The sequence below is a fragment of the Triturus cristatus genome, chromosome 11 (assembly GCF_964204655.1).
Source record: "Triturus cristatus chromosome 11, aTriCri1.1, whole genome shotgun sequence".
Classification (NCBI taxonomy): domain Eukaryota; kingdom Metazoa; phylum Chordata; class Amphibia; order Caudata; family Salamandridae; genus Triturus; species Triturus cristatus.
In genome coordinates, this window is record NC_140594.1 from 82556821 (window position 1) to 82617768 (window position 60948).

Genomic DNA, 60948 nt, shown 5'->3' on the forward strand with positions numbered 1-60948 from the left:
GTTCATGACGGCCACAAGACACCTTTCTCCCAGACAGCTGCGGTGGATGATCTTCTTTGCGGGGTTCAACTTCCGCATCACATATCGGCCGGGGACGGAAAACCGGAAGGCGGACGCCCTGTCCCGTCAATCTGCAGTTAAGGAACCATTGCCTGCGACCGAGCATTCCATCATTTCCCCGAGGATGGTATTGGGGGTTATCCAACCGGATACTTTCCTGAGAGGAATAAAGAGAGGGATCAGGTCATTCGCATGGCGGAGGTGGCTCCTCAGTCACAGAGAATGGCAGCTGAAGGACGGGATACCCCTGAAGGGCAGGTGCCTATTGATACCCACGCCTAGGCTAAGGAAACAAGCATTCATCTGGTGCCATGACTCTCCATGCGCAGGTCATTTGGGCTTTGAAAAAACGGTGGCTAGCATGGGACGGCATTTCTGGTGGCCAACCATGAGAGTGGATGTCAGGAGGTGGGGACAGGAGTGTCCTACGTGTGCTACCATGAAGGCCGACCATGGCCGAACCCAAGGGCTCTTACATCCACTTCCGACCCCGGATAGACCATGGGATAGCATATCACTGGACTTCGTGGTGGGCCTACCGGTAGACCAGGGGATGACGGCAATACTGGTGGTGGTGGATTACTTGACGAAAATGGGGCACTTCATCCCCTGCAAGAGAGTCCCTACGGCCGGGGAATTGGCGTCACTACTCCTAAAGAATGTGGTACGACTGCATGGATTACCTTTGGTGATCGTGTCGGACCGGGGATCGCAGTTCACTGCGCAATTCTGGAAGACTTGGTGCACTGCGCTGCATGTTAAGACCGCCCTGTCCACCAGCTACCACCCTCAAACGGACGGCCAAACCGAGCGCCTGAACCAAACGCTCAAACAGTATCTGCGATGTTTTGTGGACCAGGGCAGAGAAGAATGGGTCGACTTGCTATGGGTATCAGAGATCGCCTATAACAACGCCACTCACAGCTCCACACAGTCATCTCCGTTCTATAGCAACTATGGCCAACATCCCAGGTTCTTGCCATTTCTACATCCGTTCAGAGAGGACAGGATTCCCGCCACAGCGGACAGGGTGGCACACATAAAAGACACGTTGATGCGCTCAAGGGCTGTCCTAATAGAGGCCAAGAGAAGATACAAGGCTGCGGCAGACCGGAAGAGAAGGCCTGGGCCACTGTACCGCACTGGAGACTACGTCTGGATATCCACAAGAAACATGAGGTTTCGAAAGAACAGTGTGTTCCATCCCAAGTACATGGGCCCCTATCGAATTACCAAGTGTATGGGTCCCGTGAACGTGAAGGTGTGCTTGCCCCAGTCATTGCGGATACACCCTGTCTTTCATGTATCATTGCTCAAACCAGCACCCTCCAAGCCGTCTGGGACACCTAGGCCGGTATGCGTGGAGTCGGAGGTGGAGTATGAAGTGTCGGGCATACGGGCGTCCCAATGGCGCAGGGGGAAGCTGTGGTACCTGGTTGCGTGGAAAGGCTATGGCCCGGAGGAGCAGTCATGGGAACCGGCTGAAGGGGTTCATGCTCCGCGCTTGGTCTCCTTGTTCCATCGGCGTTTTCCTGCCAGCGCTGGACCCGTGGGGAGCCGTTGAGAGGGAGGATGTACTGTCAAGAATTCCTGTCATGCGAGGGGAGGAAAACGGTAACCAGCGAAAATGGACTACATCTCCCAGGATGCTTAGCGGTTGAGAGGTTATGTAAACAGGAGAGCTGTTACATAACTCAAGGAAAACACGCCCTTATGTAAACAGGAGAGCTGTTACATAACTCAAGGAAAACACGCCCTTATGTAAACAGGAGAGCTGTTACATAACTCAAGGAAAACACGCCCTTATGTAAACAGGAGAGCTGTTACATAACTCAAGGAAAACACGCCCTTATGTAAACAGGAGAGCTGTTACAAAACTCAAGGAAAACACGCCCTATAAAGGGAGGAACCGGGAGGCACAACGCTGTCGGATATTGTGTTTACACCGACGTACCTGCTTAGTGAAGAGCAGTGTTCCGGAGTGGTGCTCCAGTAAGGCAAGAACGGAGGTAGGTCGAGTCGTTACTCCCTGGGCCGTGTCTTGCCCCATCGTCACCTGTGAAGGACCCGGAAGCTCTACCGGATAACCATTGAGCTTCGCTTTTTGACTCGGCTGAGTCAAAGCGCAGTGGCGCTTTTGCTGGTTGGAGTCGTAACTCCCAGCCCGACCAGAGATACAGGGACTGCCAGCTGTAACGCACACCAGGAGGTGTTTGCCGCGTTACAGACTCGGAAGTCCACAGGATCGATCGAGCGGCTGCTCTCGGTTCAGTCTTCTTTGCTTGTGATTGGGGTATCGGTGACGCATCACCAGGAGGTGACTCCGCGTCCCGGTGCAGTCTGAGGAAGAGGTTGAGCGGCTGCTCCCTTCAGGTAGAGACCCCGGCTGGGTGTTTCCCTGACTCCTCGATTCTCCCCAACACTCTTCGTGCCCCTCACAGCCTACCGATTGGCATTGTCGGTCATTTCATTTCTGCCCTCTGTTGGCATACGCCGGGATCGGCGTATATGCAGAGGACGGTTAGGACCATCCGTGCTGTGGGCTGGTAACGTACTTAGCCTGGAGGATTCCAGTGACTATAACCTTTGTTTATTCCTTGTATTATTTTTGCCTTCATTAAAATAACTAAACCTTCACAAGTGGTTGCGTTCTCATTATCGTGTCTGTTAAACGATCCTGAGACGTTCAGGGCGTTACAAGATGCACGCCCATCAGCATGATGTCAACGCCTCCCGTAAAAGCATGGCGACTGCAGAGGACGCGGCCGCTAATTAACGATTCTTGTGGACCATGAACACTGAGCTGGTCTGGTAGGGGGGCCCTGGCACCGCATTCTGTTATTTTCTTTTTGGATATTTTCGCTTGTGACACAGCCGGTGGTCCACGCTGCCTGTGTCAGAAGCGGTCTCTCTGAAACGTGCTGCTGTGCGACTTCCGGCGAAACTCCTGTTGGCGAGGCCTGTGTGTTGGGTGCCTCTTACGGTGAGTCTCTAACCATACTTTGCCTCCCATCCAGACTTCGCAGATCCTTCTGCTTGAGCCGAGGCTAGGAGGGGAAGTCAGGTGGCGGGCCAACGCTGCCTCTCTCTTCGTCTTTGTGGGACAAAATCCTAAGTCCAGGTGCTTTTGGTGTCTCGATAACGTCATTAGGTTCCATCCCCTGCAATGTTTCCTTCCCGTTGGCGAGAACCAGGAGGATCTCATGCGTTAGGGGGACAATACAAGTCTAAACAATACATACCAGTTGATTAGTATCGAGAACTGGATCAGAGACTACATATGTTTATATAAATACATGTGAAGAGCGTGTTTGAAAGGCCAATGGTTATTTGCCTCAAGTGTTGTCTCACTTCCTTGAATCATGGGCATTGACATTAAGTGTTCTTTCATATTATTACCGATGTGGTGCTGAAGAACTGGATCCTATATGTGCTATGACAGAAGTATGCACTGACATTTCAAACTCCTGTTCAGCTGCGCTGTTTTGTTTTGTTACCTTACTACACAGGGGGTAGAAGTGGTTCCAGAATTCCTTGGTTTATTTTCCCCTGTGAATCGTTGCTGCATAACACAAAGGGTAGGTGAGGTGTATCATTATAAACCCCTATAACATCTAGTTATGCCTAAGGGATAGAGACGGTATTCCTTATTTATGTTGGTGTTTTGTTTCTATATTCCAGCCTCAAATGCGCATGTCTAGACGATTATAGTTTGTCCAGGAACTAGAAGGTGTCTGGTTAAAGTCTCTCTTCTATTAATTTACAGGTATTTCTTTGACATTCTTTAATAAATTCCTTTAGTAGGTAGTTACACACTTCAGAGAGTAATCCTCTTTTTTTGTAACCTACAGGTCTCCCTCCCTGATGTTCTCTTCCTTTCCTTCCCTCGCCCGACGCCTTCAACAATCTGTCCTGTTATAACATTCAGACTTTGGAGTTGTCAGGAGGTGGACCATTTTGAGCATCGATGTGATCCCGAGGATAACCAACCCTGACAAGGAGAATGAGCGACCTCCAGTATCGTTTTTGCGGATGCGGGGAGTGAGTGTGAGGCAGAGTGTAGATGTCTGGTGAGTTGGTAAAAGTTTATGCAGCTTTTCAGGTATTCAGCTCCTGTGTTGAGTAGGGCTCTGTATGTGTGCATGAAAAGTTTGAATTGGCTGTGCTTGTGCATAGTGGGTCAGTGAAGCTTCTTGAGGTGTGGTGTGATGTGGGTGTGGCGTGGGAGGTCGAGTATGAGTCCTGCAGTGGTGTTCTGGATGGTCTGGAGTCTGTGTAGCAGTTGTTTGAAGATTCATGTATAGAGAGTGTTGTCTTAGTCCAGTCTGCTGGTGATGAGTGCTTGCGTGACGGTCCTTCTGGTGTTCTTAGGAAATTATTTGAAGATCTTTTGTAGCATGCGCAGGATATGGAAGCAGGAGATGCACAATGTGTTGACGTGAACCGTCATGTTGACCTTGTCATCTAGGATAATCCCTAGGTTTCTTGCATGGTCTGTGGGTGTGAGTGTTGGTCCTAGCTCTGACAGCCACCAGGTGGAGTCCCATGGGGAGGTCTTGTTGCCCTAGACCAGTACTTCTGTTTTGTCAGAGTAGAGCTGTAGGCAGTTGGTTTTCTTACAGTCTGCTACCCTGGTCACGCAGTTGATGAAGTTGATCCTGATGGTAGCTGTCTTGTCCAGCAGGGATAGCATGAGTTGGGTGTCATGGGCATAGGGGATGATAGTGATGTCTTGGGATCGGATAATGTTGGCGAGCGGTGTCATGTAAATGTTGAAAAACGTGGTGCTAATGGACGATCCCTGTGAGACTCCACATATCAATCTGTTGGTTTCTGATGTGAAGGGTGGTAGAGTGACCCTTTGGGTTTACCAGTGAGGAAGGAACAGATCAATTTAAGAGCAGATCCTTGTATGCCAATCTCGTGGAGTCTTCTGGTTCGGGTTTTATGGGAGAGAGTGTTGAAGGGTGCGGAGAGGTCGAGCAAGATGAGCGCCACTGTTTCTCCTCAGTCCAGGATGATTCAGATGATTCAGATGTCATCAGTGACCATGATGAGAGCTGCTTTGGCGCGGTGGTTCTTTCTGAATCTTGATTGAATGTTGTCTAGAAGATGGTGAAGGTCAAGGTAGGTTATGAGTTGCTTGGTGATGGTCTTCTCAATCACTTTGGCTGGATAGAGGAGCTGGGAGATGAGTCAGACGTTGCTCAGTTGGTTTGGGTTGGCTGTGGGCTTCTTGAGGATGGCATTGATTTCCATTCATCTGGATAGTGGTGGACGTGATGGAGGTGTTGATGACGTGAGTGTAAGAAACTTCTATAGGATAACATTTCAGAACTCAGAAATTGCACTGTTTTCCCTTTTTAAAGTGAAAAGAATTTATATTTTAAAACGTATTTACCTGAACGATTTTCCCTATTGGTAAACATAAATAAAGGTACTTGGTCTTTTTATAAATTGGTGTGGATCTCCTTCTTGAGTCATGTGTGTCATTTATTAATCATTGTGTGTATTTGCAAATGTTCTGCATTCCTCTGTGCTAAGTCTAAGGCTGCTCAACCACACTACCCTCTAATAGAGCACTTTGGGATTGCATAGCAAGTCCCTGTCTCCTCAGAAGGGAACCCCTGGACTCCTTACATGGTATATCAGATTTTTGATATATAACATAAAGAGCCAGCTTCCTTCATTGGTGATGCAGCAGTGAGATACAAGACTTGACATTTGCTGTACCATTTGGTTGATAAGTGCTTGATGGCACATTCCTGTGCGCCATGTCCCCTAACACTGAAGGTGATATTTGTAAGTCACCCCAATAGCAGGCCTGAGAGCCCTCAGTCAGGGTGCTGAAAATTACATGTGAGGGCATACCTGCATGAGCAGATGTGCTGGTCAGTCCTAATCCTGCCAGTGCAAGTGGACTGGGAATCCATTTTAAAACATGTGCTAGACACTGGTGAAAATGAGTTCCCTAGCTACATGATGGCTTCACTGAAAATAGGGATGTATGGTATCAGAAATCTTGTGTTGATAAACCCACACTGATGCCAGTGTTGGATTTGCCAATACACTCACCCAGAGAGCACCTTGGAGGTGCCCCCGAAAACCTACCACCCTATTGTGTACCTGCGGACTGGTTTCTGCTAGTCTGCTACCAAGACACTTTTCTGAATCCTAGTGTGTGAGCCTCTGCTATCAGGAGACCCAGAACAAATGCCTGCCCGGTAGGAGGGTTTAACACCCCCTCCCACAGGATTACCTGCTGCTTAGCCTTCCTTGGGAGGCAAGCCTCAAAGGGATTCCACCTTTGAAATGCAAATCTGAATCCCCCTCACTGGAGAGGAAGCCAACCACTTTGTCCAGGAACACCTTGGCACCTGGACAGGTGTGAATATTTGCTAGTCAGGTAGATGCCCACCACTAGGCTAGTACCACCCATAAGGTGGGTTACTGTGAGGTGGACAGGATTTTTTCAGAAGTAGCAATCTTTGTGATAGCACACCTAGGAATTCCTGGGGCAGGGTTATGCCCACTTTCCACAGGAAGTGGTCAAATAGCGGGTGTAGTGATCCCAATGGCCAGTAGCCCATTGGCTACTACCCTACACTCCCCCAACACCCCTAAAGTTGGTATTTAGTGGCACCCATGACACCAGAGAAGCAGATCCCGATGACCTACCAAAAAGAAGGACACGAAGGGCCGCAAAACAGAGGACTGAACAGAGCACCTGTCCTGTCTGCCGTTCTCTGCCAAACTTACACCAAAGACGACTCGTCCTACAGCTGCATGCCTCTAAAACCTGGGAGGACTACCTACCTTCAATAAAGACCAAGACCTCCCGAAGAACAGTAGAACTGTTCCCTGCATCCTGCAGAAACTCGGAAAGAAAAGTCTCTGAGGCCTCCTTAACTGCTAAAACCTGACACCTGAAGCCACCACTGCACCCATCGCTTCCTTCATGAGTTGGAGAGGTCCGCCGGTGTCAACAAGGTTCCCCAGCTCTCCAGAGCTCGAGTCCATTGTGGTTTCACTCCTCGTGGACTCCCCGACGACGCCTGCAGTCTCTGCACACAGACCCCTTCGACCTTGACTGCTCCCGGTAAGGAAACCCGACGCCTAAAAACACCTCTGCATCTGTTGCTCCTGGGCCATGGAGAACAGGTGCCCTTACATCCCAAGCATCACAAGCCTTTCACCCTACTGCTGGTTCAGCCCCACTGGCCTACCAGCCAGAGCCTGCAGCCTCTATTCGCAGGGATCGATTTACATAGAAACCTATTGGGCTATCGACGCTGTTTTGCACCCTGCACCCAACCGCCCTCCTGCAGCTGGTGGTCTACTGCTAGTGCTGCCTAGGACCTTGCCCACCACTCACCGATACTCCTGGAGCTTGATCTTTGAAGTCGCTGTACTATACCTGTTTGCAGACCTTGCTCTTGCTTCCAAAGGATAACATTGCAAAACTCAGAAATTCCAGTGTCCACTTTTTAAAGTGAAAAGAATGTATATTTTAAAACGTACTTACCCGAAAGAGTTTTCTCTGATGCCTAAGCATATTTAAAGATACTTGCTCTTTTAAAAAAAAATTATGTGGATCTCCTTCTTGAGTGGTATGTGTCATTTATTAATCATTATGTGTATTTGCAAATGTCTTTCCCACCTCTGTGTTAGGTCTAAGCCTGCTTGATCACACTACTCCCTTATATGTTATGTTATGTTATGTTAGATAAATTTATAACGCGCGATAGTTACTCCAAGGAGTGTCCCAGCGCGAAGCCAAATGAGGAGAACTAAAGTAGGAGGCTATGGAAACAGATGGGTTTTGAGGAGACGTTTGAAACAGAGTGGGTCCTTAGTGTTGCGCAAGAAGAAAGGGAGAGCATTCCAGGCAGCGGCAGCTTTAACCGCGAGCGAGCTGCCCCCGATCCTGGACCGGGAGAAACGAGGAACCTTGGCCAGCAGAAGGGCTGAAGAGCGGAGAGCTCTGGTCGGGACATAAAATGAAAACCGCCTCTGCAGATAGATGGGACCCAGGTTGTGAAGGGCTTTGTGGGCAATGACAAATGCTTTAAATTTAACCCTTTCGGCCATGGGCAGCCAATGCAGGGCACGGAAATAAGCGCGGACGCTGCTGCTCCTGGCGATTCCAAGGAGGAGCCTTGCGGCTGCATTTTGGATCACCTGCAGCCTGTACATGGAGTAGCCAGGTAAGCCCACATACAGGGCATTGGCATAGTCCAGGCGGGAAAGTAGCAGTGCCCGAACAACCGTTTCCTTGGCAGTTCTAGGGAGAAGAGGAAGAAAACCCCTAAGAACCTTAAGAAGGCCAAAACAGCCACCCGAGACCTTCTTCACCTGGGCTAGGAAAGACAGGTTATCCTCAAACCAAACTCCGAGATTTTTAACGGAGTTACCATTAGAGGGAGGAGGAGGAAGATCCGGGGGTCAGATCTCGCGTCTGAAGTCCAAGGGGAAGTTACCATACAGAAGGATCTCTGATTTGTCTTCGTTGCACTTGAGTTGGGCTCTAGCAAGCCAACCAAATACCGAAGACAGACACTTCTGTACAGGCAAGACGGAATCTTCCCCCTTGGCCCAGGTAAAAAGAAGCTGTGTGTCATCCGCATAGGCTATCACCTTAGCCCCCAACTTCTCGGCCAAAAAGACCAGAGGAGTAACATAGATGTTAAAAAGGAGGGGGCTAAGGAACGAACCTTGGGGGACACCTGTGGGAACCTCCTGCCGAGAAGAGGCGGCCGGTGGCACCCAAACCTGTTGGGTACGGCCCTCCAGAAAAGACCTCAGCCAAGCGAGGGCCAAGCCAGAAACCCCAAACTCAGAGAGGCGGGAGAGCAGTCTGGCATGGGGCACCGTGTCAAATGCTGCTGACAGATCAAGCATTACCAGAGCTGCTCTGCCACCAGCATCTAAGCAGTCCCTAATCGCCTCTGAGATCTCCACTAACGCTGACTCTGTGCTATAGGATGCCCGAAACCCAGACTGGGCAGGGTGCAAGGCCTCAGATCTTTCCACGAATTCGGAAAGATGTCGGGTCACTACCTTCTCACATACCTTAGCAAGGCAAGGGAGAAGGGAGATAGGGCGGTAATTGCCGGGCAGCGTGGGGTCAAGGGACGGTTTCTTTAGTAAGGGAAGAATTTTAGCCTGTTTCCACTCCGGCGGAACACAGGCCTCCCTAAGGGAAAGGTTAATAATGGCATTCACCTCAGGGTTGATGATCTCCGCGACCGCGGCCAGCAGTCTGGCAGGGCATAAATCCGAAGGTGAACCGGACTTGAGGCCCTTAAGTAATTTCAGAGTACTAGCCATGTCGACAGGAGGGAAGACCGACAGAGCGTGTATTGGAGCGCCCCCAGAGGGAACAATCAATCCATCTTCCGCCTGGAGAGCTGAACACACAGGCAAGGACTGCTGTATCATACGGATTTTATCCTTGAAAAAGCAGGAAAGGGTATTGCACCAATCAGTCGTGGCCGGGCCCGAGCAATTGAGAGCGACAGGGGATGTAAAGCTCTGAACTATATGAAAGATCTCCTTCGAGTTGTTACAGGCCTGTTCAATACGCTCGGTGAAATATTGCTTTTTAGCCTGAGAAATGGCGGCATAATAGATCTTTTGCTTAGTCCTCAGAGCGGCCTTAGCCAAAGGACAGTAGTCCTGACGGCGCCAGGCCCGTTCCAATTTTTTGCAACTGTGTTTAAGCGTGCGCAGCTCATCCGAAAACCATGGTTTTGAAGGCGCTACTCTCGAGGGCCGAGAGGAAGTAGGAGTAGCCAGCAAGGTCATGGACTTGTCCAGCCAGTTGGAAAAGCCAGCAAGGCTCCCCTCGAGATTATTAATGAGGTAAGGCCTGGAGGCCGCCAGGACCCCAGCCAAAGAGACGGGGTCAACCTTCTTAAAGGCTGGTTTCCGTGAAGTAGAATCAGCAGCATGAGGTTGGCCAGCCTTCCAGGAAAAAAAAGTGATAAAGTGGTCTGACCACACAAGGGGAAGAGGATCCTCAACTAGGATGTTAAAATTAGAACAGATCGGGTATAGAGCACTTTGGTTTTGCATAGGATGCCCCTGTCCACTCATAAGGGAATCCCTGGACTCTTTATACGGTATATCAGATTTTTGATTTATCACATAAAAAAACTGCTTCCCACAGTGTCTGGGTGGTGCTAAACCTGTATACTTTATCTCTAAAATTCAGGAGGCCACTAATTCCTCTAAGGAATTATTTAAGACTGTGACTGCTCTATCAAAGAGCCCGCGGGATACTGTGTTTGCACCAGAGCAAAACTTTGTGGACAAAATGGCTGTTTTCTTTCAAAACAAAATCAAGACAGTTTATAATGAACTCCCGAACACAGCTGTTGCGCCGGGGGTGAATGGCGTAGAGGGGCAGGAAGATACTGGCCCTTCGTGCAGTCTATCACGGTTCTCAGTGCTAGGAGAAGAAGGGAGGGAAGACACCGGAGCTCAGTGCAGTCTATCACGGTTCTCTCAGTGCTAGGGGAAGAACAAGGGGCAGACCTGCTGGTGTAAACCAAGTCCGGGTCCCCCCTTGACCCCTGCCCCCTTACATCTTACATTTGGATCCTGAGGAGATCAGTGCATCCTTGACCCCCTTACTAAATGAGATCACAAGTTCAGGGGTCTTCCCACTGCGTTGGAAAAAGGCCTGTATCAGACCAATTCTAAAAAAAAACACGCTTGATCACTTGGAGACCAAAAACTATCGTCCAATATCCTGTCTCTCGCTACCCTCCAAGATCTTGGAGAAAGCTATGAACTCTGAACTGATGGAACATCTGGATCAGAATAACATCCTTGACTCTACCCAGCATGGTTTTAGATCTCGGCACTCTACTGAGTCAGCCTTGATTATGGCGACAGAAGAAATCCGCAAGGTGATGGATGGAGGGGGCAGGGCCGCCCTTATTTTGCTTGACCTAACCCCAGCTTTCGACACCGTAAAGCATGCGGTATTGGTGCGAAGGCTGAAGGCAGCTGGCATTAGGGATAAGGCTCTAGCCTTACTAACATCATTCTTGTCATCCAGGGAACAACTAATTCACTGGGATGGATTCCAGTCAGCAAAGTTCATTCTCCCATGTAGAGTCCCCCAGGGATCGGCCTTGTCCCCTACCATGTTTAATCTGTACGTCGCCCCACTTACAAAACTAATAAAAAACCCTGGTCTGATGCTTGTGTCATATGCGGATGACACCCAGTTAGTGGTGTCAGTCACATATAGTGTGGATTTGACGGCGGAGCGGTCCCGCAATTGCCTTACAGAACTGATGGCATGGATGAACACTAATTTTCTGAAACTTAATACGGAAAAAAACGAGGTTGTAGAGTACGGTTAGAAACCTTCGGTTTGGAGCCAACAATGGTGGCCCCCTGAAGCCGGAACGTGTCTTGCCCCTGTGCCCAAGGCTAGAAATTTAGGCTTCTTGATCGATAAAGCCTCTGGCCGCTGAATACTGTCGAGGGTGCTGGGCCCTCTCTTCGTCGAGGGCCGTGTGGGATTGACGGACTCTGCTGGTCTTGGGCCCTGACGCAGGTGTGGCTTGTGGACAACGCTGATCTGCAAAGGGTGCCTGGGTGTGCTGCCGGTGCCTGCGTGCCTGTATTCCTTGACCTACGTTACTCCGTCGGGTCTGGCCAGCTGCGATTCGAGTGACGAGTTGGGCTGCGCACCACTTGCGCGGGTCAGTCCTCCACCTCTCGTCCTTGGTGCTCCACGTCTGCGGGGCCATGGCGGGGGGTAGCAGCTCTAAAGCGGCAGTGCAGGCCAAACTGACCAAGTACGCGTGGGATGGTGGCTCCGGCGTGAGCCTGAAAGAGGGACCCAATACACCTGATAAGCCGCACTCGGGCGGGAAGAAGAAGGAACCAAATGTAAATGTATGTGTCTTGTAAAGCGTACTGCTGCCCTGAGGCGTCGTGGCGCTGTAGACCGCTGGGGAACCCGTCCTGGTTATCCCTGTGAGATGGTCCCTCCAGGGTATCTCCAAGGTGAAACCAGGCATCCCCGGCGAATGTGGGGGGCCGTTGTGGAGATGAGGCAAGCTAATGCCCAGAGTTGCCGAGTGTGATCCCAGGTTAGAGTACGCACCGAAGCGAGAATTATCGAGTCCGCTGGCCCTGGTCCACGACCCTGCCGCGTTCGGGAATTGAACCCTGGTCCCGGGCCGTCCTCTGCTTCCGGGTCTGCTGCCTCTAACCAGTGAGCCACACCACTCCACCAATGCTGCAGGACATTATGGAGGCCATTGCAACGGTGCGTACTTCTTTAGAGTCGCGCATTGATGCGGTGTCCTCGGAGGTGTCCCTTATGTGGGCAGACATGCACTCGATGAACTCACGGTTTAAAGACGTTGAGATAAAGACGAATTCCCTAGTCGAGGACACTTCGGACCTGCAAAGCAAGATGGAGGCCATGCAGGCCCACGCCGCAAAACTGGAGGCACAGCTGGATAACTACGAGGGGCGCTCCAGGCGTAACAACGTTCGTATACTTGGGGTGCCGGAGCGGGCAGGGGGGCCATCAGCGGACCTCTTTGTGGAAGAACTGATCTCGACTTACCTGAAGCCGACTGGTCTCTCCAATTTCTTTTCTGTTGATCGGGTGCATTGTGTGCCGGGCAGCCGGCCGAGGCTGGGGCCCCCCATGGCTCTTGCTGGCTAGGATCTTCAACTTCCGGGACCGAGATGCCATCCTCCAATGTGCCCGGTCAGCGGCGCCGGTGGCATTCCAGAATAGTCACAACACCTTCTTCCCGGACTTCACCCTCAAGATGCAGCGTCAGCGCCGCAGTTTCCTGGATGTGCAAGCAGGAACTGAAATATGCCATGCTCTTCCCCGCCAAGCTGAGGGTGGAGTCGGAGGGAAAGGCTTGGATTTTCACCACCCCTGAGGAGGCCTGGGACTGGCTCGATGGATGGCGTACAGCTGGCCCAAGGAATAATCGCATCCGGAGAGCGAGGTTGAAGGAGGGAACAAACTTATCCGGCAGAAATACCCAGCCTGAAAAGCATGAGGCAGCGACTGATGGGCCGGAATGACCGGTCTGTATGTGGGTTCCCTAGGATGGGTGGGGGTTTCTCCTTTTCAGGGGGTCTGACTGTAATATTGCCCTCCCTCCCTATGATGCTGTCCAGGTTTTCGGGCTGAGACAGGACCTCGTTGGGGACTCCTCCATAATAGACTTCATCTAACTTTTATTATTGATCCCTGGCCCTTTTGTAGTGTCCCACAATGTTTCTCTGGGGGGTTTATTACCTGTTTCCATTCAATCTCATTTTTGTTAAATGTGAGTACCAGTTGCTAATTGTCAGGACGGGTGCTCGATTGGCACACACACCCACAAGTTTGGTAAGGGTGGGTGATAGGCACTTTGCTAGTTTGGGTGGGCGGGAGGTTTTGACACCACCAAGCAGGGAGGCAAGGAGGGGGGTTGGTTTCTTGGGTTGGGGTTGTTTTAATGTATGTTGGAATTTTTTTGTTATGTAGGCATGACACAACAGACAGGTCTCACACACATGCGGGTGCAGGTTCCACGTCTGTGGGGTGGAATTTTGTGAATGGTTTATGGCACCTGAGGCAGTCTCCCTTCAAGGGTTGTTCCTGGTGGTTCCCTATGGATTTATGTCTCCCTCTAGAGAGGAGTTATGGGTACGGTGTGATCTTCGGGATTCGGCGGGCTGGAAAAGCAGGCAAGGAGGCCGTATATAGTGTGCAATAGTCTACTTTATTGAGTCCAAGGTACGGTGTGCAACAGGATAGAATACGGGTCTTCTGCAGGTGGAGGGGTGGAACCGATGTGGGATCCCGTCGGTTGTGGTTGTCGTCACCGAAGGTCTTCTGCTGTCCAAGTCGCCGACGTTGGTCCCAGGAAGGGGAAGGACGGACACCTCGGAGGGCAGTGAGACAAAAACACAGAGGGAGCCGTTAGACCTGCGGACACTATGTCGCTGCCGTAACCTTCACCCGGGAGTGATAAAGAGGAGGGGAGTGTGAGGAGAAGGGACGAGGCGAAAGAGGGACAAGTCGAAGAAAGATGGGTGTTCGGAAAGGGGGTTGAGTGGGATACTATGTACAAAGCGTGAGGTGCTGTACAATGGATACTGAGAGATCCTATTAGGGTGCAGGGGTGCTAACAGGAGAGAGACTATATACATCTATGTACAAAGAACCTAGGGTACACACGGGTACTTTAGAGTGCTATACTGAAAGAAAGCTGGTACTCACGGGCTCCGCCGTAACTCTCATCCGAGTTACGGCCGCTCTTCAGCCTCCTCCGGGGGACTCCACCAGTCTTCCGACCACTCTTCTGGTTCGCCGCTCTCGTCCTCTCCTTTCGTCGTATCTCCTGCCGGTCTCTCCTTCCACGATCCTTCGACGACTTCTGCTTCCTGTCTTCCGGCTTTTCTGTCTCCGGCGGGGAACGGGTAGGAGGGACTTCCGGGTATCAGGGGTTGTCCTTCCGGTGGGTCGCTGTTCGGGATTGGCTCCTGTAAGAGAAAGAGGGGCGGGGTTCCTGGGGTCACCGAGTCTGTGGATGAAAGCTTGGATGGACTGTCCGAGCAGGGAGGATTGAGCGGAAAGGACTCCCTGGACAGGGTAAGAAAGGGGGGCCCGATCCGAGGTAGGGAGTCTCCGTTACATACGGCTACCAGACAAAAGCTTGAATTAAGGTCCTGGAATGTCAACGGACTGGGTGACAAAATTAAAAGGGGAGTGGTTCTCCAGTTTGTGAAGTGTCACGCCCCAGACGTGGTATTCTTACAGGAGACGCACCTGTTAGGCAATGCATGCAAAGCACTTTCCCGCTGGGGTTTCCATTTAGCTGCTCACTCAGCATTCGGCTCCGGCTCGCGGGGGTGGGCATCCTGGTCCGGGAATCATTCCCCTTGACTGTGGCCTCGGTCCGCAATGATGCTCTGGGTAGATTTGTAGCCATCTCTGGGACTTGGGAAGGGTGCACCCTCAACCTAGTTTCGGTCTATGTGCCTCCAGGCCTCCATACCCATGCTTTTACTGACCTTGGTGATCTCCTTCTCGGTTTACCAGATGGTAGGTTATTGCTTGGGGGCGACTTTAACTCCATTGTCTCTGACTCACTTGACCGATGGCCCCAGAGGGATCTGCCGCCTTCTCGCAAGTGGATCCATAGTTTTCTTGGCGCAATGGGCCTTGTTGACGTATGGAGGGGCTTACATCCGACTGATCTCCAATACACATGCCTGTCTGGGCCTCACCATAGCATATCCCGGATAGATTGCGTGCTGATGCTTGCTCATCAACTCCATATGATCAGAGACATTAAAACATCTTGCTAGGGGAATCTCGGACCATTTGCCTATACTAGTTCATCCGGAAGTCGGGGAACCAACGGTAGGCCGTTTGGCCCCGATCAACTCTTGGTATCTCACAGATCCCTCTACCAGAGATAAGGTTTTGGCCGAGACGGATCTCTACTTTCAAGAAAACGAAGGTTCGGTCGACTCGTCGACGGTGCTTTGGGAGGCCTATAAAGTAGTTATACGGGGAGTGGTCCTGGCCCATATTGCAGGACAACGAAAGGAAAGAGGGGCAGCTATGGCGTGCTTGGAGGAAGAGATCCTAGACTTGGAAAGTGCGGTTCGAACAAATGACTCGGCAGAAATACGCTAGAAACTCCGCATAAAAGTCAAGGAGTTTTCCGACTTGGCCTCAGAAGCCGCTAAGGCATGTCATCGGGCCACACTCAGTAAGATCTACGATGTGGGAGGCAAGGCGGGCAAGCTGCTGCCTGGTTGGACCGAAGGGACAGGGCCCAACGAATTGTGGTGGAGCTGGAGACTGACTCTCCTCCCCTTCTTACTATGCCACAGGACATAGCAGACGCATTCGGCCAATATTACCTGGCACTTTACACGTCCCACACAACGTACTCTGAGGAAGTTGCCGCCTCTCTACTCCATGATATCTCGATGCCGCTCCTTACCCAGGAGGAACGCTCCGACTTGGATCTTGAGATCGCAGTGGAGGAGGTCAAAAAGGCAATCCATGACCTGTGGGGAGAGAAAGCATCGGGTCCTAATGGTATACCTATAGAGTTGGTAAAGATCACGGCGAGCAAGAGCGCGCCCTATCTTGTTGCCATGTTTTGTGACAGTAAAGAAAGGGGTATCCTACTTGAGGATAAAAGGCTGGCAAACATAGTTGTCATTCCCAAAGCGGGCAAACCCGCTAATAAATGTTCATCTTTTAGACCCATCTCATTGCTCAACTGCGAAGCGAAAATCCTGGCGAAGGTCCTTGCCACTCGTTTGCTCAGGGTCCTCCCGCGCCTGGTCCATCCGGACCAGTCGGGATTTATGCCAGTGAGAAACACCTCTCTTAACCTGAACAGGCTTCACAGGGTCCTGGGCAGGGTAGACATGGTTAGGGAGGATGCGGTCGTGGTGTCCCTGGACGCTGCATCTGCTTTTGATACCATTGAATGGCCCTATCTGTTTGCCGTACTCCACAAATTGGGGTTTGGATCGGAATTCACCGATTGGGTGCGACTCCTCTATCGCCAGCCCCTTGCGCAAGTGGTTGTCAATAACAGGAAATCCCCTGTTTTCGTTCTTGGTAGAGGCACTCGACAGGGCTGTCCTCTATCACTGCTCCTTTTTGCACTGGCCCTGGAGCCCTTGGCTACATGGGCCCGTCAGGACTCCGCTATCCGGGGCCTTCGTTGGACGTATGGGTGGGAGGACCACATTTCCCTATATGCGGACGACATCCTGCTCTACTTGGCCTCCCCGGCAGCCTCCCTCAACGTTGTCTTGGACATATTCTGCGTGTTTGGCAGATTTTCAGGATATACCGTCAATTGGTCTAAGTCGGTGCTCTACGTTCTCTGTGTTGAACAGCCCTTGCTGCCTCGTGGCTGCCAGCTAGCGGAAGCAGCAGACGGCTTCAAATATTTAGGAATCTGGGTCTCGAAAGACCTCCCCAGATCTTGACAATGATCTTCTACCGCCACTGGCACGTTTTAAAGCCGACGTTCTCCATTGGAAGTCGCTTCCGCTGACACTTTTGGGGCGCGCGACCCTGTTCAAAATGATGTCCCTTCCTAGATTCTTATACGCACTACAAAACACTCCACTTCCAGTTCAGGCGGCATATTTCAGAGACCTCGACGGTGTTGTTCGAGATCTATTGTGGGAGGGTAGACCACCGCGTATCGCCACTCATAAACTTACGCTCAGTTTGTTAGATAGGGGTATAGGGCTCCCTGATATTAAAAAATATTACTAGGCGGCGCATCTAGCATCTAGCAGTGATTAACCAATGCACATACCAGTCGCATAACGACCCAGCCTTACAAATTGATAGATGGCTCCTCCCGGGGGGAGGCTTCAGTGGTGCGATCTATGCGCAACCCTTGCACGCAGTGGCTCTACGGGCTGGGAGGGCAAACTCACGCAAGCCACGCCACTATGGTACAGCGAACAACTCGGTAGGTTGATCCGGTCTAAGGGCTTTGACAAGTGGGACCTTATTGGCATCTCCAGGATTGGCGACCGATGGAAGTCTGGAGATTTGGTGCCCTTTTCCGGACTGCAACAGGAGTACGAATTTGCTAAACCTGAATACTTTAGGTATCTTCAAATCCGGCGTGCCCTGCTCGCGGTTCTCCCTAAAGGTAGCGATCTCCCTGACTCCTACCCACTCGAGGACAGAATACTTGATAGTGATCTGCCGGAGAAGGTCACTTCCCTTATCTATAAAAAACTCATTAATAATATGGCGGACCCTCTGACCAGTCTGCAGGCTAAGTGGGATCATGATGTCGTAGGCTTGGATAACGAGGCATGGCGGGCGGCGGTGGCTTCCCCTCACGAGGTGGCCATTTCCTCCCGGCTCAGGCTGGTCCAACTTAAGCTGCTTCATAGATCCTATTTGTCAGGACCTCTGCTGGTTTGCATGGATTACATACCGGGGTGCGGCTGTACAAGGCACTGTGGGCAGGAAGGCACATTTATTCATATTATCTGGGAATGTGCGGTGATCCAGGGATATTTGGAACGGGTGGTGGGCCGTATGGAGGAGGCACTGGGGCAACGGATTCACTGCAACATAAAGTTGGCACTGTTAAACAATTGAGACCCCACCGACCTGAACTCCAGAGAGCGACTGTGGGTGATGCTTGGGTTCATGATCGCCAAAAGAAACATTGCATGGCTTTGGAGGGCTCCAAACCCGCTGAACATTGTGGACTGGTCTAATGATATGGATTGGTGCATGGTGACCGAGAAATCCATTTACGAAGCTAGGGGGTGCCCGAACAAATGGACACATGTCTGGGGTCAATGGAACACTTACAGAGGGGAGATTTGTGCACCGCCACGGACCAGAGAAAATGTCACGGAGGGTCTTGATGTTGTATGATAAGATTGACGTCTTGCTCTTCTAAAGTGTGCTCTTGGAGAGGGTAGAGACTGTCCATTGTATGAACCGTCCTGACTGCAAATGTGTTGTTCTTGTAACATGCCTTTTTTCTTTCTTTAATAAAAAAAAAATGTTTAAAAAATAAATACATTTAGAAGCGTTAACATATGTTGCCATAATAAATGCAGATAACATATGTTGTTACAATAAACATCTGTTTCAAAGGAGAAAAGGGCTTCCTTGCAGTGTGTTTTGCATAGTAAAACATAGCTACAAATGGCAAGAGGTTCAACAAGGACTATAGAGAAGAAGAAACAATTAATGTAGTACTTCAATCACAGCACGATCAGTGGAAGGACAGCAATCAAGCAGAAGCAATCAGTAATTGATCCATGCTCCCACTGAAAGAAAAGGAAGTAAAGCCAGCACAAGCTGGCTTATTAGAAGACAGCAAAGAAGAGTGACAATGAAGCCAACAAATGTTAAACAATCAATCATCACATGTATTCAGTCTAGTGAAAAATAGACCATAAAAGTACATAGAAATATAGCACATAGCCATGATCACACATAAAATATTTAAAGTAATCTTACATAAGAACAGTTTAAAAAGATATATACTCATAAACATGCCACAGTGCATCAAATAACCATACTTAAAATATGTAGGCCGTGCTAGGCCACATTGCATATACGATTCTAATTTAATTATCCTATCATGGTTTTTCTAGCCCTAATAGCAGCTTTCAAAAAAGCACAGAAACAGTAAATAGTATCAGATGAGCTTAGGAATTGTAAGTGGGGGGAGATGTTCTACAACATCGTAGACCTAACCTCCGTAACAAAGGTGTCAGAAAGTGCTTTTGTGATAGACTGTGCAATTTGCAAAACAACATAAAGTGCAATAGTGATTGTGCAGAGCGGTTGTCGCAAGGACAAGTAGATACTATGTTTCCCTCTAGTTTTAAAGATTTGTTAAGAAATAAGGACCAATGTATTAACCCTGCTCTGCAGCGATAAAGAAGTGACCGCTCCCATCTGGACAAATCCAAGGATAAGTACATGGGAGATTCCTCTGTGTATAAAAGACTACACTAATTCATGACTGATGGTTTTGCTAACTCAATTTTCGATCTTGTGTTTGCACAATAGTCCTTAAATAATATGTTCACCTCCTCCCTGGCGTTTTTAGGTATACAGCTGGGATCAGTGAACCAGGTAGATGGGCCCAGGGATCCAAGGGTATCCCGTATGTAGCTCAACCAAGGTCTGAAATACGCAGTCAAGTATGATGTCCTTACACAGCTTAGCCAAGGGATTCAACCAAATGCTAACCCATAATAAAACTGGCGCCAGTTGAATCTTATCTGCTATAAATCCCTGTTGAATCTTATCCGCTATAAATCCCTGTTTTATTTCAAAGTGAGTAATAAAGCTAGAGGTGGATGGTGGTAGACTCAACAACAATCGCAAAAGGCAGTTTTACTCGATCTGCAAAGAAAAACTTTTACTAAAGCCCCAAACTCCTACACCATAAGTAGTGCTAATGCACTGCAAATTATATACCTTCAGAGGGGGGTATCCAACAAATGTTAAGCAATGGGATGGCTACAAGTCCCTTTGTTGTATACATTATCTCTCCCAAGAAAGAGTGCATGCAATGCTTGCGCTGATAAGACCTAAAAATGTCAAAATAATGAATTAATAATATCATAGTATGCCACATTAAACACATAATGATTCAATTACTTACTGGTAACTTCATTACTCTGAAAACCCTTTTTCTAGTACCAATACTTACTTTATGAGGTGTCTAACCTTTACCCAGGCACTACGAGACCTAGCTGGAGCCATTCAAAACATTAAATCAAAGACTCCCTTATGTAGATTGTTGAGTATTTTACCAGGGGTACATCCACCATTGAAGGAACTGCAGATAGAGTGGTTCGGCGAGCAGAGATGTGGATCTTGGTTCAGCCATTAGCAAGTTCACAACTGTAGCGCGGTGCGGCCGTGGGTCGCAGTTACTGTCGCGACGCGCAGTAAAGGACACTCGCACACCAGTATACTGTTCTGGGCTGGAAGACATCGTGCGGTCCCGCCCACGTTTATTTATCCCATCGGGACGAGCCCGCCCTGAGGGGTGTAGGGATGCATGTATGGTGCAACATTGTCCAGGAGAGTCCGGGTGGCTCTCTACATCCCTCCTTTCTTTTAGTTCAAACTCTACGTTCGCCCCATCACGGGGAGGGGTATGCAAAGTCTGCCAGTCTTTGACTTGGGATCGGGTTAGGACGGAGGCCAGGCCTCTGGCTCCGGGTGTATGATGCCGGGAAGCTGGGCGGCGGAGTGGTCGGTGACATCCTCTCGACCTGATCCGGACCAGTGGGTCTTTGACAGTCCTCGCCATCCTGGGGTGACCGCTGGCCGGACACCGGAGGTGACAGCACTCCGCCGGGAGACGTCGGGGCACCCCCATCCGGAGGAGGGCATTGGGATTGGGGCTCTTCCCCATCTGTGCCCACTTCCACAACCGCCTTGAAGCTCGACACGTTCCTTGTAACGACCTGTTGGCCTCGTCTGGCTGTAACCATAGTCCCTTGAACCGCCGTTACCGTCCACACCTCGGGCTCATAGGGGGTCCGGAATTTCAATCCAGGGTGCCGATCTTTGATGACCACTCGGTCTCCGACTCGAACCTGTGGCTCTTGGGCTCTTCGAGACTCGCTTGCCTTCTGGTTCGTGCCTTCTCGTCTCGCTTGGATGGCCGCTCCGTCTCTCTCAGCTGGGACCCACCCTGGATCGGACGGGAGGATGTCCCGCGGGGCCCGCTTGAACAGGATGTGGGCCGGAGCACACTTGGTTGTGCTGTGGGGTGTTTGGCGGTACACTCCGAGAAACTGGTCCAGGGCTGCCTCCGGGTCTTCTCCATTCTCCACGGCAATCCGCAGCGCTCGATTAAGCATCCTCATCAATCGCTCAACCTCCCCGTTCGCCTGGGGCCATAGGGGAGTTATCTTCCGGTGTCGGATCGCTAGATTTGCCAGGTATTCCTGAAATTCCCACCCCTGGAAGGGAGGCCCGTTGTCCGACTTGACTTCTTCTGGCAGCCCCATAGTCGCGAACACTCGATCTAAGGCCCGCTTGACAGAGGGAAACGCAGTTGATGCTATTACCTCGACGACCGGGAACTTTAGAAAGAATCGACGACGACCATCATGTGTCGGCCGTCCGGGAAGCTTCCGAAATCCATGCTGAGATGCATCCAAGGTGTCTTGCACGCTGCTTCGGTGATCACGGGAGCAGGGGCCGGGTCTCCTCCAGTGATAGTGCAGGCGTGACATTGCCGAACCATCTCGTCTGCTTTCGAGTCCATGGCTGGGAACCAGACCTTGTCGCGTAGCCGGGCTTTAGTCTTGGCCATTCCCTGGTGACCCACATGCGCCAGCACAAGAATTCTGTCCTGGAGGCTTGCAGGGACCACAATGAGGCGACCCCTTAGGATTACTTCTTCTTCTCCCACGCTGAGCTCACTCCGGACATGCCACAGTTGCTGTCGAGCATGGCTGACCTCTGGTCGCAGGGCTCGGGCCCCATCCATGAAGCGGGCCCATCCGTTGCTGTCCAGAGCCCTGCGGACGAGAGTGAGGGTGGGGTCTTCCTGAGTGGCTTGACCGATCGCCTCCAGCGTCATGGCCTTGGGGCATTCACCCTGCGTGATCATGCTGACAAACACCTCAGTGCCACATGTGTCTTCCGGTGTGGCGGACGGTGTGTTTGGCCCCGGGTGACGGGACAGATAGTCCACGGGGTTGTGAGCCCCTGACCGATAAATTACCTTAAAGTTGTATGCCTAAAGCTGTACAGCCCACCGTTCAATCCTCGGCGGCGCTAGCCTTGACAGCCCGGTGAACAGTGGGATCAGCGGCTTGTGATCCGTTACAACAGTAAAGTCTTGTCCGCAAAGATATAGATGGAAATGCTGGCAGGCCCATTTGATAGCCAGCGCTTCCCTTTCGATCTGGGCATACCTCGTTTCAGTGTCAGTGAGGGCCTTGCTGGCATACGCGACTGGCTTCCACACTTCGTGACTATGCTCCTGCAGGAGGACAGCCCCGAGGCCCACCGGGCTGGCATCCACCACCAACTCCGTTCTCCTTCGAGGGTGAAAGTATGCCATGATCGTTTTGTCGAGGAGCCCCTCTTTGATTTCTCGAAACGCCTTGTTGGCTTCCGGTGTCCATTCCCATGGGTGATCGTGGCGCGTGAGAGCGCGTAGAGGCTCTGACATGGCGGCCAAGTTAGGGATGAAAGGAAGCTCCTCACTTCAGTAGGACTGCGAGGCGTGTGGGCGGCTCTGATGGCCTCGGCCTTCTTCGGGTCTACCAAAAGCCCTTCCCGAGTAAAGGTGTATCCAAAGAAGTCCACGCTGTCTTGGTAGAAAGAGCATTTTGCTTTATGCAGTGTCAACCCACATTCTGCCAGTCTCTTGAGCGTGGCCCTGAGGTGAGAGTGATGTTCCTCTAGCGTGTTAGAGAAGACCAGGATATCATCGCTGAGGTTGATCACCCCTTGCAGCCCGGACAGGGTCTCACGGATCGCATTTTGGAAGACCTCCGCCGCTGAAGAGACTCCGAAGCTTAGCCTCTTATACCTCCGGAGGTCGACATGAGTCGAGAATGTGGTAATGTACCGGCTGCTCGGGTCTAGCTCCAGCTGGTGATAGCCGGCATTTAGGTCTAGCTTCGAGAACCATTTCGCCCCGTTGAGGTCCGCCACGATGTCGTCCATCATAGGGGTGATATGCTGCTCCCTCTTCACTGCTGTGTTGGGCAGCCGCATATCCACACAGAGTCTTATGGCCCCCTGTTGCTTAGGCTTGGGTGCCACGACCAACGGGGACACCCAGGGGGTGGGGCCAGACACCTTCTCAATAACGTCCAGCTCTTCGAGCTTTCGCAGCTCCTCTTCCACTTGAGGGCGTAGATTAAACGGCACCCTCCGGTGCCTGAGGGCCACCGGCCATACAGACTGATCTATGTGCAGCTTGAATCTCTTGCCCTTGAGTTTCCCCAGGCCGGTGAAGAGTGTAGGGAACTCTTTGAGTATGTCTTCGGCGTGGGACTCGTGAATCTGGTTTGCAAAGAACACTAGACCTAGGTCTTCCGCCGTATGACAGCTGAGCAGAGTCCCATTCTTCCCTTCCGTGACATGAAACTGTGTCTGAGTGGAGTACTCCCCGCTGGCGATGGTGGCGCTGATGACGCCATATGTATATATGCGCGCCCTGGATGGCGTTAGGGGGGGTCGCGGTGACAGCCGGTCATATTGATCAGAGTCCATCAAATTGACCGAGGCCCCAGTGTCTATGAGGGCTTGTATCTTCGTGTCTCCCACCGGGACTGAACACATGGGCGGCGGCCTTCGCCGGGAGCCTGTCCGGCTGACGTACGATACCACAAAGACCTTGTCGTCTTCGTCTTCATATATTGGGGGCCGCGGCTGTGGCTGGAGGTCCTGGTTCGGCAGCGGATCTTCATGCGAGATCTGGCGCACTTGCTGTGGCCCGAACCTGGGTCTCGACGACGGCTGTCGGAATCGCCCGCCCCGGCACACTCGGGCATAGTGATTCATCCTTCCACAGCGGGAGCACGCCTTCCCTTTCGCCCCGCAGACGGCCGTTGCTGGGTGGTCATCTCCGCAGTACCCACACGACCCTCCTTGTGCGGGTTTCGGCGCTTGGCGGGGTGTAGCGGGACGTCGCTGGATCACCTCCACCTTTTCTTCCTTAATGGGTGTGCTCTTGAACCCCGACCCCGTAGACACGGGGGCGTGTAGGGCGCCTCCATTTCTTCCGCCCGGGCATCGGACAACTCATCGGACCGGGCAAGCACGAGGATCTCATCCAGCGAGATTCCTGGCTGCCGGAGGATCAGCTTGCGTAGGAGCTTGTAGCGACAGCCTAGGATGATCTGGTCCCTTATCTCCACTCTTTGGTCCATGAAGGGGCACGTGCTGGCCAGCCGGCGCAGCCGCGCGTAGAACATGTTGACGGATTCCGTGTCGGTCTGCCACGCCCTCCGGAACTTAAACTTCTCGAAATCCGTGTTGAGCTGTGGGTCAAAATGTGCATTCAGCGCAGCAACCGCTGCGTCGTAATCATCGTCGTTCCCTGTGTTGGGAAGCGTGTCGAATAAGTCGTAGATTTCGGCCCCGCCATAGTAAATGAGTAGTGACCGTTTAACTGTCCCATCAGTGTCCCGGGTCCCTTTAAAATAGTGGTTTAATCGCCCTACCCAAGTCTCCACCTTGGCGCAGCTGTGGCCGGATCCGAGGTCTCACTAAACGGTGGCAGCGGTGCTACTGCGGTGTGGGTGACCACTGGTGGCGGCGGTGGGTTGTTGCCTGCGTCTTGATTGGACCCACCCGCTTGCGGTGCGCCTGCACCTGCCGCAGTCACCGTGGACATCGTGCGGCTGTACTGGGCGTGGCTTGTTGCTATCCACCTGTTTTTCTTTGAATGGTGCTTTATTGTCCACTCTCCCCCTCACTTGTGGATCGATCAGCCTTATTATGTCCCAAATTTGCTTCACTCGGTGCGAGCGAGCAACCAGGCAGGCAGGATCAGGACAGCTCTCCCAAGGCCCCCTCCTGGAGATCGGCCGAGTCAGCCGGGAGCCAGCGCGAGGAGAGGCACCCACGTGGACCACAGCGCTGGGGGCAGGAAGCAGAGGAGGGCACGGGGGCGTCCGGGCAGCCACTCACCCCTCAGATGGCGCGCAGCGCCACAGGCCACAGATTCTTAGCCGGCAGCATGCGAGTGGGGCTCCGCACGCGCCGGGCTTGCCGACGTGCACATGAGGGCGCGACCAGCCTCGTCGCCAGTATAGCGCGGTGCGGCCGTGGGTCGCAGTTACTGTCGCGACGCGCAGTAAAGGACACTCGCACACCAGTATACTGTTCTGGACTGGAAGACCACGTGCAGTCCCGCCCACGTTTATTTATCCCCTCGGGACGAGCCCGCCCCTAGGGGTGTAGGGATGCATGTATGGTGCAACATTGTCCAGGAGAGTCCGGGTGGCTCTCTACAACAACTACCGTTTAACTCTAAATCAGGTCCCATATAGTTTAACCATTTATAGCACAAAAAAGAATTGTATTTTGGAATTTAAATAATTGGTATCCTTATAGTTGTAAGCAAAGTCAATAGTACTTAGGTTATCAACTTTAGAAGTCTTAAAACGTTGAGACAGCACAGACGCACTTTGAAACCGGGTCCTAAAGGATACACAAAGGCATCTACAGTTCACTGAGCAACTGTATCCACTGCTTCATTTCCATTAGAGATCACTGGATCAGCAAAGAGTCAATTTTATTTATTGGTTAATGGATTTATAGTTTAATTGTATTACTGTTTTATGATGTATTGGTCTAATGTTAATTTTGCTTATTTAAGTTTTTTATTTTATTATTTTGATTTAATTTAATGGTACTGTTTAAAATGCATAAATATTTACTTTTACACTTTTACTTTTCGTAACATCCCAATTATTTGACCAATCTCCCACCACTGACAGCGCTGAGAAAATGAGGGTGATACTACAAATCCCACCAGGCTTAGTCACTGAAGCCGGCAACGCCCAGTCTGTAATGACAGCGCTAGGGATCAAGGGATTTGTAGTTGGTTGCTTGATTTGGAGCCCTCGGGAAGGAAAGATGACCGGTTTATCTCCCGTTCCATGTCGCAGTTCGGTCTCCCTCCCCAGACGCGTGCCGTCGGGGCTGTAGAAGTGTTGGACCCGCCCCCTCCCGGTCCGTACGACTCACTTCTATCGCTTTTCCGCGCGCCAGGCCTAGCACCTGCCTGGATCCCCGGCCTCGCGTGATGGAGCTCACCGGCTCCACTGGCGCCTCCGGATGCCTGTCCCTGGTGGCTGTTAAGGCAACGGACTCGACGGTGGCCGTGAGGGGGCAGGAGCAGAAGACGACTCGGGACAATAAGAAGGTGCTGAACGAGGAGAGTTACATCGAGGTGAGTGTGGGGAAGGCAGCAGCCTGGAAGCACAGGCAGAGTCCAGAGCACTGCCTGGCAGGGCTTGGGGTGTCCTGGGGACATGTAGCGTGAGACCCCCGCCGTGACCGGAAGAGCATCTGCTGCCCCAAGGAGAGACTGCCGTTAGCAGGTAGACAGCAGAGCCACAGGAAGCCAGCATCTCCAGAGACAAGCACTATAGGATCGCCACAGAAAGAGTAAACACCTCCTGCCCCCAAGAGACATTATCATCGTTACAAGAGGGACGTTCTCTCCTTGTCAGAACTGAGCACCCCGAGACCTGACAGAGGCAGCTGAGCGCCACAGTGGTAGTCCAAGGGCATGCATGCTGAGACCATCACCTTCCAGCTAAGAGAAAACTCATAGAGGCAACCGCCAAACGAGCGCCACCAGACGCAGGGGTAATACTTAGGACCCTCCACTCACCTACCCCCCTCTCCCTCCCTCAAAGGGAGACCTTACAGGGGCAACCGCAGTCACAGGGTAACTCAGGGGCATGCACCGTGACACCATCACCTTCCCCCTCTACGGGAACATTCACAGGGGCAGCTGCGCACCTGCGGCCAGAGGGTTAATCTACATGACCTGCCCTGTATGCAGGAGAGGTAAGAACAAAAAGAGAGTGAGGAAAAAAAGAGAGCAAACTTTTCCTCTTCCCCAATAACTTTAGCAAAACAAAGTGGACAAGTTTTTTTGGGTGATTTAGAGCAAACGTTTTTCGCTGTCACCTATTGAGAAACTTGGAAGGAGAGTACACAACTGTTGTAGGAAAACCCCTCACCCACCTACCTAGTAGGTGGCATGCTTCATCATTGGGGCCCAACTGGATTGCCTAGTGCAACCCAGCTGTGCTGCGACGCCTGAGTTACAGCGGAGCTGGATGTTTGAAGTGGAACAGAAAGTGACGTGCTATGTGAGGTGTAGCTAAGGGTTAAAAATGTCTCTGAGAAATGCCCTTTTAGGAAAACATTTTATTAGAAGGGTCCCAGGACATGAGTTAAAAATATATACGGGATCTCTACTAAGGAATATTATTTTCCTTGGTATCCCTTGTAAATAAGGTCTACTAGTTTCAGCCTCAACTAAATTCATGTTGTATGTAGTTCACTCGTACGTCTCCAGTATACCGTGATAGCCATTGCGATTGTCACCATATGTCACAAAGAAGTAGAGTGTGTCGCATTTAGCAAGTAATTGTACAAAACACGCATACATTACTGATAGACGATAGAGGTTATGAGCACCAAGTGCCCTAGTATACTGCGCTATTGATTCACTTTATCTTTACCCACTTATGGATTCCCCGTGTATATCTACACCATTGGGGCACATTGTAGCCACGCAAGTCTTTTCTAGTGGTCATGCATGCCCACCATGCCACAAGCATTATACAACCGGCTACAAGTAAAAAGGAGCATGCATTCAATAGAAATGCATGTAAACAACTGTTTTATGTGTCCTTACTAATTAACCTTTCATTTACAGGTACTCTCAATGGAGGTATTGTGAGTAAATCGCCATTACCCACTACACTCACAGCACACTTTAGGGTGTGTGCTGATATCTACACTTCACCTGGCCTTTACTATTTTTTGCGGCCATTCACCATTTTTTCGGTCCTGACGAAAGCCTCCAGAACCATCTAGTAGGCTGAAACTAGTAGACCTTATTTACAAGGGATACCAAGGAAAATAATATTCCTTAGTAGAGATCCCGTATATATTTTTAACTCATGTCCTGGGACCCTTCTAATAAAAACTTTTCCTAAAAGGGCATTTCTCAGAGACATTTTTAACCCATAGCTACACCTCACATAGCACGTCACTTTCTGTTCCACTTCAAACATCCAGCTCCGCTGTAACTCAGGTGTCGCAGCACAGCTGGGTTGCACTAGGCAATCCAGTTGGGCCCCAATGATGAAGCATGCCACCTACTAGGTAGGTGGGTGAGGGGTTTTCCTACAACAGTTGTGTACTCTCCTTCCAAGTTTCTCAATAGGTGACAGCGAAAAACTGTATGCAGGAGAGACACAAATGATGGAAGGAATGAGGAACAAATCAAACATTCACCCCCCCAGTCAAGAGATCTAGGTATAAATCCATCGTTCTTTTGTTCCCCATGCCATCCCAGTTTAGATCCAGCCATAAGCAAATCAATGTTGACGCTGCTTCCCCTGGGAACAGTCCAGCCCGAACTGCCAAGCCAGGTCCTCCCTGGACCAGAAACAAGCAGTACTGTATGCAGGGCATTCCCTCTAACCCTTTCCCTTCCAAGGAAGACGTTATGGGCAGCTGAGCACTCCCAGCACTGCGAGTCCCTTGTTCTTGTACGCAGAGACCTCCCGTTAAACCTTTCCGTCCCATGAGATGTCCGAAGACCTCACAGTAGCAGCCAACACCCAGCCACTGGAGTGATAACCGGACGTGTTCTCTGACACCTTCATATTTGTTGGCAAAACTCTTCCCTATTCCCTCTACTATAACAAGGGAGAGTACAGCAGGCTGGCCACCATCACATACAGAGCAGAACACCCAGTTTGACTGGGGTAACCCTTGACATGTACTGCAAGGCCTATTTATGTTTTTGAAGTTTCATATAGAGCGGACCACAGTTGATGTCAGCACGCTTTACATTGGAGCGAGGCTAGACTATACATAAATAGAGATAGAAGCAGATTGTGATTTACATTATAAGCCTAAACGTCCCCTCATACAAATTCTAATTTGCACTTTATTCTGTACTTTAGAAGCACGGTTGTAGCTGAGATTTATCCGTTTCATGTTCGTATTTATTCGTGCGAACCATCTCTGGCAGCACTTTAATGAACATTCGTAGACTATACCTTCTTATAGGTGATGTATTTTAACCTGTATGAGTTAATTATCCCAGCTGATTTAAGTCTCATGTGTTTACATTAAGTGTTTTACATGTTTTATCATGATTGCATTTTAAGAATTACCTTAACGAAATATGCCTAAATGCTATGTTGTTATGCACTTTAATGGACTTGTGTCTAAATAAAGTATTTATAATCCTAATCCTAGTTTACATTATGAGATTCAGTCGTACAGATAATACTTGTCATAGAACAGATTGAGAAGTAAGGCAGCAAAAACTGTGTTAGAAAACAATTAGTTAGGAACAGGAGTGCTTTCATTTTTCTGTTGAGCGAAGTGTTTGAAGGGGAATCGTCATCTCTAGAGGAATATTATTCAGCATCTCGGGTGCTGCCCTAGACAATAACTATTGTAGAGTTTTTTTTCTTTGCTTAATTTCCTTGCATCTGTAATTTTTGTTTTCCACTTGGATATGTAGTTTATTCACTATGTAATTTGGGGCGTTGTAGTGTACACGCTTTGTTATACATGCCGTCCTAAGTATCCTTTGATTGACTAAAGGGTGCCATTTGAGGGACCTCGTGATTTATTGCCTTGCAGTGCTGAATTAAGAGGCACCAGCCTAGATTTAGAAAAACTGGTGAACAGGGCCATTCCATAGTCTAGTCCGTAGATAACGAATAAGTGGAATACTGTATGAAGATCAGTTCATGGTGCACAATTGCCATTGAGTATTTTTCACTATGTTGATATGACATATCAACAAGATTCTTTGAGTAGAAAAGCCCAAGAACTTGGCTTAATTTAATAACATTGTCCTAATTCCTAAAGGGGTTTGTTTAGTTTCCATTCATGTACAGCTGTCATTTTGTCGTTTGATAAATATAAAAAGTCCTTATTACAAGGGAGAGCACCCAGAAGGCAGAACACCATCATCACATACTGAGTAGAATGCCCCCAGAGACAAGAGTACTACGGGGCATGTACTGTTAGACCATCGTCCTCGCAAGCGGACGGACCAACAACAGACCATCAGTATATGTTGTGTTGAGCTCCCGGGGAACATGCACAGTTTGATCATCATTATTACAGGGAAAGCTCTCCCACAGGTAGCTGTGGGACATGCAGCGTGAGATTGTAAACATAATCAATGGTAATTCAGGGACACTGGGAAGCCATCACTACACTATAATAATTATCATAAGGAGATTGTGCACCACACATGCAGGAGGCACTCTGAGAATATATACTGTGAGAGCCACCGTCAACATTGGGAGAGCATCGGCAAGAGAGACAGTTATTTTCACAGATAGGGCACCACCACGGACAAGGATAACTTTGCACATGAATTTGAAACCATCGTAATTGCCGGGTGATGCACAATGGGGTCATGCAGTATAAGCTTATCGTTTGGATAGCTCTCCTTCAGAGAGGGATAACCCTGGAGACATGCACTGGGAGCCCATCATCACAATGTTAGCACAGGAAAAAAGAGACAGCATTGCATGGGCATTGAAACCATGAAGGTGATCAGAGCAGCTCTATAGACCGCTATAGCCTCATGGAGTGGTATAACTCTAGGTACATGCATTGTGAGGTCATTATCATAGGGAGCACAGAGTGCCCCCAAAGGAAACACTCTAGGAGCTGTATAGTCTTAGACTTGGCCTCCAGAGGCTGATAAATAAACTCAATGAGTATACCGCATCAAACTCTAAATTAACCGAACAAAATTCATAATCTTTGGAAAGAGAGTAAAAAAACTTGACACATGGTTGATTGATGGGGAATACATCAAAAACGTCACAGCATATAAGTCATAGGTGTCTGGATTGATTCCAGAGACACTATGTGCAGCAAAAATAATTCATCAAAACTAAAGCCTACACTCCACTATCAGCAGGCATAACCTCATCCAAAAATCTTTGGGCTTACAGCTTGGACCCAATTCTTCAAGCTATGGAGGCAAAACTCCGACCAAACAATAACATACTGAAGTGAAATAATGCTTGGAGCAATGCCAAGCTTTTGGATGCTTTGGTAGCAAAAGCCAACAAATCCACCTTCCGTTTCCCAAAAATGGCCACCCTGGCAGAGGTTCGGATTAAATGTGGCCTGTTAAAATAGTCAGATGCCTGACAGGGCACTTTCCTTGAGCTTTATCATAAATTGAGAGCATCAAATGAGACCACGCTAGGCAAACTCAAATGGTAAGAAATAACTGGCCAAAGTAGAAATTAGTCAACCGCCTTTATCTGGAAGGAGAGCTCCAGAAACTGCATGTATGGGAAGTATGCAATCTACATGTTAGCCAAACCGAATTAAAAAAGGTGGTGAAAGTGAGCGTCAGGCGGTTGAGAAGACTTATGACAAAAATGGAGCAAATACAGCACCCCTATGCCTACACGGTGATGAACACCAAAATGATCCAGGGAAGTCATCATACCTGAGGATCAACTAGTCAAAATATATAAAAAGTAATTTCACCGCATTCCGGCTGGGGGCCCTGCCAACAATTGATTTTGTCCTGAAATGGCAAAAACAAGCCTTCAACAACACCCCTAGAGGCCTGCAGACTTTTACTGTGCAAATCATTTAACAACCTGAAGGGGCAGGCATGAGTGCCTGAGAGAGAGATTGTGGGTGAATGGAATGTTTGTGTGTGTGTGGGTGTCAGTTGGAGATGGGCTGAGCAGCATTGAGGCTGCTCCTGGTGGGACTCTCATCCTGGAAACATCTTACCTATTGTTGGGAGAAGAGTTTTGCTTGCTTACTTTACGTGCATTTACTTAGGTGATCTCAGATTGCTTCTTGCTTTACTTACGAGATTTCAGATTGCGTCTTGCTTTGGTCTGCATTGCATTGTTACTCCCTTGGGTGTCAAGGTTTCCTTTGCTCGGTTTGCGTTTTCCCCTCGCATGTCAGGGTTGCGTTGGGAGTCCTGTTGGTTCTGTGTGAAGCCCCTTACACACATCACACCCCAATTTGTCGTTGGGGGAAGTTTGCTACAGGTGTGCTTGTTACTTTGTTCTGTGTGGATATTTTCCACACACCTGCTTACTTTTTTTTTTTTTTATTACTGGTTAGTGTCCTTTCACACTTTTATTGTTTGATTCTCTTATGCTTTGTGTGTTTGCCTGGCCAGCTTTCACGATTTAGGTACTTGGTTTGGTATGTAGTGTGTGGTGTGGGAGTGTTTGGTTGTTGTGAAATAGAAAGGAGGATGGTGTGCATGAATCTTTGTACTTGTGTTCTGTTACCCCTCCTTAATTCTCCAATGCTTTAGTAATTTGTCTTCTTTTTGTATATCTTGCAATGTGTAAAATGCCTGTGAACATTCTTTCTTTTACATTGCAAAGAAAGGGGATGTGTTATACTGCTGCTGCTCAGCCTGAGTGCTTGAGAGAGAGAATGTGGGTGAATGGAATGTTTGTGTGTGAGTGTCAGTTGGAGATGGGCTGAGCAGCAGTGAGGCTGCTCCTGGTGGGGCTCTCATCCTGGAAACATCTTACCTACAATAAATCTACATGGAAACTTACCTGGACTACTTATCTTATTTACAACACACACCCCACATGGAGGGTGTACAGTAATGACACACAATGCCTTGGCGGAGGGTAGCCACTCGGCACAGCAGCTACCCAGAGTAATAAACCAAAAGACTATCTTCAGGAGGGGCAGACGCCTTGTGTGAACTACAGTGACAAACTAAACAAATGTCTCCAGGGAGGGCAGCTAGGAAGTACTGGGGCAAACCACAGTGACAGTGAGGGCAGTTAAGAAGTACTGGGGCAAACCACAGTGAGGGCAGTTAAGAAGTACTGAGGCAAACCACAGTAATAAGGAGGGCAGATAAGAAGTACTGGGGCAAACCACAGTGACAAGGAAGGCAGGTAACACGTTCTGGGGCAAACCACAGCGACAGTGAGGGCAGTTAAGAAGTACTGAGGCAAACCACAGTAACAAGGAAGGCAGGTAACACGTTCTGGGACAAATCACAGTGACAAGTAGGGCAGGTAAGAAGTATTGGGACAGACCACAGTGACAAGCAGGGAAGCCATGAGGTCCTGAGGCAAACTAAAAGACCGTCTTTGGGGGAAGAGGAAAGGGAAGTGACAGTGGGTCAATGGAAGGTGATAAAGAAAAGGTTGTCTTGAAGGAGAGCAGCTGTTGGGTGCAGGGGCAATGCTTACGGCAGAAGAGAGCAACTGAAGTAAGTTCCTGTGAAGGCATTGGTTGTAATAAGTATTTTAGTATGATTAGTTATTGCAACTGTCGATAATGTGAGCAATTAAATGTATTTGGCTTGCTTTAGCATTCATTGCAGGCCTGAATACAGTGGTGTAATTAGTTACTGTGGTTCCAGGAGTCCTGAGTTATAACTGGGGTTTCCAAGTTTATGGGATTCATGTTTTAAACATTTTCATTTGTATTTATCCCAAATTATTTTTAGCCCCTCAGTCTTTTGACTTTGTATACATATTTGTTGCTTTGTAAGAGAAAGTGAAGTTGTAAGTAGTATATCTTCCCATTCAGCTCATAAATGTATACTAACAATTAGATGCTTATCGGGGTTTAACCCGTTGCATGCCGTCACAGTGGGCGTGTGCGGAGGACGGCCGGGGGCCGTCCGAAACACGCCCACTCATTAATATGCCCGCACCGCGGCGGAATTCGCGCCGCGGTCAAGGGTTAATAGTTGTGTATAAAGCACACTCATCAGAAAACATTAGAATTGTAGTACAGTTACCTACACACCTGCCACTATTTAGGGAACGCCCCCACGCCTTTTTTTAATTGTCTGGCCTGCACCTGTGCACATTGTCAACTTGAAGAGCCACTGAAAAAAATACTTGTGTTCTGGGGTTTGCCTTTTTGTTTTAGATATAAATAGAGCAGGGGTGTGGAATTTAATAAAATATCTACTTGTCTATGGGGCCGGTTGCCTCATAAATCTATATGTCTTGTAACAAAATCAACTTGTCCCTTTTGTGCCATGTAGTGTGGCGACAAATTATGGCAGCAATCTCATTATATAAGAGCTCTGAAATAGCCTCTCTGATTATGTCTGATTATGTTGGGGGAAAAAGTGGTTGGAGGGAAAGTGAACTTGCAAACACTCAAATTTTCGCATGGGCAAATCTACACCTGCAAATTTGCTCATGCTAAAATGCAGTTCATAAATATTTTCTAGGAGCACTATTTCTTGGCCTACTTCTGTAAAGTCTTGTGAATTAATGAAAGCCGTATATCTGCACCTAATGCAAGGACATGGGTGCACTTTTGAGACTTTATTTAATAATTGGGCCCCTAATTCGGTCTGGTGCTAACTACTACCTTTTGTGTTTATAAAAATTCTGTCTCTCTCTATCGGCTAGCTTCACTGTGAGTGGCAGCATTCTGATCTTTGACAAGGAGCTTACTGACACAGTCGTTTTGTTCAGTGCCAGGAATTACTGTGGCAATGTTTTCATTTTAAGACCAAAACATTTTTGCTTTTTCCAATATTTGTTATAATAGTGAGGGCCCGGCAGCTCCTACACCAATAAGGTTTTACAAAAACCATGCAGAACAAGTTACGCATTGACAAAACCAAAAGGCTGTCCAACAATTTCAGACCGATCGGCTTTACCATTGCTTGTTTATTTTTGTTTCCCATAACCATACTCAAACTGGTTACACTGATTGTCCATTATGAATATTTTTGGGAAATACTTGTATACATCAACACGTTACTTAATGATGCTGCAAAGAAATGGTACCTGACATTTTACAGTAGTTTAGCTAAATGTTTTTGCATTTTTTTTTGTGAACATTTTATTTTGAAAGCAAAGAATCATCAATCTTGGTTTCAAGCATCTGCAAATATTTGCATCTAATCAGAAAGCATTCTGGGAGCATTATACATAGCCTCATATTGCTAAACATTGAAAACGTGTGTACACATTTTTATACTGGAATCACTGTCAGTAGTGGTGCAGTCTGCGCTTACAACGTTTACTTGGCGTGCTCACTCTAATAATAAAAGCTTTGCGTTAATGAACCATACATACAAGTATGAACAGCATTAACACAGATGCAAATATTACCTTAACTGAAGGCAATGCCTTTCTCTGATCAATAATGTGGTATGGTAATTGGGAGCTAAAGGTTTTGTTCTGTAGATGGTTGGGCCTACTTGTCCCAAGGACAAAATACACATAAAAACGGGCTATAGGAATATCACATCCCTGTAGAGGCAGGTAAACAGGGGTGCATGTAAAAAAGAAAACTGTAATCCTTGTAAATAAGTCAAGCTTTGCAGACGTACTAAATTCTATGATTTGCTTCCTGTGTCACATTTATCTTGTCTATCCACAAAATGGAGGTCGCATAAAATTAAGTGCTATAAAAAGCTGAGCACTAGCACGGGGTTGCTGTTAAGTGACATCCTTCAGCAATGACCGCATTCAATCCTAGTGATGTCATCAAGCTGGGTCATAATCCACCTGGGTATATGACTGTGTCGCAGCTTCATCATAGATTAAAAGATGTGTATTGCCCAATCAATATCATGACAGTGACTGTTACAATGTGTGTGTTTTTTTTGTTTACTATGAACAGAGCGTGCAGAAGATTATCCAGCGAGATTTCTTCCCAGATGTTGAGAAATTGCGAGCTCAGAATGAATATCTGGATGCCGAAGAGTGTGGAGACTTGGAAAAAATGCGACAAATTGCCATCAAGTTTGGTTCATCGCTCGGGAGGATTTCCAGAGATAGCCCAGCCCCATGTAAGCATAGCTTTTAGCATCTAACAGAAGCCTGAACTTCACACCCATGACCTTTCTCCCATCATGCTTTTCCACCCTCTGCAAAAAAAGCAATTGGGATTTTTCAAAATGAATTTGTAAGCTAACTCATATGAGCCATGTGTTCCACCCTGCCCTTGTACTGCATGCGTCATTGCGAAGCCTGCATTTGAGTCCAAATCACTAGCAATCGAGAAACTCCACAGGGAGCAATGATCCTGCCCACACACTACCAAAGCGCCTGTCTGGGGGCTGATATAAAGACAGAGAGAATGACGATTCTTATAGGTTTACTGAATAAAGAATCAAGATTTTATTAAAGACGAGGAGGCTAGCTTTATGCATGACATTTTATTCACTCCTTCCGAGCAGCAAACCATTAAAAGCTTCCAAATAAAAAGTAAAACATCACAATGAGAAATGGAATGTTCTGTCCAATATATACTCTGTGCCTCCATCTCTCTCCTTTTTTGTTTGTTCTTCCTTTTGAACACTCTTGTATTATCTTTCATATCGACTCTATCTGCAAAAATGAAATCGCAATATGAAACCAAAAGATAAACTTAATGACAACCAAACCAACTTATAGCAGTAAACCGAACCATAAAATGATCATATAACCCCTACCCTTAATCCCCTTTGAAGGGCAGGGTGGGTGGGATAATGCTAGCTTCCTTGTCTTTGATAACATCTTGATTCTTTATTTAGTTAACCTATAAGAATTGTCATTTTATGTCAAGGCAGGAGGCTAGCGTTATGCATGTTCAAAGTCTTTCAAAAAGCATTTTGAAACGAGACCACAGCTTTAAAATAAAATGTCCTAAATGTTTCAGCAGGTGACCAATCAACTGCCTTCAAAATGTCCTCTAAACAACCACCCATCATACAGACCTTACTTGCCATAGCTCCTCTAACCGAATGAGCTGTAAACTTAGACACATCCACACAGCTTCATGCATAGCGGCTTTTACCCACCTTGCACCAGCAGCGTTTCTTACCGCTTTAAAAGGTTTCACATCAGAGATTATTAGCTGGTCAACCCCTGCACCTCTCTTATCCAACATCCTTGTCTCATACACCTTCAAACATCGTACCACACATAAATTAGGTGAAATATCAAATCTTGGATGAAAAGTAGATCCAGACATTGTTTTAGCTCGCTTACAAATCACAAAAACCATCTGGTTGAAAAAAATACATTGTGACACCTCCAAAGCCCTAGCATCCAAAACCCTTCGAAAAGAAATGAGCCACAGCAATGTAGCCAACTTCCAGATCAACTCTTTTACCTCCAAATGTTTGTTGCTTGGTCAACCTTCAAATAACGGCAAAACCAAACCCACATTTCACAAAGTCTGATACTTTGCAATAGATGGTCTCTTAAAAGGCATTCACTTCTCTCTACAGGCGAAAGGGCTTCTACCCACAGATACACCTTGTAACAATGAATGTCCTGCTGTCACAGCTGATCTATAAAACTTTACTGCCCTGTAAGACTTTCCCTTCTCAAACAGTTCTGCTAAAAAAACTTGCCATCTCAACATCATCTGCCTCCACGGGATCCAAATCCCTTTCTACGCACCAAAATAACCATATCTTCCTTGCTCTTCTATACTTCTTCCTTGTTCCTGGAGTAGTAGTAAACTAGAAGCTGATTCCAAAAGCCCTGTGAATCTTCCAGAATGCCTGATATTCTCCAAATTAGGAGGTTGAGAAAACCTAACTCTACCAAATGATGCTCCTCCTCCTCAATGCCTAATACCAGACCTCTGAATGATATTATCCAATATGTCTCCTCTACCGCTGACTCCATCACCGATGGAAACCAAGGTTGAATCTTCCAAAAAGGAGTTACTAGTACCAGCTGATAGATAACTCCTCCTCACCTGAACCAACACACTCTGACTCATCGAAAAAGGGTGCATAAGTATAACCTTTTTATTCCCCTCCAATCCTGCAAAAAAGCATCTCTCGCTCTGCCCCCAAGATCCAGCTTCCAACTCACATAATTTGGCAACTGATAAGTCAGTCTGGAAGCAAACAGATCTACCTCCAAATGACCCATCAACCTCAAGATCTTGTTGAAAACGTCCTCTCTCCATTTCCAATCACTGTAATCTATCACATTTCTGGAATTCCAATCCACTGCTACATTCTGCTTTTCAGGTAAGTACTCTGCTTTCAGGTCTATTTTGTGTTCCAAACAAAATTACCACATTTCCTTTGCTAACGCCGACAATCTGTTTGACCTGCTTCCTCCCAACTTGTTTATATATGAATCCGCTGTCAAATTGTCTGTCTTCAATTGCGCTGAACTCTCCTTCAAGTCTAAGGATAACAAACCTGCTTGCAGATCTAAACAATGTATATGTGCTATCTTCTCTTCCATAGACCATACTCCACCTGTCTCCTGACCTAAGCAGGATACTCCCCAACCTTGATTGCTTGCATCGGTCTTCAACACTAATTCTGGTTTCGCTCTAAATATTGTCCGACCGTTCCAGGCTTCCAAATTTTCCTTCCACCACACTAATTCCTCTATCGCATTTCTGCTCAGACAAACCATATCTCCGTACCATAAATCCTGTAAGTATCCCTGACTTGTCCTCGCTATTGGAACCGTGAAATAAGCATCTTTTAGATCTATTTTCATTATCCAATCTAAGTCCTGAAGCAAACCTCAATAATTGAATTTCTTCCATTTTGAAATGTCGGTACGTCACATACTGATTCAAATTCTGTAAGTTCATTACATGCCTCCAGCACTTGTCCTTCATTTCTACTAGGAATAAGGTATTCTGGAACACCATCTCGTTCAGCTGGGACGATTGGCATGGTTCCAAATCGTTCTCTATTATATAACCCTTTATTCCCTGTAATACCCAGGCGTCCTTCGTTATCAACTTTCATTGATCTCTGAAATACCTGATGAGATAAACCCAGAAACAATCCTCGTACTCACCTTGTCCTTGACTTTGATTAGGGGTATGTCCCTTTCCACGGTTACCTCTTCACCTTGGTTTCTGCCCCTGTGCGAGTAGACTTGTCCTCCTCCATGTTTTCCCCTGTATGCTCCATACCCTTGGTATGTTGTAATGTGTTATTGGGCTCGGAAGCCTGCTCGGCCAGTATGGTGCCCTCTCCTAACAGCTCTGCCATAAAAGCTACTGTTTGCAAAAATTCTGCACATGGAATACTGCGCCTTGTCTAAGCTTGTGAAGGTCTTCACATATGATTTGGTTAAAGACTTCACTAAGCTGTCCCAAACAGCAAAGCTTTTGCATCTTCAGATGATTCTTTTCTAGCCAATTCACATAACTTCAGATGAATCCGCATTAGTAAGGTTTTACGGCTCTCTGCCAACAGGCCCGCATTTGTGTTGCCCAGAAAACAAATTGCCTTTTGACACCATTCTCTTAAGAGTTAAATCTACATCAGTACCCTTTAAAAAGGCTTTCTCCACAGAATCAAAAATCTTTCCCAAAGGCCCCAGTACGTCTAACACTTTTTCTAGTCCCTTTCTGGGATCCTTCCCCATCTTAAACACATATGTAATCAAACCAGGGTCTATGTTTGGTGTCAAAGTCACTTTCTCTTCTATGACCGGCCTAGAACACTCAGCCCACATAATATTTAGTTCCTATTTCTGCAAGGACTTGCGCAATTTCACCCTTATGTATACTGAGACATGGTCTAAGGCCCACCAATCTTTGCCCCTGGGATGTCTTATTTTTTTTGTGGCTCAAATTTCTTTCTCTAAATGGATCTACCACTGTTAATGTTTATTTACTCCTAGTCTTGCTACCCACTTCACTCTCTTCATCAAATCCGTCTTTTACATTCCAAATCTAGAATATATTCATCCAGATCCTCGTTTGATCTGTCCCATTACATTTTCAACTCCTCTTTGAGATTTCCTCCATTCTCAGCGTTCAACTGACCTCTCAGAGTGCCGCTTCGGACACCTGCTTTTTGCGAGCCGCTCTGCACCCCTTTGTTTTTGGATGTTTCATCCATGTGTCTCTTTTTTCCCCCCCCCGAGGTATTTTCCCCCAGACCTCTGTTCGACTCGTCATCATCTGACACAGAAATATACTCATCTGCATTTTTACTTTCTCTCTTACCCAAACATGTTATATTGTTTCTTATACAGCTGCTTGTACTTCCTCACTCACCATCCTACGCAACATTTCCTCCTTATTAGAATCTTTACTTTGATTTGCATCCATAATTATTTATTCGATATTGACAAACTTTTCTATTGTAAACCAACAATATCCTCCTATACACGTTCCTATTTTTTTATATTATTTTCATCAAATTCCACTCTTTCTTCTTTTATTTCTCCGATGCACCTCCGCTCTATCGATGCGTGACTAACCATTCCTGGCTAATGAACATACTACTAAGCGCTTCGCTGCCTAGGGAACGGCCTTGCATACCTATCGCCTCCAAAAACAAGCGAAAATGCTTGACCAGGCCCTCATTCCTGTAGAAAATGGCCTCTGTGTTGTTTAACAACACCAAGTGCCAGAAACAACACCAAGTGCCAGAAACAATCTGCGTTACCTAAACAAGGTCAATCTCCTTTCCAATTTGGGATTAGTGTTGCAAATAGACGTCGAGCATCAGTGTAGTAATACGCTGTACGCTCTGACGTCAGCACGACCTTGCTCAATCCTAAACACTCACACGCTGTAAATACCTGCGCGTGGATGCGGGCGTAACTTGAAATTACATGGAAGCGTAACTGCTCTTTGCGCTCGAGCCATACGCTCCCCATCGCTCACCCAAGAAAGAGATACGTTTTTGAATCCACGTTTACTGAAATATTTTCTGTAATAAAAACAGACATCTACTCCCTGTACTTAATGGAAAAGCAAATCTATACTGTTTAAAACTGAAATACATTTCTTTTATATTTCAAACACCTAAATAGCTTTAGATTCAACACACAAACACTCAAATAACCATACATCGGGTAATCTCACTCTGAATCAAACAATCTTAAGCATACTATACATTCCAAATCCTTAAAGGTACTCCATACACTGATCTGCTCAGAAGCAGCAAACAAAAGAGGAGGAAGATAGAGGACACAAAGTATATATGGTACTCAACATTTTAGTTCTCATTGTGATTTTTTAAGTTCTATTTGGAAGCTTTTAATGGTTTGCTGCTCAGAAGGAGTGAATATAGGTTCATGCATAATGCTAGCCTCCTGTTTTGACATACAATTATGGCTGCCAATCTACTGAGGATAAAGTTATACAGTAAAGATTTTCACCTGTAAATACCAAACGATTGTGGAAATATTTAGCTGCTCACCCTTGTATAGTACATTTTGTGCATTATTTATTCCCTTTTTTTCCTTTTGGATGAACAGATTAGGTAATTTTGTGTGTGTATAGTGCCTCATACTTTGACAGGTGTTATACTCAGAAAGAAAGGCTGGTTGAAAAAGTCAACATAATGAATTAAGAAATAAACGCATCATGCATTTAATCTTGACTTTTATAAGACCCGATTAGTAACTGTTGTACCCTTTTCAATATGTGGACATTACCAGGCAAGCTGTTGGTGTGCCAGTGTGTGGCCAAATACTCTGTTTACCAAACGGCTACCCTTGTTTGTTGACTGGTACTGTAAATCCTCTTTTAGTGGATGTTTACACGTTATTTTAACATAACATTATTTGGAGACAGCCATGTAATGGCTAATACCATATTCTGTGGGTGGAAACCATCTTGTACCAACTAGTAAGACAGTTTCTGGAGTCCATCTTTTAATGTCTTCTAACACCTTAATTAGAGGCCATTGTTTATTTGCAGAGTGCCCAGGGCAACATGCTTTGGAACGGCAGCTCAAACACAGAAAATCTATCACTCACTCCATTTAAAGCAAGATTTTGAGACTCAGCTGGCCTCTCGGTATGCAATGGCAGATCTTGTCCATTAGGTATTTGGGGTCCTGAGAGATGAGATGTAGAGCTTTAAAGATCACGCTCACTTCAACTGGTATACTGATGTGTGTTCTGTAATTAATTCGATAGCATCTTTTGTTGCTGTTGTATCCATCTCGGGTGTCTCCAACCAGTCGACTGCAAGCTCCCAGACACCTTCAGAGAAACTCACAGCCTTAAGTTAATATTAAAAATAAGCACAAGGTCTTATTTTCATTTTAAAGTTAAGGGAAGGCTGTGGTTATTTTACATTATTATCATCAGGCTGCAGATAGCAGGGCCTAATAATGAGCAGTGCGCAGTCCGATTTATGACCCAGGCTGGGGTTGGGGCACAAAGATGAACAACTGAAGTCCTGAGGTATTTAACTCTTTAAAAAAATCCTTGTCAACTCAATATTGGAGCTGTGATCAAATGATGTTTCTGAATGCTTTTAAATGGGAGAAAAATAAAGTGAAAAGTTACCTTAATGATTAAGTTAACTCTTCATTTGAATTTTCTCTCATTTCAAAGTGTTGCATGTACAAATGGCAGGCCTCTTGCTCACAGTGGCAAGTAATCCATGTGCCATAAGTATAACTGAAAAATACAGCCATTTGTTTTAAAATGAGAGAAATTTAAAGTGCAGAACAATTGCAGATTTTTTTCTGCACTTTCAATTTCTTCCATTTAATAAATATATTATGTTTGTGTGATACATGTAACGGTGTCACACATGGCAACAGCTGTGCCCTGTGCTGCATGTACATACGACCCAGGCTCTCAGTCACCCATACAAATATATCCCATTCATACACAAACATGTTCATACATCCCAAAAGATCACGCTCTCACTGACCCACATGCCACCCCTGTCCTAGTGCCCCTAGTCAAAGTATTTAGTTCAAACCATTATATTTGGCTTTATGGAGATTAGGCTTAAAGTCAATGAAGCTCAGCTGAGGATGGCTGGTAACAATGCTCAGGTTTTTTTGCCTTCAGTAGCTCACAATGATTTTCACTGATCAGAAGTAACTCTCACTACAGAAAAGGTTGGAGACCCCTGATCCATCTACTACCGGGTGTCTGCATCAAAAACAAATGCAAAAATCTTTCGTCCTAGTTTTTGAAAAAATTGCTCATAAAATGTTTTTTTCCCCCCCAATGCAGATGTCACCCCAGCCACTTTTGAAACACCGGAGACTGAACTTGGCTCCCCATCCCTGATGAATAAACTCAGAAGTGGGAACAAAGTTGTGACAGAAGGTATGGAGTGCTGTAAGATAATGTATGGATGTTGAAAGGGTTAGTTAGGGGGACTGTTAAAAGAAGGTGTACATTGGGTGAGAGCACATAGCGAGGAAAGGGAGGTTTTTCTAGGAGAACATAAGGAGAAGAGGAAGACATTGGCGTTAAAGCCCAAATTGTTAAAAGTGTGGCTGTTTCAGGACAATGTAAGGAGAAGAGAGAGCTGTTGGTGTGAGAGCACAGAGTGAAATAGGAGAGACTGGTTAGGGGGTGTGTATGGTGAGAGCACAGATTGATGGCTTGGGGGGGGATCTTCTGAAGAGGAATGCTTTGCGGTGTAAAGGGCTGGTTTTGGGCACTGCAAGTAACGAAGAGATCTCACACTGTGAATTGCAAAGTGAGCTCACCTGCAGAGTTGTGTAAAACGACAAAGGAGGCCTCCTGGACGAGGGACGAACTGACCATATTTATTGAAATTGCAGCTAACCTTTCTCTCCATAGTTCTCAAGTTTCCTGGTTCCATGTGTGTGTAGGTCTTGAAGGTCAGGTTAATATCTTTGAATTCTCATACCGATACTCCTGAATTCTATAATGGAATAAAGAGGGTAATGCTGGAGGACCTCCTCACGCGTGGTATTGAGAAACATGGGAATTGTTTAAGCCTGTGAGGAGCGTGGAAAGCAAGGAGATGATGGACGGAGCGCTGAAACTTTTCAGACACTCACCCCCAGTCACAGATCTGGGTTGAATCCATCATCTAAACAAAATTGTGGGTGTTTAATTTACACAGGAAAATATGGCGCACGCCAAGTGTCATTAAGTAGAATAAAAGGCTGTAGTTCTTTGCTGTGCAAAAGGAGGAGGAAAAACCCCTAAACCTTCAAAATTGGGACCAAAAGTCCATTACATGTAGTTTCAAATTCTATGCACACTCTCACAAGTCATACGAAAGTTCGATTGGATAAAGATGGAAGGATGAAGGTAATTGATGACTTTTGAGTTGTTCTCCTTGTTTTTATTCTATGAAAAACATAGGGTCCAGCCAGCACGTGTTTTGTCTTAGGGTAGTAACCCTCGACTTCTTCAGGGCTGTTGAAACAAATGAGTGATATCTCAGACCTAGATACTGGTGATAATACAAACCCGGCAGGTCATGAGGGGATCCAAAATGTCAACTTGAAATAAAATGTGCCGTAATTCTTCCAGTAAAAAGCCTCGACTTGTATAATGCAAGCCAAAGTGTGGGCCAAGCTTTGATGTGACGAACGATAGCTATCCGGTTCAGGACGCGTTCCCGGGAGATCGTTTGACATATTCACCAGCGTACTCATCAAGAGATGATTTGATGGCATACTTCGGCCCCTTTTGAACTTTGTTTGTCACATCAAAGCTTGGCCCACACTTTGGTTCGCATTATATAAGTTATATAAGACTCTGTTGCAAAACTTCCACTGCAGAACCTTTACTTAATGCTGCATATAGCCCACTTACCGTCCATTGCATTTTGCATCTGTGCAGTTTTAGCTTTTTTCTGACTCAGTGATGTGTTCGTATGGCTGAATTCAGGAATTGGAGGTAGTTGCTGTTCCCTCAAGGATTGTCCCTGGCACCACGGGTATTGCCTTTGCTGTCCCTTGTTTCAGTGAACCTGACCAAGCGGCGGAACAGAAAGTAAACAAGACTACTTATTGCTTTTTCCAGTTTCCTTACTTTCCACTTTCCCTAAGCAGCAAAGAGGAGGATTTTGAGGGGCTCATAGATAGACATGGGATCAGTCCTCGTATGGTATGGGCATCAAAACTAAAGATATAATTCTACTACCACATGTATTTATACATCCACCTCCATGTGTAGTATTGTTGATTCTGTGCTATACGACTTCCCTTCAATACTGTGGACTCTCCTAGAGCAATTAAAGAACGTTTCTGGGTTTGAAGAACCTGCACTGTTGATGCTCAAGGAAAAGTTGTTGCTGAACCAAACACATTGAGCAGTGATGATTCCCAGGGTCCCGGGTGTCAGCCTTTTTGTGTAACATAAATAGTTTCCTTGGATCTTACCCGTTTCTAGGATTAATCAGAAGTGTATGGTGCAGGCCGAATGACACACCAGCTTTCCTTATAGTTTAAGTCCAACATGAGAAATACCACACCCCATCTTCCAGTCTTTCAAAGATGGACGAGTGTATGCATCCTGTGTACCAGAAGCGGATTCTGTTCAAGACAGACTTAATCCTATTTGAATGAAACGTCCGCCTCAATAACTGTGCTGTTGACACAGCCCCAGCTGAATTTCTTGGAGGTCTGTCTGTTTGAAACTAACTTTTAAAACGTACTGTGGAGAAACAGAGTCTGAAGAAGCCAATCAAATGAAAAGCTAAAGCAGGAGAATGACTATCCATGGCTAACCATTTATCTGCCATCCCTGGAAAACCACAGTTTGCTTATAGTTATAAACACAGCCTGTAGACCTGTAGGGTGCATAATAGTGTCCTGTCCTGCCTGCAAAATATAGTTCACTTGAAAGAACTGCAACAAGCAAAATTGTGCTCCCAGTAATGCTAGCCAGCCACCTTGGCTTCTGGATGGAATGGCTTGTCTTACTTACAGGATTAGTATTTTGGACAGCCCCAAAGTTTAAAGAAAAACTCAAGAATCAACCAATATCCCCTTTTTAGACCACATTATTCTGATGATCATGGCATGGTATAGATCCCCCAATTCAGCTTTCTAGAATCGGGCAAAGTGTAATGTATTACATAGTCCTTATAAGAACATATTTTGTGATGGTTCTGCCTAATGTTTGGGTGTATAGCATTTTCAGCAGGCATGTGAATTTCCACATAAATTCCAGGTTGCCGTTAGAGACCAGAGTCTAATTTCATTTGTGATGGTGTCTTGCAAGCATTATGTTGTGTTCCTTTTGTAATTTCGTGGAAGTAACCTTTCCTTTTACCTTTGGGTGTATGGCTGTAGTGTTTAAGAGTTCAGGGCGGAAGAATTTGCTAACTAAGTCTGCTTCTTCTGGCCTGAAAATCATTTCCTGATGCTTGACGGATAAAAATAAGTATGCAGAACTTCTAGTTGACGAGTGCTGTTGAGTAATGTCATCGCTGACTCTACAGTGTATTTGGGTCATGTTGGATGTATGTTAGGAGTTCTGTGCATTGGAAACTAGTAGAGGCCTGTGTGGCATCATGGTGAAAAGTGTGTTTTTTAAGCCCAATGATAGCCTACTGCATGACATATATGTGCTCGATTTGATGTATGCAAGTCTGTTTTCTGAAAGTTTGTGTGTCTGGATTTTCTGGTTTCTCATTGACCTTCTATTAATGCACAGAAATGAATACATAGTGGGGCTGCAGTATGGACAGTTCTTGTTTCTTCACATTCCATCTAGGAGATGCAGAGAAGGATGAAAATAAGGCTTCCCTCCCAGGCCTGGATGACTTCTTAGCTAAACACACCAGTGAGGACAATGCATCCTTTGAGCAAATCATGGAGGTGGCTGAAGACCGTGAAAAAATGAGGAACAGCTGGCTGCATGAGGCAGAGGAGGAGTCCCTACAGGTGGGAGCATCGCTGAGTCGATACAAGCTGTAGTGTGGGCTTGGCTGCATGGGTCAGATAGGGAGTACTACTTGTTGGGGGGTGTCACATAGTATATCGCGACTGTCACAAGGGTTGACTGCATGAATCAGATGGGAAAGCCTTACAGGAGGGGGCATTACCTGGCTTATGTGATATTCCCTTAGGAGATTCTGGTGTCGACATTACTGCACAAGGCAGAAAGAGAGCCCTTAAAGATGCAGGACTTATTGAGTGAGGCTGCAAGGCATACGTATAGGGACGCTGCTGAGTGTAAAGGGTCTGTCCTGGGAAGCATGGGTCAATGAGGTAGGGAAAAAGGTGACTGCTGAGTAAATGGTGGCTGTCCTAGGGTGCATGGGGTCATGAGGCAGAGGAGTAAAACATACAAGGACTGTGTCTTGCTTGTAAGAGTGCCCTTGCTCGTCTTTCTTTACTTAAAATACCTGGTTTAGTGAATGCACAGTATGTTGTCTGCAATTAACTGATAATTCTGTAATTTTATAGTGTGAAATCAAATTCTTTCCATTCTCTGTGCTCCCCTTACCCTGGTAGCAGCAAATAGGAGGATGTTGAGGGGCTAACAGTCAGACCTGGGGGAAATGGGGGTGAGGGCTAATCCCCTGATGTCACTGGGCACTAAAGCTAATATGGTATCACTCTATTACTGCAGGCATATGTACATTGATCTCCATGTGTAATATAGTTGATTGTGGACATATTTGCATACTGTTCTATATAGTTTCCCTTTGATACTGTGGACCGCCCTTTGCTCTGGGAGTACAGAATGTTGCTGGGTTTCGAAGAGTGTCAAGATGCTGCTCTCAGAGGGCACTATGAATGGAGACGACTAACCGCAGGGTTAAGCGTGTTCTTCCCTGCAGCTTGGTTTTCTTGTAGTTTGAATAAGGTGGAGTCTAGCTGCAAGAGGTTTTGATTTGAATGTGTTAATCTGACTTTTCTTTTGTTAATTGCAGAAGCATCAGGAGAACCTGGCACTGCCCTCAGCCGAGCGGCAGGCCATTCAGAGCACTCAGGCAGGAGTGGATACATGGAGGTACCAGGCAAGGAACTCCCTGATGTATTACCCCCCAGGTGAGTCTTCTGCTTCCCGACCGCTCAAAAAATTCATCATAACATATTTACAACTAAATGGTAAAGAACACCAGTGACAGGTGGATGTCTCCTGCAGAAACATGTGGAGGACACCTTTCTCCAACCACAGAGTCCTGATAATGCGAACGATCACTATCATTCCCTGTGCCCACTGTAGGAATGAGAGGTCAACCCGGCGTTCATATCTATTAATTCATTGACATCTCTTTTGAAGGGGCCCCTAATGCCATCTTAACACCACCTACGTTAAGCAACCATTTAAAACCTTTGTAGTAGTAATGAGTTGGCAAGGACTTAAAATCTCTGTTTAATTAGTCGTGGTCTCGCTTGAGAGTTGTGAGCCATGCACATTTTGGCACCAGTAGTGAAGGGTCATGTGTTTTTTTGGCCATTAAAATGAAGTCCGCAAGTGTTGACTGGGAACAGACTGGCTGGCAGTGTCTGATGGATAGATGCATTCCGACCACAGAGCTCTCACTTGTTTGCCACCCTTTATACTGTTCCTCTGAAAAAATTTCTTATGTTAATTTTAGGTGTGCCTGATCTTGATGATGTATTCAAGAAGCCCCGAGACGTGATCCACCGGAACACCCGTTTCTTAAAAGACCCCTTTAGTCAAGCCTTGAGCAAAACCCAGTTACAGCAAGCAGCTGCCCTCAACGCACAGGTACAGCACAAGCTTTGCCCCGTTTACTTTTGCTTCTGTTACTCTTTGTGATCTCTCCCGTCTATCTCTTGACTTTTGGTCTTCTATTCTGGTGCTCTTTTTCCTCCCTCCCTTCTGCTCCACTTAATGTTTCTTTCCTTTTTCAACTCTCTTGTGTCTTTCCTTAGTCCCTTTCTTCTTTCCTCAATTTATTCATTCTTTGCTTATCAATTCCTTCAACTTCCTCAGTCCCGCCATAAATTTCCTCATCTCCTTCCCAAACCTTCTCACTTCCTTCCTCAATCTCTTATTTCATTCCTTCACACACAGCTTCCCTTCCTTCCTTTCTTTTTCTCATTTCTTACCAGTTGCCTCCTTCTACTTTTGCACTCCCTTGACCACTTCTTTATAAAATCTTTTTTTTCCTCCCTACCATCTGCTGCATAATACCCAGATTTCAACAAATATGTTTCTAGCTCTGACGCGTTAAGATATAAAAAAACAAATTCCCACTCATGGTGCAGCGCAGTAGCATATACTATACGAAAGTTATCTGGCCACCTTTCAGTTGCTGACTGTCATATTTAGATCTTAAATTGGTATTAATGAAGTAAACCTCATTAATACCATCTGACCAGCTGTCTGACTCAGCTAGACAGTTCTAGCTGGCCGCGCGTAAAGATTATAAAGCAGCCATCAGTTCAGCTAAAATGGAACACTTTTCCAACAGGATCTCCTCGGCAGTTAACAAATCTAAGGAGGTTGTTCAGAGTCTTGAACGAGCTAACCACAGATGACAGAACCCTCCCAGCCCAGACCCCCACCCAGGAGGCGTGCGACATCCTGAACTCTTTTTTCTTGGAAAAGATCACAAAAATCAAAAAGTCTATCCCCCCCCCTTCCCCAGCCACCTTCACCGGATATCTCCTCTAATAACTCCTTGACTTTTACCACCTTCCCTGCTCTAGATCCTACCTCTCTAGCGGAACTTGCCACCCGCGTGAAATCTGGCTCCCCGAACGACTGCTGTCCACCGTCGGTCCTGCGGAGTATATGCCTTAACCTGCCAGATTGTATCCTATACTTACTAAACAGATCTCTTAGCAGTGGCATCTTTCCTACTTCTTTCAAGGAGGCCATCCTAATGCCCCTCCTCAAAAAACCCGGCGCCGACCCTGCGGAGCCATCGAATTATCGCCCCATTTCCCTCCTTCTATACTTCTCTAAACTAATGGAGGCCCATGTCACCCGGTGCCTGTCAAACTTTATCGAATCTTCCTGCCATCTTGAGCCTAATCAGGCCGGCTTCAGACCCGCCCACTCTACAGAGGCAGTCATGCTGGCAGTCCTTGACACACTCAGGAGCAACGCGGACGCGGGGCTCCCCCAAGCCCTCGTCCTCCTAGATTTGTCGGCCGCGTTCGACACGGTGGATCATAACATCCTTCTCCACCGTGTCGAGCAGGCAGGCATCCAGGGCACTGCTCTTGAGTGGGTCGGGTCCTTCCTCACTGGAAGAACACAGGCGGTCCGCCTGGGGCCCTACACTGCCAAAAAAAAACCCACGTCTTGCGGAGTCGCCCAGGGCTCCTCTCTCTCTCCACTTCTATTTATTCTATACCTCCGGCCACTGATTCAATCTCTTCTGAAATGGGACATCATTGTCTATAATTACGCCGACGACTTACAAATCATCCTTTCACTCAATTCACCACATGCCATCAAAACGTTCCACGCAGCCATGATTCACATCCAACTCTGGATGAACCAGAACCAATTGAAGCTGAACCCCGGAAAAACTGAGCTCCTCCTCCCTGGACTCAGTCACGCCCACTGGGGCCCACAGTTCTGGCCTCCGGAGCTTGGCTCTCCCCCTATCCCAGCAAAAACAGTAAAGAGCTTGGGTGTAATCATTGACGCCGAACTCTCCCTCAAAGCCCAAGTTGGAGCGGTAGTCTCATCTTGCATGTACCAACTTCGGAGGATCCGTAAAGTCCGTCACCTTCTTCCCCCCGCGGCACTTACCCAAACTGTCATCTCACTTGTGCTTTCCCGATTGGACTTTTCTAACTCCATTTATCACGGTCTTCCACAATTCCTGTTACATCACCTCCAAGTCGTCCAGAATCAAGCGGCCCGCTTGATTCATGGAACCCCCAGATGGCAATCAGCCAAGCCTTTGCTCCACAGCCTCCATTGGCTTCCAATAGACCAAAGGGCTGCCTTCGAGGTGGCTTGCCTCACTTTCAAAACCCTTCACTGCTCTGGCCCCGCGTTCCTCAAATCTCTCATCCGTCCTCACTGTCCAACACGTAACCTCCGATCAGCCCACCGTGATTTGTTAGTCACCCCTAAAAACAAAACCTAGAAATTCGGCGGTCGCCGTTTCTCCTACTTAGCTCCTGTGCTTTGGAATCTCCTTCCTCTTTCAATCAAATCCTCTTCTTCCCTTCTGAACTTCAGAAAATTGTTAAAAACTCACCTCTTCCCTCCCCTTAGCTAAAACTCCGCCACTTATGCTCCCTCCTCACCCATTCTGTCTATCAGCGCCAGGAAGCTTCGGCGTCCGTGCGCTCTACAAATTGCACCTAAGATAAGATAAGATAAGAAACCTTTATAAACATTAGTGTGGATTCAGATGACGAAATAGCTAGCTAATACTACAGGAGAAAGTGCCACATCATGTAGCATAATTTGCCTTTTCTTGAGGCATAATTACGTTCATCGCTGTCACATACGGTGGCCTTCAATTGTTGCATAATTTCAGTCTATGACAAACAACTGAATTTTATAGAATGTTCTCTTAGCAGTTTCTGTGCTGAAGGAGTCTCTTCTTTGTTTTTGTTTAGTACAAGCAGGGGAAGGTCGGGCCTGATGGAAAGGAGCTGATCCCCCAAGACTCTCCTAAGGTCCAAGGATATGGATTTGTTGGCACACCATCTCCCATTCCTGGTGAGAAGAAACCTTAAATTATGATTTATGTGTAGATGCACAAAGGATGTAATTGAAATGCAGAAGAGTAACTTTGTGTGTCATGCATCGGCAAGGTGCTTGAAATGCTCTTTATTCTTCAGTAACTTGATTCTGATCACTTTCTCCAGGGATATGTCATTAGATCAAAGAACTCAATTGTTTACCATTTTGGTCAGGGCTAGAAAATCCTTTCACTCCAGGTCACCAAGACAAATCACAATCATTTTGGTTGTGACTGTAAGACCTTGTTGTTTGGCCATCTTCAGCTTGAGGGCCTCGCTGGAATTCCATGACCAAGAATTTCCTTTGCTGAAAGTCCTTTGATTATTGGCCCTGATTAGTCGCCAGACTGGAAGTCTCATTAACGATGTTGTAAGGGAGATGATGTCCGAACCTAGATGGATTACAGAAGCCCTAGAAAGTATTCCACTATCCAGTTCATTGTTACGTCACGTTGAAATAATAAGGTAATAAAGCTCTAGATGCACTTCACATTCTATGGGTGTTCTAGGAACATATGAAGGGCTTCAGCCTCCCACAATCTCAAACCAGCATTGAGCACTAGCTTTAAAATCCACACAAGCCTAAAGAGGTGACTCTTGTAAACAGCTCAGTCGCCTCCCACAGAGACCCTGCAGCTGGTCACTTTGTTCCCCAATAACTAGTTTGGCTTTGAATAAGACTCTTATTGAGTCCGTCACACTCAGTTTACTCTTGTAGCGCATGGTCCCCATACCTGCTGCACCGTTAAATGCTTTGGTGAAGGTATTGGGTGCCTTGTCTCCAAGCATGATCCACCAGAACCTATTTCACTGAGAGTTTGCTCGGCACACGCATGTCCCGGAAAGGATGGCCCTGCTTTCTGTGTTTGTAGTCCTGACCTCCTAACAGGAGTGAGAAAATCGTGGCTTGCTATAGTGATCAGCAGACTTTTAAGCAGCTGTAAATTCCAGATCCCTCTTTCTGCACCAAAGAATTTGGTACCATTTGTAGCTGAAAGAGGCCTAAATGATACTGTAAATCGATGCAAAGTCGTAAAGTACATAATTATGAAGACATTTAAGAAAGTCTGAACAAATGTACATCCAGCGCTTAGGTAACTTTGATAGATTCGGCAATCCCCTTCAGGAAAGATGCACACAAAAGACCTTGTTCCGTCCTTGGTGGTACGCATCCTCCTTCACAACGGCGACAGTGTGTGCTTGGTACCAACATTATGGTTCGCCTGCTGAATATAAAAGCGGGCAGACTATAGTTTGATCACGGCGGAGACTACTCCATCTTGGCTTTGGTCAAACTTCTTCAAAGGATTAAGGGTTGGTGAATTGGCTATATGTCTGTCGGTCCAATTGGGAAGGTTGGACATTTAGCTGTTTTAACTGCCAGTCCCACCTTGCGGTAAGGGGCAGTAAAACACAAACAATGCCCCCCTTACCATAGGAGATAACTCCCATGGTGGTGGGGAGCATTTTATTTTGTATTTTCAAATAGAAAATCCCACTGCAGGATTTCATTTTTAAAAGAAAGCCGTTTGCTGCAGGGCTCTGTCATGTTGACAGAGCCCTGCGCCAAACTGCAGAAAGCATTTACAGGAACTGCTGTGACAGGGTTTTCTGGCAATGCTTGAAGCAATGAAAAGAAACAAACGCTAGCTTTGTGGTCATTTCATAATTTGACGAGCGGAGGTGCAGTCAAGGCGATGGAGTAAAGTACTCCGTCGCCCTGACTGCAATACCTCCGTCCGTCAAAATTTAAATCGTCCCTTAGCTTCTTGGTTGCGGGCAGGGCATTGGTAACATCAGAGGAAATCATTTGCTTTGTTTTAGGCCTACTCTGTGAAAGAAATCTCAGTTATTGAAGCCATGTTGCTCCATGGCCACTTGGGTTTTGGTTTCATAGTATGTTATAAAAATGTTTAGGTCTCATAGGTTTAAAATTCGTATTCCTGGAAATAACATCATAGCAGTGACATGGGATAGCTGGGAGGCGGATCCGACGAGTGGTGGGTGAGGCTTTGATGTACATGTAATTCTGATGGATACTGGCGACATGCTTGGGTGGGTGGGTTTGTTGGGGGGGTTGCTGGGGGATGGGGCGGGGGGTATATTGGTTTTATCGCACGCCCACTGTGGATTACTCCTGTGGATGAACTACCTCGTAGCACAGATACTGTTGGGGTGACTGTTGTACAGTTGTGGTGATCACTGCACTACGTCCTGATTTGGCTGGAGGGCGGAGTACTGGGGAAGGGGATTGACTGAATTTTGTTCTGTGCCCTAATAAAGTCTGTTTAAAAAAAAAAAGAAATCATAGCACTGACATGGAGTCAGATTCATGAAAATGATATTCCAATGAATTATTGATTTTGAAATGGATGCTGTTTGTGAAAAAGTATTTTGAACCAACATATACAAAATGGAAACCATCAACCAATAATCTATTTAATACTTCCGGGGAGAGCTGTGACCAGTCATGATTATGCGTACTGTGTATACTCATTGATTATATTGGCAGTGTGGGCTCGGGAGATTCAGGAGTTTTGTCTCAAAGTTCGCCATGGAATCTCTATTTCTTGCTAATTAGTGCCCACATTAATGGCTTCCACCTGTCTTTGTGTTACCTGGTTGCGAACTTTGCATTCATGAACGCCCCTTCCTTGATCTCTAGTACAGTTCACGTGGCCGCACATTAGACATACCCAAGAGGCGCCAGCCTCGCCAGTGCTGCTGTCTGGTGGCAGCAGGTGATAAAAGCATTTTTTACTGCATACGGTCCATTCTTTCAGTTTTGTGGTTAGAGTGCTTAAAGGTTCACAAATAAACTGCTAAAGACAGTTCTCATACACATGGGGCCATATTATGGAAGAACCCCGGGGGCGTAACAAGCAGTTGCGCCCCCGGGGCACTTTGGTATTTCAGAAGGGGCCACAGGCGCTTGTGCGTCCCCTTCTGTAATACCGATAGCACACATCTTCCACCAGCACTATCTTCAGAGGTCGTTCTTTCATTTTCATCAGAGCGTGGCCCCATGTAAATGAGGGAATCCCTTTGTCTCTGCGCCTGTGCCGTATTGCAGATGAAAGCGTAGAGGCAGAGAAGTTGTCAGGAGGCGCACTGACCGTACGCCCCCTGATGGCAGTCCTCTGAAAGGAGTAACAGGAGTCCCATGCCCCCCCCCCCCCCTCCCCCCTCCCAAACATCCTCTAGCAGGCAGGTGCAGTCACTCTCTGCACCAGCCTGCAAGGGATCTCTAATACTCTTTAAAAGTGCAGGCAAGTTGCTCCCTGCACTGTGAAACACAGCGTGGCTTCAAAGCAGCCGCTTTGTTTTTCGCATGAATGTGCTGCCCTGGGGGCAGCTCGAGTTCATGGCTGCCCTGGGGCGACTGTGCATTCAATGTAATAGGGTGCACTTTCCCTATTTGCGCCAGGCGCACCTGTTTTAAGTTGCGCCGGGATGCAAACAGAGAAAGTGCACCCTTTGCATAATGGAGCCCATGGTGCTTTGATTGAATTGATGGAAGGAGTTGTAGCTTCTATATACCAACATTTGAGGGGTAATCTTGATCCTCGATTTGTTTTCTAATCCTTAACAGTCCCACTGATCTCACACATAGATAGACTCAGCAGGTAAAAGTGGTGGCCAGCACAGAATATTTCTGCTTCCTGATTTCTACAATTGGATACTAAAGAAATAGGAGTGCAAATGTGAGGACGAAACATTGGATGCTTACAACAAAAAGACACTCAATACATTTTCAGATGGTTACTACCATTATTAAGAAGAGTATGGGCCCCTCTAGTCCTAAATCACATTCTCTGGCAGAGGGATTCAGACAAACATTTTTGTGAAGAGGGCAGTGGGGGCACAAGCTCATTCAATTAACACCCTCCCAATGATATGGGTCTGCATTTTTGTGGGTCTCAATTCATCTAAAAAAAATGTTGTCTGCACCCATAAGAAAGACTTAACTTGTGGAGTGATAATAAATGTAAGGTTCTGTGCAGTATTCATATAGCAGAGCCCAAATTGACACCACATGTCCCAATCTGTGCGCCCATCTGATATGCCAAGCGTCTTCCAAGACGATAAAATATGGAGGCAGATAGCTGTGTGTACAATAAGGCTTCAGACTGTCAAACACCCTTACCTCTTACGTGAGATATGAATCCAAATATAAGGGGTTCAGGATATTTGAATCCAACCAAATGCCATATATAACAGGGGTCATTACTGATGAATATCGGAAATGGTTGCTCACCCTACGTGATGGACCCGTAACTGTGCTCTCTCCTCATAAACTACCAATTTGTCTTCTCTGTTGCAGCTCTGAAGTAACCCAAATACCACATCTAGCACATAACAAAATCCCCAGATACACTAAAGAATACGTAATCACAAGCTAGGTAATCAGGAGGGACCGGAGGCTTTGAGTCCGGAATGGATGCACCATATCCATTAGGCTTTGGATTTGCTTGATTTATGTTCTATTAGAAGAAATAATTTCAGACATGTTAAAGTGATTCTCCTTTTTCCAGGTGTTGAAGATTCACCTCTTATGACCTGGGGTGAGATTGAGGGCACTCCTTTCCGGTTGGAGGGGTCCGAGACACCTTATGTGGACAAGTCACCTGGACCGGCCTTCAAGGTAGGTTATTCCATTGTTTACTGCTTAAGTCTTATTGGTTTTCCTTGTATGGTAGACTGACCTCATGTCATGACAAAATGTCTTCATATGCTTTTCAATTAATGGACCTCGATAGAGGATTTCTTAGTGTAAAAATAGATATATTTAATAATGTGGCATAACCATGCACTGGCACAGTTTCCACACCTACTCAATCTGTGGTCATGCAGAGTTGCGGAAAGTTAGAGTAAAGCAGTGTCCTAGCTGATCCAAATAACAGTGGCTATTTCATATGTGTTATTTTGTATATACCAAAGAACTGTGTGAAGTTGGAAGTGTATTATACAGGGAGGACTCCAGGATTAATCTTGTCCTCCCTTGCTTTCAGATCCTGGAGCCCGGACGCCGGGAGAGGCTAGGCTTGAAAATGGCCAATGAAGCAGCTGCCAAAAACAGAGCTAAGAAACAAGAGGCTTTAAGACGAGTCACAGAAAATCTGGCCAGGTATATCTTTGCCTCCTTATTAGCAAACCATTGTACTTTCACTGCAAATGCTTGTTCCTTACCAGTGTGGCTGGTGCTCTTGAAAGTAGAACCTTTCATGCAATGATTTAATCGATAATTAGGAACCTTTTTTTATTCAGAGCAGTGCTCCAGGTGCCCACTCCCTCAGAGATCTGTTCTGCACGTTCATCCTTTTGTAGAATATGTTGGCCCTGTTGACACAATTTCATTAGGTGACAAGTTAAACATCTGCACATAATTCTGTTGAATTCTGTTGCGGTTCTAGAGGGGAGAATTGGAGAGTATTTCAGATCATCTTTTCCAAAGAACTTGTTGAAGATCTGGAAGGGTAGCATACATGAATGTGCTTGTTGCCTATAACTCCTGACTTGAGTGACAGCTGCTTAAGCTGGAAATGGTTACAGATGTTGCAGCATCCCTCAGGATAGTGACAGGGAAGATGCATGTTGTTGTTGTTTGTCCCTGTTGCTTGGAGCTGATTACAATTCATTTTAGCCTTTTTCTGTTGTCTGTGCAATTAGATTGTCCACATTCAGTGCAACTGTGGTATTTCACAGTTTTGCCTTCCAACTTGAAGTGCAAAACTGCAGCCCAATCTGAAACGCAGTGTGCATTGTGTTGGCAGAACACCACTCCAACAGCTAAAGCACCGTAACATTTTTCCAGTTTTTTTGTGTTAATGCTTGTAATGAAAATACGGTGTTACTCTCCCCGAGTTAGGGTACATATTTGGAGACTTCTTGCAGGTATGGATTTATTTTATTTTTATTTCTATTTATGGGGCATTGCTGTCTGAGTTTTGGGATCAATTGTCCCAAAATCTTTTGTTTGTGGGTGAGTGAGTGTGCCAAGTAAATGTGTCACTTTCGTTTACTACATAAGAGCTGCAGATAGCTCCCATTTGCACTCAGAAGAGCTGGAGCTATGTATTTGAACTCATGGGCTCACGCAGACAGTGAGACAGATTTTTGAATCTGGTTCTTAACTGGTGGTATGCTTATATGATTTGCAGAGTTGAATCTTCCAAATTTCTATGTACACAGAATCCCCTTTTCGAGAACTTTAGAACGCGGACTCTTCTGCGCCTGAATGAAGCGCACCCTCCTCTTTTGCTGAGTATCCAGTTTCTGCAGCATGCTGGAAGAGTTTGATGCCGGAAGACCTTCTAAAAGCCTCACCCTACCTTGCCCAGTTCTGCTTGTTGTATATTTTCATAACGTTGTAGGGAAATTCTGTGATAAACTAAATACTTCTATTACAGACCCTGCTTGTTGATCTAAAGACACTGATCTACACACTTGCCACAAAGGGGAACCCTAATCTCTTCATATCCTTTGCTTCCGAATATGCACAGAACCTTATAATTGTTTCTCATGCAGTCTGGTAAAATAGCTAGTACCACCAAAAGGATAGCTTTAACTTTGATATCTCTGGATCCGATCTGTTTATATTCAGTGCTGAATATATTAGGTTGTGGGTGGCCGAAAAAAATAGTCTGAAGGTGGTGCTGAGGCATGCGTCATTCCTGGTTTCTGGCCCACTTCGTGGCAAAGTCTTATTCCTTATACATCCATGGTCGATTCATAGTGTTTTACTTTCTTAAACAATATTATATACAATTCCGTATCTAACTACAAGATGACAGGTTAATGCAAAGCATTAATTTTCATAGAGGGTATAAAGCTGTAAGTCTGTTATTGCTGGTAACTAACTTGAGCCCTTGTACTTTGATTACAGTTTGTTTACATTTATATGATTTTGATAGTTCTATTGTTTTCTTAATGTGTTATTGTTTGTATTGATTTTCATTTATTTCTACTTTCAGCCTTACCCCAAAAGGGCTGAGTCCAGCGCTTTCTCCAGCCTTGCAGCGATTGGTCAATAGAACTGCTAGTAAATACACAGATAAAGCACTGCGAGCGAGCTACACCCCATCACCAGCACACCCAGGGACCCCTGGGTCTAAAACCCCAGGAGGCAGTCTGCACACACCTACCGTAACACCATCCCCAAGAAACTCTACTCACAGCCCTGCTGTGGCACAGGATCCAGCATCTATCACCGATAACCTTCTGCAGCTGCCCAAAAGACGGAAAGCATCAGATTTCTTCTGAAGTGATCTGATCTGGACCAGAACTGATGGGTGTAAAGAAGGTCTAGTGCACAAGAGTGGAGCTCTTGGGTCTGACATTAAGCCAGAAACCCTGGTCTCTGAGGACCAACGAGGACCAAGTCCTTGCCAGATGTGTTGGACTAATGGAAGGCTGTCCCGCCGCCTCTCTCTTCACTTCAACCGGACAGACTACTGAATCTTTGTTTTATGAAGTTGTGGATGATATAGAGGCGATAAGCAGATGGGAGGAAGGACACGCCATAGGTAAAACAGGTAGCAAGGTTGATGGAAATCTGTTTTATGAATAATGCACACATGGTCTACGAGAAGCTGGCTGCTGTGGCAGCACAGGCGGTTGGGCCTGGACCTTGTTCTTTGAGTTGCTTTCTGTTTCTTTTCGTGAGTCTGGAATAAACCGCTGCTTCAACAAGGAGATTTTTTTGAATTGTTTTTGCATTTTCTCTAATTTGGTCACGTTGTTTTCATCATCACTAGTTTATTTCGACCACAGTCAAAAAACTGTACAAGAAAAAATAAATATATGCATAAAATATATGATAAGAGGACCAATGGAACCAAAACCCTAACTTTATATACAGTGTAAAGCTTTCACAAGCCTATACTACGATCTGATATATTGCGTAATTTCTCTAAACTGTCCCTTGACTTTACAGCCTCTGAAGGAAACCTGGAGACTGCAAAACAAATGTATAGAACGGATAAAGTTAGTAAATTACAAAACTGCTCCGTAATGCCAAATCCATTCTGTAACCGAAAGTGGGCGCTAAAACTTAATTCGGCGAACTGGAACATTTTTAAAAAAAGAAGTGCATACAAGATTGCTTGGAAGTAAAATCACTTAGACAAAATACAATATTCATTTCAGGATGTCTGGTTTCGGGAAAGCAGAGCTGACCTGACACTAGCTCCGTTCTAAAGCAAGTTAATAAAACTGAAAGAAATTCATGACCTATTCAAGAAATGGCTACATACAGTCACAAGACGTGGTCATGATGTAAGCCCTCGATGGTATAAGCAGCTCATTTCCCCCTCTCTTTGAATGGGTATAAGCCCAATACCCACAGTGGTCAGATATATATCCTTGACAGGGAGCGCATAGAGGTATCGCTGATGTATTAGTAGCCCAATCAAACTACCATATTTCCAAAATAACCCAACCATGGACTAGAGCGAGTATTTAGAAGCCTCAGCATGTGCCTGATAATTTCCCTTGATAAAGAAGCATAAGGGTTTGTCCATATAGGCATCACTGAGAGATAAACTGGAGCCTACCTCTTGGCGACGGGTATAAATAGAGATTCCTGCCCAGAGGCAAAGACCCAACATCAGTAATTTGGTCTCTGTTGTCTCCAGTGGTTGAATTAATACAACCCCAAATATCTGCACTGTGAGTTGCAACAGCAACTGTCGGCGTCTTATAAGTCTTAATCAAGGGGAGCATATGCATAGTGCCCACCCTTCTTGCAAAGGAATGACTACCGCAATGTTAGGCATTGCACAGAGAGGGGACCAATTTAACTCCTCAAAGATGACCCCAAGATATGGGTATTAATCCATTCTTTCTACTGGTTGGCTGTTAGTGCAGATTGACTTGAATCTAACAAAGAACCTTCATTTCACATTACCTCAGAATCATTTCAATTATTGACAAGGCCCAATGATTCCACATATCTTTAAATTAGGCTTTATAAACCACTGTAGGTTTTGGATAGAAGGACTGCATCATCTGCATATAAAAGCAGAGGGGACATTTTACCCCGGCCCTGGGGCCCACACACTCCACCAGCAGCTCCAACTCCAGCTGGTTAATGCAGAAATCTTTTTGTGTTACTTCTTTGAAATGGTGTGTTGTATGCTGGCTTCCAGCCTTCACCTTTGAAGGCTTACCTTATTTCATTATATTGCTATTCTCATAAGTAACGCTGCTAGTTGCTTTTAATATTTGGTTTATGAAAATAGCCATTTCTATC

The 60948-nt window shown here is 46.6% G+C and overlaps 1 protein-coding gene across 1 annotated transcript; it reads left to right on the forward strand.

Moving 5' to 3' along the window:
- The first annotated feature begins 26181 nt into the window (after positions 1 to 26181).
- ESS2 (ess-2 spliceosome associated protein) lies at positions 26182 to 59388 on the forward strand. The gene is made up of 10 exons (XM_085633464.1): positions 26182 to 26534; positions 35996 to 36164; positions 43294 to 43389; positions 46771 to 46940; positions 47936 to 48053; positions 48608 to 48741; positions 51570 to 51672; positions 56231 to 56340; positions 56708 to 56823; positions 58670 to 59388. Exons 1-10 carry the CDS (start codon positions 26388 to 26390, stop codon positions 58956 to 58958), a joined length of 1452 nt encoding a protein of 483 aa, XP_085489590.1. The 5' UTR covers positions 26182 to 26387; the 3' UTR covers positions 58959 to 59388.
- Positions 59389 to 60948: the final 1560 nt, after the last annotated feature.

Excerpts from the sequence above, each read along its gene's own strand:
- ESS2 (XM_085633464.1), top strand. The coding sequence starts at position 26,388 with ATGGAGCTCACCGGCTCCACTGGCGCCTCCGGATGCCTGTCCCTGGTG. Across the intron at positions 48,742-51,569 it reads CAGCTGCCCTCAACGCACAG|TACAAGCAGGGGAAGGTCGG; the intron begins GTACAGCACAAG and ends GTTTTTGTTTAG. Across the intron at positions 56,341-56,707 it reads CACCTGGACCGGCCTTCAAG|ATCCTGGAGCCCGGACGCCG; the intron begins GTAGGTTATTCC and ends CCTTGCTTTCAG.